Source organism: Micromys minutus (assembly GCF_963924665.1).
Source record: "Micromys minutus genome assembly, chromosome: 1".
In the NCBI taxonomy this organism is placed as follows: Eukaryota; Metazoa; Chordata; class Mammalia; order Rodentia; family Muridae; genus Micromys; species Micromys minutus.
The window spans coordinates 43115184-43187272 of record NC_137969.1 but is presented as its reverse complement, the minus strand read 5'-3'; the positions used below and the strand labels follow the sequence as shown (position 1 = coordinate 43187272).

At 42.2% G+C, this 72089-nt stretch overlaps 1 protein-coding gene and 1 pseudogene across 3 annotated transcripts; one reads left to right on the top strand and one right to left on the bottom strand.

Moving 5' to 3' along the window:
* Positions 1–13976: 13976 nt before the first annotated feature.
* ACTR2 (actin related protein 2) lies at positions 13977–52598 on the top strand. Of its 2 annotated transcripts, XM_080910180.1 has the most exons (10): positions 13977–14084; positions 24360–24470; positions 26519–26533; positions 30280–30495; positions 31886–31958; positions 39369–39505; positions 39955–40104; positions 42342–42487; positions 46311–46443; positions 49995–52598. In XM_080910180.1, exons 1-10 carry the CDS (start codon positions 14037–14039, stop codon positions 50163–50165), a joined length of 1200 nt encoding a protein of 399 aa, XP_080766306.1. In that variant the 5' UTR covers positions 13977–14036; the 3' UTR covers positions 50166–52598. The 2 variants fall into 2 exon arrangements, with proteins under 2 accessions (XP_080766306.1, XP_080766307.1); XM_080910181.1 differs by lacking the exon at positions 26519–26533.
* A 4510-nt stretch (positions 52599–57108) lies between these two features.
* On the bottom strand, positions 57109–57393 carry LOC308424566 (LYR motif-containing protein 2-like; annotated as a pseudogene). The gene has a single exon. The product of its transcript is annotated as an LYR motif-containing protein 2-like (transcript).
* Positions 57394–72089: the final 14696 nt, after the last annotated feature.

Here is a 72089-nt window from a genome sequence, read left to right as displayed (position 1 = left end):
ACCCTCGACGGAAAAAAATTGCCTGTAAGCAACTCTGTAGTGCATTTTCCTGATGTTTGATATGGGAGGGCAAGCTCACTGGGGCAGGTGACTCTAGATTCCTGGATGATTCAAAAAACAAAACAGAATGAGAAAGTCCTCAACTGAAAGCCAGTAAACAGCATTCCATCATGGCTTTTGCTTCAGCTCAAACCTCTTGTCCTGACTCCTATCCATGACAGCCTGAAAGGTCTAAGCTGAAGCAAACATGTCTTCCTAAGTTGCATTGATTGGGTTTTATTGTTGTTGTTATTGTTGATTCGTTTTTGGTGTTTGTGTTTGTTTATTTGTTTATTTTGAGATTGTGTTTCTCTGTGTGACAAACCTTTGCTGCCCTGGACTCACTCTGTAAACCAGGCTGTCCTCACACTCAGAGATCCACCTACCTCTGCCTCCAGAATGCTAGGATTAAAAGCCTGAGCCACCACCTCCTAGACAGTTTCATTTGTTTTGGTCATGGTTGCTTTAATCAAAGCAATAGAAATCCAAAGACAGCCATAATTTCTGACTTCTTCTTCTTCTCCTTCTTCTTCTTCTTCTTCTTCTTCTTCTTCTTCTTATTATTATTATTATTATTATCATTATCATTATTATCATCATCTAGCACACATCCATTTCCCCTTCTATGGTACTCTGATTCCTTGCTTGCTTGCTTGCTAATTCCTTACATGGATCCAGGAACTTGTCCTGTCCTGACCGGGGCAGGGAGGGAATGAAAAAAACAAACAGAAAAGCTAGGATCAGATAGACTCAGCTCTCTGGTGGAGAAGCCTCAGCAGTCTGGAAGCCCAGCATGTTTATGATACAGAGTTGAACAAGGAGTCAGGGTTATGCATGCAGGTGAACAGAGAGGCGGGGTTTATGGTACACAGCTAGATCAAGGAGGCAGGGTCAGCTTGTCTTAGTAGGAGCTAATCTTGGTGGGAGCAGTCTCTGTAGGATAGCAGTCTTCAGATTGTATATATCTGAATGGAGAAAGCTATGTGGACATTTTTGTTTTGCACTACCAACATCCACATAGGAACCAGAGGAAGACTTTGTCATTCTGGCCAGAAGCCAAGAATGCTCTTGTTTCTATCAAAAGTTGGGCTCTAGTCACAGGCCAGGAATATGAAAATGTTTAAATGCACTGGGCTGTGCTCTGGGTTCCTGGGTGTTTGTTTGTTTGTTGTTTTTAACCTTCTTTCTCCTTTACACAGTAACTTAATGAGCACAGTTGTCTGGAAGGTCTGTGAGGCTGTGCTCCAAACTGTGCAGCGGAGACTGAGATAAAGACATACCAACACCTCCTGGGAGGCAACTGGACTGACCAGGTCACTCCCCCCACCCCAGGCCTCAACCCAGCAAATTCCTAAAGTTAATAAAACCCTTAGATAGAAAGTTCCTCCTAGCGGGAATTCTGTCCACCCCCACCTATACAATAAACAAATAAAATGTACTAACATGTTTTAACTTCTAACTTGACAGTAGAGAACAGAATAGTCTTTTCCAGGGGTGAAAGGGGAACCAGGGAAATATTAATCACAAGATACATACCATCTCAGGTAGGTAGGAGAGATACAGCCAAAGATCTATTGTGAACTGTGCTAAGGGTAGTTAAAACTAGTCAGCACTATTGTTTGCTAAAATACTGGATTTTAAGTTTTCATTAAACTTCTTTTGTTAAAATGTCCTCATGTGGGCGCTGACTTGGTTACTGTTCCAATGTTGTGAAGAGATACTATAACCAAGACACTTCTTACAAAAGCGGCTAAATGGAGGCAAAGAGAGAGGGAGGTGTGGCCAGGCATGGGCTTTTAAAACCTCAGAAGCCACCCCAGTGACACTTCTCCTGCAACCAGACCACAACCTCCGAATCCTTACTAAACAGTCCACCAACCGGGAGACAAGCATTCAAATTTTCATTCAAACCACCACAAATGCAGAGTTGCTTAAGTTATTAGATAAGATGGGATAGTATTAGAATATAGCTTACCCATAAACTCCCAGGTAGGTTTTTGAGTGTGTGTGTGTGTGTGTGTGTGTGTGTGTGTGTGTGTGAGAGAGAGAGAGAGAGAGAGAGAGAGATGGGGGGTGGGGGGGTTCCAGCCTAGGTAGGCCTTGGATTTCTTATGTAGAAGAGAATGACTTAGAACGTCTGGTCCTCCTGCCTCCACTCTGAAGAGACGGAATTAAGATGTCTGCCATCATACTAGTTTATGCTATATTTGGTTAGAATAGGTATGGCCCTCATAGGCTCGTGTGTTTGAATGTTTGGCCCATAGGGAGTGGTAATGTAGGAATTGTGGCCTTGTTGGAGGAAGTGTCACCGTGGGGGCGGGCTTTGAGGTCTTATGCTCACGCTACACTCAGTGTGGCTCACAGTCTTCTGCTGCCTTTGGATCAAGATGTAGAACTCTCAGTGCCTTCTCCAGCACTATGTCTGCCTGCATCTGCCATGTCTTCTACCATGATAACAATGCACTGACCTCTGAAAAACCAAGGCAGCTCCAACTGAGCGTTTTCCTTTCTAAGGGTTGCTGTGGTCACTGTGTCTCTTCACAGTCTAATCCACGGTTTCATCCATGCTACGCTGCCATCTGAGATATAAACCACATACTTTAAATCATCTGTCTTACATTTAATACCAAATACGTTGTAAATATTAATAGTCATTACTCTGTGAAAGACTTCATGGATATAAAGTCATCCATTTTTAATACAGACACATTTTCAACAGTATTTTTAAAAACGTTTTGAGTTCTTTTCCTTATGTGTATGAGTGTTTTGCCTGAATGTACGTGCATGTTTGGTACCCACCCAGGTCAGAAGAGGGTATCAGATTGCCCAGAACTGGGGTTACACAGCAGTGAGCCGTCATATGGGTGCTGAGAACTGAGAACTGAGAAAAGCAAACGTTGGTAACTGCTGAGCCACCGGTGCAGCCCTTTCCATACATTTCATCTGCTGTGTGTGGATCTGTGTACGTGGAATTTGAAGCTATGGAGGGTGTTCTGTTTAGTTTGGAATCACCGGGAAGGTCATCTCAGTGGATGATTGTCTAGTTTCGGCTGACTATGAGGATGTCCCTGGGCTCTGACTATCTTGACTAGTGCGAAGAAATGCCCTCTCTGAACAGCACCATCCTTTGAGTAGATAATCCAGATTGTACAAAAATGAGAGAGTGGGTTTAGCAAATAATGTGCATAGGTTAATCCACGCTGAAGTAAGATCCCATGCAACCAACTGCTTCAGGCTCTTGACAACCTCCCCCCACCGTGATGACTGTGACCTAGAACTATAGTAAGCTGCTGGGGACAGCATATCATGACAGGGACTGCCAGCAGTGGCTGGGATGGAGATATCTCAGTAGCCCACGGCAGCTCCTTGTTAAAAAGGATGGTGTCCGGAACCCTGACAAGCAGGAGACATTCCACCAGGGGACCCACCATCTGAAATAGGGGGCTGCCTGCAGTAGGCTGGGATGGAGACATCTCAGTAGCCTGAGGCAGCTCTTTAAAAAAAAAAAAAAAAACAGTTGTGCCCATTTCCCCTAACCTTAGCCCTGGACAACAGCTGTATAGATTTTATTTGTGCGTGACTACTTTTCAGTTGGCCTTGGTGTGCATAAGTAATCTATTATATCTGACTTTCCTATTTCTTTCTCCTTCTGCTCTGGTGGATTCTGTGAAACTAGATGTTCCTTGATTTAATGATTCTTAAACAATTAGAAATTGAGGCACAGGGGCACAGCACAGCACAGTCCTAATGGCCCAGGTGCACGTTGTGTGTTCTCATCTTGGAAACAATGCAAAAACTGCACAATGGTAGTTCCAGATCAATGCTTGACTTGCAAAAAATGTCTGAAGAAATTATTAGAAAATGAAACAGAGCCAACATTGGGACCCCACAAAAGGTAAAAGTTATTGAAGTTATGAAGTAAGTTTTGTACAGCATTTGAGAGTGATTCCTGGATTAAACAAGTATAGAATTCGTAAAATTATATACTAGAAAAACTAAGTCAAAACACCGGGACTCTTAGGGGAGTCATTGTGTGCAATGTGCAGAAACAGAAAGCTAGCGGAACTACTGAGTTAAAGGTTAACTTGACTCTTTCTGGCCACGGCATGGCAGCTTTGCCCATGTTATTTATCATTAGAGCTTCACAGGAAAATGCATGTAGCTGACCTCAGAGCTCTGAGATCTGAAGTATAATAAGTCAAAAGTTAAAGTTTAAATAATGAGAAGTTTGCAATTATTCTTATTTTGGCCATAGGCCTGGGAATAGGGGAAGCTGGAAACTTTGGGGAACAACTGTAGTTCTTTTTTTTTTCAGTATTAAAATAATTTATTTTTAATTTTCAATAAATACTTGCTACATAGTCATATCCCCAATGATAAATCAACTGTTCTGAGTTAGCAAAAATTTATAAAATTTTTATAAGAAACAAAGTACCCATTATGTAGTATTTATGAATAAAGCTGTCTGAAGAACTTTGACACATCTGTGGCAAGTTTTAAAAAGAATGTTAATCAAAACACAATATCAATATATGCCTATTCTATAACCTCAAAATCTTAATATATGCCTATTCCGGAACATCAATCTAATCACTGTCAGTTTCCTCATTGCTACTCCCTCCTGCTTCCACCTCTATACGCCCTGACTATAGAACAGTAGCCACTATGGAACCCTTGGTATCAAACTTTAAAACTGTTTGTTGCTGGGCATGTGGTGCACACCTTTAATCCCAGAATTTGGGAGACAGAGGAAGGTGGATCTCTGAGTTCTGAGGCTAGCTTGGTCTACAGATTGAGTTCTAGAATAGCCAGGGCTACATAGAGAAAGAAACCCTGTCTCAAAACACCCCTCCCCACTCTTCCCAGTTCTTTCTTCCTTCCTTCCTTGGGTTGTCTTAGCAAAGGGGTGCTAATGCTACTAAACATCTGACACAGGCCAGACCCCGACAACAAGATGGCCCTGGCCCAGCAATGGTAGTGTCAAAGGTTTTCTCAACTCTTTAAAGTAGAACTCACTCCCACCTTATGACTAACCATCTTTTTCACTGTAGTTCTTGATTCTTTGTGAGATGTGGTTATTCCTTTGAATTTGATTTGGCAATGATTATACAGTGTCTTTTTTTTCTACCTGCTTTTGAGTATCAAGAAATATGGAAGCAAGAAAAAGGCAAGAGAGCATGAGAGAGCATGTGAAGAACATGAAAGGGCATGAGAGAGCATGAGAGGGCATGAGAGAACATGTGAAGAGCATGAGAGAGCATAAGAGAGCATCTGAAGAGCATGAGAGGACATGAGAGAGCATGTGAAGAGCATGAGCGAGCATGTGAAGAGCATGAGAGGGCATGAGAGAGCATGTGAAGAGCATGAGAGAGCATGAGAGAGCATGAGAGAGCATGTGAAGAGCATGAGAGAGCATGTGAAGAGCATGAGAGAGCATGTGAAGAGCATGAGAGGGCATGAGAGAGCATGTGAAGAGCATGTGAAGAGCATGAGAGGACATGAGAGAGCATGTGAAGAGCATGAGAGAGCATGTGAAGAGCATGTGAAGAGCATGAGAGAGCATGTGAAGAGTATGAGAGAGCATGTGAAGAGCATGAGAGAGCATGAGAGAGCATGAGAGAGCATGTGAAGAGCATGAGAGAGCATGAGAGAGCATGAGAGAGCATGAGAGAGCATGAGAGAGCATGTGAAGAGCATGAGAGAGCATGAGAGAGCATGAGAGAGCATGAGAGAGCATGTGAAGAGCATGAGAGAGCATGAGAAAGCATGTGAAGAGCATGTGAAGAGCATGTGAAGAGCATGAGAGAGCGATTGAGGAGGAAGAGAGGTGTGCATGAGGTGAGTGGAGAGTGAGAGAATATAAGAAGGGGAGAGGGAGGGAGGGAGACAGAGAGAGAAAGAGGGAGGAAAGGAGGGAGAGAGGGAGGGAGAATGTGAAGAGTGAGTGAAAGGGAAAGAGGAGTGTAGGAATGTGAGAGTTGAAGAAAAGCGCACAGGAGAATGCAGTGTGTGCAGCCTGTAACGAGAGTGAGACAGCTCGAGCACAGACAGGGAGTGGGAGAGGAGAGAGAAGATAGAGCAACTCTAAGCCTTGAAAACCCGCCTGTCAGTTTGTACCGGAAAAGTACTGCATCTGTTTCTTATGTGCCTTCCAGATATCCCTGCTTCCAGTTGAGAACTCTGATCCTGTGTGGAGGCTGGACCCGGACAGTAAACCCTTTCCCCTTAAACAGCACCCTCCCCCAGCACAGAATATTTCATAGAAGCAGAAGAAAAAGAAACTAAGACAATGGACGAACCATTTAATTATCTCTAAGTACAGGAAACACAATACTAGCAAAATTTGCACATGTGCACAAAACCCAAAGGCACAGAAAGGGAAAGAAGAATGTGGGGTCTGCAGTCAGCACCAGCATGTTTCTAGAAAGCCATTGTCTTTAAAGTCCTCAAGATGTGATGCCTGACAAATAATTTTTCTATGTGAATTTAATTGCAATAAATAATATTAACCAAAGAGTAGATCACTTAGCATTAAGAAAAAAGTTAACGGTTTAAGTGATGATGATGATGGTGACCGATCTTGGCTGCTTGTATTCTTGTGTTAATTTGTGTCCCGGTACTGTTAGTATGAGAGTCTGCACTGAGGGACCCTGCCCCAGTTAGTTCTGGTTGGTAAATAAAGATGCCAGCAGCCAGGGCTGGGCAGAGCAGACAGAGCGGGACTTCAGGATTCCTGGGCTTAGACACAGAATAGGAAGGAGATCCACGGTGCCGGAGAAAGAGGAGAGAGATGCCGTGTCTGAGAGTGACGAGGAGATATAGCGGGCATGTGAAGGAGCCAGGAGAGTGCGGCCCAGAGGACTGCCATACTGGGTCTAGGGCAGCCAAGGTAGAATGTGATGACTCAGGATTATCAGACAGAGGAGGATTAATCATGCAGAGGTTAGGAAGCAGCCCAGATACTGTCCAGCTTAAGTTATATCACAATATAAAGGTTGTGTGTCTTTTATTCAAGAACCCAGAATATTGGGGAGGGTAGCGTAGAACGCTCCACCGGAACTTATTACTTAAAAAAAATATATCGATACAGATGATATTGTGCCTTCATGTCTGTGTGCTACGTATGAATGGGTGGGGAGGTCAGAGGTGAACTGTCTGGAGTCTCTTCTGTTCTTACGGAGGATCGGGGGATTGAACTCAGGCTGCCAAGCTTACCAGGCTTGCAGGGCTGTTACTCACTGTGACATCTTTTTTACATTTAATTTTATGTGCATGGGTGTTCTGCCTGCATGGAAGTCTATGTATCACTGTTGGGCCTGATGACCAGGGAGGCCGGAAGGGGAGAGCAGATAAGCTGGGACTGGAGTTACAGATGGTTGTGAGATCCCCGTGGGTTCTCAGGATTTGAACTTCGGTCTTCTGGAAGAGCAGTCAGTGCTCTGAATCACTGAATAATCGCTCAGCCCCTCGAAGAGCCATCTTGCTGGCTCCTATTCACTTGGGCTGGATGTGTGTGTGAGTGTTCCTGTGCCTTCATCTACTGTGCATACTGGGCAAGCTGGTGTCCACTACCACTGAGCTTCCCAGCCTCTGTGACAACTGTATATTAGAAGATGAAGCAACTCAAACAGATGTTTAAAGAACACACAAATTCATTCCACAGGAAGTAAGGGCACATAATTTAGTGAGGACAAGTCCCAGGAGTCAGTTTTTTTTTCCTTGACCATATGTGTCTTCAGTTCAGGCCAGCAGGCTTTCTGGCTGGCACCTTTACCTGCTGAGGTGTCTCGCCTGTCTGAATTACATTTTATCAGTGATTTCTGTATAGTTTAAGGTAGACAATGACAAAATAGACTATTTGCCTATACTTTATGCACTCATGACATGTAACGTGTCTTTATTTTGGAGGGACATTTCTAGGCTTCATGGTTTGAGTGTTTTCAAATGTAAACCTCAAAGAAAATTTCCAGGGCTGGAGAGCTGGCTCAGTGGTTAAGAGCACTGACTGCTCTTCCAGAGGTCCTGAGTTCAATCCCTAGCAACCACATGGTGGCTCATAACCATCTGTAATGAGATCTGATGCCCTCTTCTGGTGTGTCTGAGGACAGCTACAGTATATTCATGTAAATATAATAAATAAATCTTAATAAAAAAAAAAGAATTCCATGTATAAATGGACCCCTATGATCAATTCCATGTTGTTAACTCTATGTTCTTTATTCTGTCATTTAAAGTCATTGTGTCCTTCCTGTTGGATGGTGGTGACATACACCTTTATTCTCAGCACTTGAGAGGCAGAGTCAGTCAGATCTCTGTGAGATTGAGGCCAATCTGATCTATAGAGCGAGTTCCAGGACAGCTAGGGATACACAAAGAAACCCTGTCTCAGAAAAAAAAAAGTCACCATGTGCAACTTTAATTTTTTTCAAAAGCCTACTTTTAATGATGGGTTCTTAAACACTTTAACTTTCCTTGTAGCCCACCACCCACCAGGTACTAGAAAAGAAAGGATACGGGGGAGTGGACCTGTTTAGAAATGGTTTTTTGGAGCAAATCCACTCTGCACTGTCAGAAAATCAGCAGCTCAGCTCACAGGTCAGCAGTAGCAGCAGCTCGATCTCGCTAACACTTCGTAGATATATCAACAGTCTAGTTCAGTAGAGTTGAGAACACAAACACACATCAGCAGTGGTGGTACTACTACCCAGCAGCCAGGCCTCAGCCTCGGCTCACATCAGCAGACAGGACCAGGCCAACAGTTCTTGGCTGTGTCTCTCTCAGTGAAGCAAAGCGAAGATCAGCAAAGACACGGGACCAACAAGTGTTGTACAGCACAACTATCAGCAAGCCTAGTTCAGCCTCTGTCACCGTCTGTCAAGTTCTATTTATACTCCTTCCAAACATCATGTGTCCTCCGTGGGTCTTGAATGTGGGTCTGTCTCAGCTGACATCACTCTGCCAATCAGCCTGGATCCATGGAAGCAGCAAGAAGCTGTGAGGGCTGGAGAGATGGCTCAGTGGTTAAGAGCACCGACTGTTCTTCCAGAGGTCCTGAGTTTAAATCCCAACAACCACATGGTGGCTCACAACCATCTGTAATGAGATCTGATGCCCTCTTCTGGTGTGTCTGAAAACAGCCATAGTGTACTTATATATAATAAATAAATAAATAAATAAATAAATAAATAAATAAATAAATAAATAAAAAGCTGCTGCATACTATCAGAAGTTTTTTTGGTACGTTTCTCTCTATGGAGTCTCAAGAAATGGAGCTCAACTATGCAATACATGTATGTTGTTAGTGAAGAGTCTTACATCACTTGTCCTTTCATGCACTTGCTTTAATTTAGTAGAGCATCCTTTCACCTGTCTGCTTCAGCAAAACATTCTTTCCCGAGTTTGCCCCAGCAAAATACATCCAAGACAAATGACTTTCCAAAGAACCCTTACTTTTCCACTTCAACCTGTCACTGTCATCTATAAAATAAGGACGTTGAGGGATGTCAGAGATTGTACTGCCTCCTTCTGAACTCACCCTTGGACTCCCCCACCACACACAGAGTTAGAAATAAAACAGGCTTAGAATATACAACGAGCAAGTCGATGGCTGACAGTGTGACTCAGCAGTGGAGACTCATCTGGTCTGATTCCCCGGCATCACAGAAAGTAGTAAAGTTTGTGTTGTAACATCTCAGAAGGCAGGCAGGCAGAGTACCTATGACATGTGATTGTCATTCAGGCGTTGGAGGCACATATCAGACGGTCATCTCCACAGGAACAAGCAGGAGGTGTGCTCTTCCTGTCAGGAGTTTCAGTCCCCAAAACCAGGTAACAAAGTGTCCTACTGATGCCACCAGGCTAAAGCAAAATGTTGCTTTATAGCAGTGGTTCTTAGCCTTCCTAACACTGAGACTCTTTAATACATACATTAATAACTGTAAGTTTGCTGCTCTTATGAATCGTAATGCAGATATTTTTGGAGGGTTGTCATAGGAATCTCCACAGATTTGTGTGACTCACTGTCCTGGTTACTTTTCCTGTTGCTGTGAGGAATATTATGACAACTGCAACATAAACGCAAATGCATGCTGACTCTTAGTCCAAGGGCCCAGTGCATTATAGGGGAGACGCTGCATCCCAAGTCAGGAAACAGAGAATGCTGCTAATACCTCTTTTTTTGGTCAAAAACTTTTAGGTGTGCTCATTTTTTTTTTTTTTAACTTGGTTGATTCTTTGTGAGTTTCACATCATGTACCCCAACCCCACTTGCCTCCTCACCCCTTTGTATCAGGTCCTTGCAACCTCCCACCAAATAAAAATAAAGACCAAAAATAAAAATAAAAATAAAAATAAACAAGGCACAGAGAACATCTTGTCCTGGAAGCTGTGTCACACAACACACCCTTTGGGTCCACACATCTTTACTTGCAGACATTCATTGCCATGAGCCATTGGTGTGGTTCAAGGCCTCTGACTTCTGCTGCACCATCAATACTGGATCCTTGCCAGGACTCCTCTCTGATATCCTGTTGTTGCCCCCTGTCATGGAGATCCCGCAGCTTCGGATCTGGAGGACTGGCCCTTTCGCATGCTCCAGCAGTTCATAGATGAGGTAGCTTTTGAGGTGGGCCAACTTAGAGCCCTAGATCTGACTTCCTGTTCCTGTCCCACCAGAGCAAGCTCTCAGCACTGCTTCTGCTCTAGTTCACTCTGTGCTGTAGCCAACAAGGGGCGGGGCAGCTCTCTGTCACTCAATCCCTTGTTGGGTGGCTCACCTGCACCCTTGCCACCAGAGTCAGCTTTACTGTGCTGCCCAGGTGATGTTCAGGGTCCGCTCTCCCTAGTGCTGTAGCTGGTAAGGAGCAGGGCCAGCTCTCTTACTCTTTTGACCCTGGGGTCAGCCCTCCCAACTGCTGCAGTGGTGAGGGGTGAGGGTGCAGAGGGCCTCACCCCCCCACGCTCATGCCACCTCACGGCAAATGAAGTGCTCCCTTCATACACATCCTTCACACATACACAAAGACATACAGATACATACATGAAAATCTTAAAAAGAAAGAAAAAAGGCCACAAGGGAGGCCTGGTGTGTGGCTTATGCCTGAAATCCTCAAAGTTAAGAGTGCGTGCGAGACTGAGAGTTCAGCCTTTGCTGTATATCCAGGCCAGGCTGAGGTATGAGTGCGAGTTGTCTCAGGAAAAAAAGAAAAAGAGAAGAAGAGGACTCGCAGGGGAAAGCAGATAGAAAAGACCGTAGACCTCTCTCACCGAACAGTAGGCCTGAGTTCAGTCTTATCAACCCAGGCCCACATTGAGTTGTTTGCTAGATTTCAAGGCCTGAGGCAGCTTATGCCATCCCACACACTGCTGTGGGAGGCTTGGCCACGGGAAGTCACATTTTAATTTTCCATTAGCGATTTAAATTTATCTCTGCTCCTACAGGCCTTGTGTTTGTACTCTCCTCCCTCAGCCTCGATCACCCTCGGATGTCTGAATGGTTTTATGGCTGGGCATTGAACCCAGGGGTTGATGCATGGTAGGCAAACATTTTACATCAGAGCCACAACCTGGCTAACTTCCTCTCTTTTCAATAGCAAGTTATTCTTAATATCCAGATTCTAACCACCAAGTTGGAGCTGTTAGCATTTTGTATTCAGGCTAAAGATACTTGTGACTGTTAGCAGTTGCACTGAGTGTCACTTGAAGAATCAGAAGGATTCTTAAATTTGAACATAGTTGTTGCTGTAGTCATGGCCTTCATTTTGGTGATTAGAAATTTATATTTTAATATTGGATACTGTTGTCACACATACATGTTCCCCCTTTAATCATATGAAAAACATTCAAATTTACTTAATTTAAAAATAAACTAGGGAACATGACACTCACTATTAAAAGTCAAATTCTAAGAGCAATAAACATTGTGTTGGGCTTGTAAAAAAAAGATGACAGGGCACCAATGAAAGGAAAAGTCACTGAAAGGAAACATCATGGGGCACCAATGTTGTGAAAAGGTTTCGGCACCAGTGTTAGGGGAAGGATGAAGAGAGTGGGGGGGCATATGGCCCATGAAGGTGCAGCAAGGCCTGGGGGTAAGAGGGATGCCTCTGGGGGGTCCATGTTGGGAATCCCTTCCCCCTGAGGGACCAGCCACACAATGGTATAGTACAGAATAGAGTTTATTCAGGTAATGGGAGAGTTAAGAGGGTGGTAGAGGCAGAGAGAGAGAGGAGTAGAGGCCGGCCATGAGCACCTGGAGAGAGGGAAGAAGGGAATGGGAAGAGGAGGGGTAGGGTTGGGAGAGCAAGAGAGCCAGGAGGCAAGAGAGGCCAAGAGAGAGAGGAGGGGGCAAGTAGCCCCTTTTATAGTGTCAGGTCACTGGGGCGGAGCATACCTGGCTACTGAGGTAATTGAGGGGTGGGGTTTACAGAATCCCAACAGGGCTGGAAAGAAGGCTCAGTGGTTAAGAGCACTGACTGCTCTTCCAGAGGTCCTGAGTTCAATTCCCAGCAACACAAGTGGCTCACAGCCATCTGTAATAGGATCTGATGCCCTTTTCTGGTGTGTCTGAAGACAGGGACAGTGTACATATATATATATATATATATATATATATATATATATATATATATATATATATATATATGATAGATAAATAAATGAATAAATAAATCTAAAAAAAAATAATGGTTTGTCCTGTCTTTGCAAGTTAAGATTTCTATTTATAATTAAGAATAAGTTTCTGTTTCTGAGTTCTGATGTAAACTGCAAAACAAGTTTTTAACCTAGTTAAACTTGGGATTTACATGACATGTATTCTTACCCTTGATTCTTCTCTTTCATTGTATCTTTCTAACAATTCTCTCACATCTCTCCTATAAAACGGACCGGTAGTTTTGAGACAGCTGGCTGGCCAATCGGGGTCACCCCAAAATTCAACTTGCTCTAATAGTACAATCATGGATTTGGTCTTTTTAACTTATGATTCTCAGTTTTAACACAAGGATGGACAATGCAACCCTGTCTCAGAAAATAAAGCTAAACTAAAGGAAAGGGTTTGTTTGTTTGTTGTTTTCGAGATACGGTTTCTTTGTGTGGCCTTGGCTGTCCTAGAACCAGCTAGGTAAATAGACCAGGCTGGTCTGGAATTCAGAAATCCAACTGCCTCTACTTGTGTGCTGGGATTGAAAACGAGTGCACCACCAGCCGCTAAATGAAAGATTTAGGGTTTCACTTTATAAGCTCTGGCTGGCCTGGAACTTGCTTATGTAGACCAGGCTGGCCTCAACTGCTATAGTCCTCTTGAATGCTGGGATTAAAGCCACCACACCCGGCCTGCAGTTGTCTGACTTCAAAGCCCAGACTCCAGATTCGTGTGTGCATATTTTATATTTTAAGGTGGTGCGCGTAGTACTTGTCCCTGCTTCCAAGGGAGGCTACGGAGGATCTCAATTTTGAGGCCAGCATTTGACAAACATAGCGAGTTCGAAAGAAACGAAAGCATCCCGCGGGGCTCCTGGGGCTGCAACTCGAGTAGTGGAATAAACCCGAGGTTTGAAACTGGTGTAGGCGTATCCACCTAGGCCTAGGAGCAATGACACATCACGCCTCGGGATCTCCAGGTGGCTCTCAGTCTTCCCAGCCGGTTGCTCCACCCTTCTCCACTGCAGCCCCGCCGCACACCCGACGGCCTTCACCTTCCTGCCTCCGGTCCAGCCAGCCCGGCCGCACCCTAGGTCCCGAAACACCTGGGTCAGAGCCGCCGCCCCCCAAGCCCTGCGCAGTGCCGGAAGCGGAGCAAGGCTAGAGGGCGCGCCCGCGCCCGACAACTCTCATTGGTCTTCTCGGCTGCCAGTCCCCGCTCTCCCTTGTCTCTGCACCGCCCTCTTGGAGCGGCTGCCGGGCGGGGACTTCCGGTTTGGGCGGAGCGGCGGGCCGAGGGCGGGGCCGTGTGGAGGAGGAAGCAGGCTAGGCCGGGCGGCGGCTCACCAGGGCGAACCATGGACAGCCAGGGCAGGAAGGTGGTGGTGTGCGACAACGGCACTGGGGTAAGACTCGGCGGGGCGGCCGCATGTGTGTGCGGGGTGCGCGCGGGCCCCTTGGTTGCGGGGCTGGGCTACGGGGATGCGGGCAGGCGCGCGGGCGGGCTCTCGGGGGACGCGGGCGCGCGGGAGGACGTTCGGGAGGGGGGGCGGCCGGCCCTCAGCCGGTGTCCCGGGACTAGGCTACCCCGCAGTGCACCCGAAGGCGGCGAAACCTGTCCCCACGCGCTCCCGAGCATCCGCCCACGTCCCGAGATGTGGGTCTAGGTGGTGAGAGGCCGGGTTCCTAGGTGGTGAGGAGGTCTCCATGTCCGAGCCTCGCCTGTGTCCGTCCATACAAGACCTAGCGGCCTTCCTCTTCCTGTGTAGCTGAAGATGCCGAATGCGAGGCAGGAAACGGGTTCCGCAGAGAAAAGAGGAAGTGCTGTCAGACCCTGGGCCACGGCCCTAGCTCTCGGCTTTCAGAGTCTGCCCCAGGAGAGTGTGTGGGCTGTCCTTGTCGTCTGTGGTTTTGAGAGAGGGGGATGGTCGGCAGCTCCTGCTTCACCTCTTGGTTTGCTTGCAGCCCCTCATAGACTGTTGTCTGTGGAAAGACTTAGGAGACCTGGGACCTCTCAAACTGTTAATTCTAGTGGGAAGTTGGATCAGTTCTGGTTCCTCCTCTACCTCATTATATTTTCCTATTTAAGTGTTGAATAGAGACGTTAGTCTTGAAGATACTAAAATTGTCAAAATCAGACTAAAGCTCTGATTAGGAAAACTATTTGCAACTGGTTTCTTTCTATCCCCAATTAAAAATGAGTTTGGAGTGTCAAAGTTCCTGTTTTGAAGATGCAAGTGTTTCTTTTGGATGACTTCTTTAATGGTTTCTATTTTAGCGTTGCAACATTTTGTGACTTTTCTCCTCTCTGCCACAAAGATGACACACAAATTAAAATAGATCTTATTTGAATTACCTCTTTGAAATCAGGTTGTTGAAAGGGGAAAGGAGCTGCCGGTATTCACAGCTATTATAGTGCCCTTGGTTGAATTTATTACAGACTTTGAAAATTATTGTACTAGCTTCATTTAACCTAAAACTGGGCTTGAATAGGATGGGTAACAAAGGGACATCCATACCACTGCTGTGGTAGCAGACCTAAGATTTGGTAACTTAAAAGTTATTTATTGTAAGTACACTGACTGTAGCTGTCTTCAGACACTCCAGAAGAAGACATTGAATTCCATTACAGATGGTTGTGAGCCATCATGTGGTTGCTGGGAATTGAACTCAGGACCTCTGGAATAACAGTCAGTGCTCTTAACTCTCTAGCCCCTAACTTAAAAGTTTTTAAACAACCCAATTTATGTGCTCATTAAAGATATTTATGTTTGCAGACTTCATGTAGGGATACATTAAAATGCATCTTATATCTTCTTTTTGAGATAAAGGATAAAGCAGGGAAGAAAACTATGTAGAATTTTATAAAGCTTCTAAATTATCAGGAAAAAAAGTTAAAGCAAAGCATGTATTGTTACACTATATTTAAACTAAATTATAAATGTCTAAAAGTGCTTATTTAAAAAAAAAAAAAAAGACTATCTTACTACCAGAGAGATTTCTGGGCAGTTAAGAGCACTTGCTCTTGCTGAGAACCCGAGTTTGATTCCTAACATCATGTGTGGCAGCTGACACCTATCTGTAATTCTAGTTCGAGGCTATTCAGTGCCCTCTTCTGGCCTCTGTGGGTATTAGGCATACATGTGGTACATATACAGTCAAGTAGATGCTCATAACACTTAAAATAGCAAGAAGTCTTAAAAATATTTTTAAAAGGGCTGAAGTCATGGCATACTCCTTTTATGCCAACACTTGGGAGGCAGAGACAGGCAAATCCCCCCCCCCCTTTTTTTAAATCCTGTTTCTTAGGACAGAAAGATCAGCTACTATGGCATAAGTGAAAGGAGCTAATTCAAACAAAAAGTTTTGTATTTGGTATTATTCTTGTAGTTACTTTTAAGCTTTATTCACTTCTTTTGTAGACTTGGTTGTCTGTGAATGAAATAACCAATCCTCTTATATATTCATAGATATCTCTGATTTAAATCATAACACAGGGATATGTCTCTTAAGAAAACTTGAGGCTAATAGCTGCTTGGATTCTGTTTTGTTTCTTAACTACTCATTCTTTTGAAGTCATCTTAGTTTTACGTAGGTACCTGAAGCTATAATGATGCCTTTACAACTAAAGATTAGAGAAGACATTAAGATTCCATTAAAAAAAATAATAGAGAAGGGATTGGGGAGAGGGCTCAGTGGATAAGCACCTGACCGTGAATCCCCAGAACCCACATGGAGCTGGGACTTTAACACCAGTGCTACTACCACTCTGTAAGTGACAGAGAAAGGAGAACCCCAGAAAGCTTTTGGGCTAGCTGGAACTCTATGTAGCATTGGACAGCAAAAGACAAGGTGAAAGATGAGGACCAGCCCTTGAAGTTGTCCTCTGATTTCCAGATGTGCATCATAGCATGCATTCTCCCACACTCACACGAACCCGCATATACTTACATCTAGTCACACACTCATGGCGGCTGGAGTTTACTTAGTAGAGTGCTTGCCTGATGCTTGAGAAACTAGAGGGTCCATCCCCAGCACTACACTATCAAGCCTACATACCTAATTTTTGCACATGAGAATTGAATACTGAAGTATCTTAAATACTTAATCAAATGGTGGTTTCATTTACTTTTTGTATACTTTAGATTTTAAAATATGAGCTATTTGAAAAGGTTGGTTGGTTGGTTTTTTTTATGATGCTAGGGATTGAATCCAAGGATTTGGGAAAGAAATGTTCTTTCTGAGGTGTCCCCAGCCCTGCGAAATTAAAATTAAAGAAAAAAAAGTAAAGATTTGTTGTATTTTTATGTGTATAGATGTTTTGCTTGCATATATGTATGTGTACCATATGTGTGCCTGGTGGCCAAGGGGCTTTGATCTCCTGGTACTGGACTTAATAGATGATTTTGAGGCACCATGTTGACACTGTGACTGGAACCTTGATTCTTTGTAAAAGCAAAGTGTTTTTAACCACATCTCTCCAGCTCCAAGAAGTTAAGTTTTTAATGTTCTTTTGATCACTTAGATGCTTGACCTACTCTATTTGCCTATTATCCACAACTAGACCCTTGTCTCAGTAGCCTAGAGAAGGAAACCTACTTTCTAAAATAGGGCTTTTGAAAGTGACCATTTAGGGCACAAAGTTTGGATATCTCTTAGCTGTGAATTTTGATTCCTTTCAAATTGAGTCCAGATTTCTGGTGTTAATATATAGTATTATCAAACTTCAATATGAACTCACCATCAATGACTTCATTGACCAACAAAATGCAGATTTCCCAAGTGACTGCCTTGTTGCTGACATGATGCTTATAATGATTGTGAATAGACATTTATAATGCTAAAAGAACGTTTCAGTTAAAATTCACATTTGTAGTTGATTATAGTCTGTTTTTAACATGCTTCTGCTAAATTACATGTTGAATTTAGGAGTATTGTGTAAAAACAGAACAACTTCAGTTTCACCATGTGGAAGACATTGATTGGTCTAATAAAACAACCATAACCATTTGCCTCAAATAAGAACAGTCACTATGAAGTTGAAATACAAGCACCACCAATTATTAAGGGAAAGAATACAAAACAAGTAAGCTCAAACGGGAGTTTAAAAATCTCAGCGAGGGGCTGGAGAGATAGTTTAGGAGTTAAGAGTACTGCCCGCTTTTCCAGAGTTGCTGAGTTCAATCCCCAGCAACTACATGGTGGCTCACAACCATCTGTAATGGGATCTGAAGGTGTACATGCAGATAGAGCACTCATATACATAAGATAAATAAATCTTTAAAAATTAAAAAAATAATCTCAGTGAGTGTGGTGGAGCATGCCTGCCATTCCAGTGCTTGGGGCAGAGAGGCAGATACATCAGGAATTTAAGATCAGCCTGGGCTGTGTGAGGCCTTGTCTCAAAAGACAAGACAATCCTGCTTGGTGCTACTTCCAACACATGGGAGACTAAAGCATGAGGGTCACCACAAATTCCAGGGTAGCCTGGTCTACATAGTGACATTCTGTCTCCAGAGATTCAGGGATCGTTGTACAAGAATGATGGAAAGAGTGTTAGAGCCCAAGGCAGTAGGTTAATTACCACAAGGAAACAGTGCTGCTGGATGCACAGGGCCTCAACAGTGTGACAGCGTGTGCCAGATAGTGCAAACCCAAACCAGAGAGTGTCTAGCATGGAGAGGGTTAGGCAGAGCTCCACCCAGCCAAGGAGTTGTGGGGAATCCTTGGCTGCTGTGAATGGAGGGACCATTTCCCTAATACAGCCCCTGATAAGTCAACTTCCCACATTCCCATGGAATGCTGCACACTCAAGAATTTTTAGACATACTAGCCTTGATGGAGAAAAAGAGTTGAGTGGGAAAGGGAGGGGGTGGGACTGGGGAAGAGTTGGGGGCCAGAGGGTGAATATGATCGAAATGTGGAAAATTCTCAAGAAAGTAATGAAAGATTTAAAAATAAAATGAGTTTTTGAGTCTTACTTAAGGAAAAAGTTGCTATGATATTGAATTTAGACAGGTCTTTTGTTCCTTTTTGTCTTAAGAAACATTGTACCTCTTACCCCATTTGATGACTCAGTAGGAAGTAGAGAGCCTGCTCAAACCACAGTGCTACAAGGAAGAAGCTATATATGGTAAAATCTGTTTCTTGAACAGTAAGAGAACTAAGTCACCAGTCTTAAAATGATTGACATGCAGGAGAAATTTCAGTGATTAAAATACCACAAGAGTAGCCTAGAAAAGAATATCTTCTTTGTATTTTGTTATGGCTCTTTTAAATTTCTTGAGTTTTTTCTTTTTTAAGGACTATTGTCTTTTTTAAAATTGGATATTTTAAATTTATATTTCCCCCTTTTTTTCTTAATTAGATATTCTGTATTTACATTTGAGATGTTATCCCTTTACCCCAGACTACCGTCTATTAGTTTTACATTGTTGAATTGAATTGTTTTAATGTTATTGGATCCTAATTTGTGAGATAGCATGGTTTACACTGTTCTGGTGAAATGTCTGATACCTTACAGAAATGCTGGTGTCGAATTCTAAGACAGCATCTGATTCCACCAAGTTGCTGCTTAGGCAGAGTAAGAGTGAATAGGTGTTTTTGATGTTGGCTTTTGAAACAAGTGTCTGTAGTCTTGGCCAGCCTCCAATCTGCCACATAGCCAAGGATAGCCTTGAACCTCTGATCCTCCAGCGTTCACATCTTGAGTGCTGCTGTGCTTGGTTTATGGGCATTGGAGACAAATCCAAGGCTTGGTGCATGATAGGTTAGTATTCAGCTACATTCCCAGCCCCACGAGTTGTTTTAAGTGTTGCTTCCTTTTTCTACTTATAGTAGTATTCATTTGAAAAGTCTAACCTCCCTTCCTCCTCTTGTTTTTGGTAAAGCAGTGATGGTGGCTTATAATTGTTCATTCCTGGGTTTCAGTGATCTCAATTGTTGCCTTCTGGGGTACTTGGAAAACATGTTTTTCCAATTAAAATATGCTCAAGAATATTAAAGGCATTGAGCTGATGGTGCTTGTCACCAATCCTAACAACCTGAGTTTGATTACTGAGACCCGCGTAGTGGAGGGGGACAATGTGTGTGCCTATAAACAGTTTCTAAAAATGTAGATTAAATTCAAAATATCTACTTAAAAATTATGTTTATGGGTATCTCCTGCAGGCCTGATGCCGTGGAGGCCAGATGAGGTCATCAGATGTCTTAGAACCAGAGTTACCAACAAGTGTGAGCTGCCAAGTGTATGCTGGGAATTGAACCTGGGTCCTCTGGAAAAGCAGCCAGTGCTCTTAACTTCAGCCCCTAAAAAGAATTTTAAGATAGGAACTACCTATCTGCATAATAGTAATCAAAAGACATTCATGTGACCCTCTACTTTGCAATTGTGTATGTGTGTAAATGAGCTGTCTCCTCCTCTCACTCAGGTTACTTTTAGCAGGGTCCCTTTCCCCTCTTAAACTTCTGATTTCTCTTGTAACAGTTATGCATTTACATTTATTACACAGAAAATGTTCTTTGTAAACTTTCTCTTCCTGGGTTTTTGTGTTTGTTTTCTTTTGGAAGTGGTGTCATTTCAACCCACTGCCTTGTGTATGTTAAGCAAGCACTGAGTGAAACCACTTCTAATTTTCTTTGAGACTATATCTATATAAGTGGGTCCTGATAAAGGGGTACTTTTGACTTGCCTAATGTCTATATCTGTTAATTTCTGAGTTTTTTGTTTTGTTTTGTTTTTTATTTTCCTGCTGTTTTGATTAGCCCATGTTGGTCTGAACTAAGATTTTACTCCCCCAGTGCTGGCTTTAAAGGCCTGCAGTCTTGTCTGGCCTTCTTTAAGGTTAATCATAATATTTCTGTATTTACATAGTACTTTAGTTTTCTATATTCAGAGTGTATGTGGAAATTGGGACAGTGGGCTGTGATGTCTACAGTAGAGATATGATGGGATATTTCCTCTATTTTGTACTATTTCAGTTCAGATTATCAGGTAAGCTGGGTTTTGATATGAGCAGCTAAAGTGCTATGGTTTAGGAGAAGGGTGAGAAATTTTATATATTTGTTTTGTTTTGGGTTTTGGTAGCCTGAGTTGGACTTGAACCTGCGGTCTCTCTGCCTGCCTCCTCCAGAGGCAGAGAACTGCAATCATGAGCTGCCACACCCAGCGAGATGCTGTTCCTTTCCTCTGTGGTAATTGTTCTCCCAAGTCTGTGTAGGTCACATTAATCAATTATTTAAGAAGACATTGTGGGAATATGAACTAGTGTTCCTGAATTCTGTTAAACATTCCTTTGGGCTGGCGCATGTACTCTTGATTTCACTTCTGCAACACTTCAACTGAACAAGTGGGGTATCTGATTACTTATGCCTTCAGAACATACTGACTTCAGAAGTAACCCAACAAAGATTATATTGCACTTTTATTTAAGACAAAGGTCTCACTGCACATGAAGTTTTGGTTGGTAGCTCAGGCTGGTCCTTTTAAGGGCTGGGATTATAAACATGTTTCATTATACCAACTTGTATATTATGCTTTTAGAAATGTGTAGCTCTGTCTGAAAATGCCCCAGCTTTGGTAGCTAGACAGTGAACTAACTAGGATTAAGCTTTTTGAGTTTGGAACAAAGCATTTAGAGATTTGCAGTTTCAGATATTCTTCATAATTATCTTTTAATACAGTTTTAACAGTTTTGAAGTTCTGTTTGAAAAGACAGAATTCTGGTTAGCAGAATGTTCTAAGGGAAGCTATTTATAATTATAAGTGGTTCATTATTATTTCCAAAAGGGCTGCTGTAGAGACAGTGAAGATGTTTGTATTTAGGCAGGATTTATATAAACTCACATTAAATAGGTTTGTGGAGGTCATAGGACAAGATGCATGATTTGGTTCTCTCCTTCCAATTTGTGGGTTCCAGGAATTAAATGAACTCAGGCAGGTTATTAGCAAATGCTCTCACTCTCTGAGCCATCTTACCGACCAGAACATTAATAATTAATGTCCACATTTGAAGAAGAGAACCCTTATATTCTGCAGGTAGGAATGTAAACTCATTGAGTCACTGTGGAAATTGATGTGATGATTCCTTTGAAGACTACAAATACATAGTAGCTGAAGAGAGATTTACTGGTAAAGTACATTTAAGTCCTAGAAGCCTGAGGACCTGAGTTCAATCCCTAGAACCTATGTAAAGATGATGACTTGTGATTGTAATCTCAGTACTGCAGAGGTAGAGACAGGGCATCCCCTGGCCATCCAGTCCAGTCCAGTCTAGTTGGTAAGCCACAGCCAATAACCCTATCTTACAGGAGGTCTGAAAATGACACTGGAAGTTACCCTATAGTGTCTCCATGTACACACATGGGTACTTGCACATACTTGTTTTCAAAAGATAAAAAAATAGAAGTAAGCAATCAATGACACAGCTATATTGCCCTGAGTATTCACCCAAAAGACAGTCAGCACCCTTCAGATAAGTAACAGATTACTGCTGCACTATCTGTAATAGCCAACACAAAATATTCAGTATAGTCATAGAATTTTAGCCATAAAAAATGAGATTATGTCATTTTTAGGAAGATATATGCAGCTAGAGATCATATGAAGTGAAAAGGTCAGAGTCAAGACAAAATGCCATGCTTTCATTTGTAGATCATACATTTTTTTATAGATATACAAAATTACTTTTTTTCATGTCATGAAAGGAGAAATGAAACTGAGCCAACAGAAGGCACTAGCAGGGGGAAGGGAAAGTGTGGTTAAAGTACACAGTATACTTACATGATGATGTTCTTGTGAACACATTATTATATACATTGAATAAATACCAATATAATATTTTCTGTCTGTTTGGAGTTTCTTTGGTTTGCTTGAGTCACAAGTCTCATGATATAGCACACACTACCCTTGGACTTGTAAATACTCCTCTTGCCTCAGCTTTCCAGGTTAAAGTGTGTATTACCAGTTTGGCTTTCTGTCCCTTCATATTATTACCAATGTGTATATCTCCAAGTATTCTTCATTTTAGTTCTAAAAGTGTATTGTTTCTGGTGCTACAGAACAATATATGTTTTCTGTAGGAATTGACTCATTTTATTCCCCTGTACGTGTGTCTCTCTGTTACATGCATGCGTGCACGCATGCACACATGCATATGTATGCTTGTAGCTGTTCATAAAGTAACATAATATCTGTATATTACCTTAGTCTATTACCTAATTCAATACTGTTGTTGTTATTTATGATTTTGAGACAAGGTCTCATATAGTCCATATGTTAAGTTTGGGTGTCTAAGGCTGGCCTTGAACTCCTATTCTACTAACCACCTCCAAAGTGCTAGAATTATGGGAGTGTACTATCATGCACAGTCCTAATACAATGTAAATGTCATATAAATAGTTATTTTCTAGTGTTTAGGGAATAATGGTAAGGTGAAAGGTATTTCATATATGATTTTACATTTTACATATATGTTTTACTCCACTAATTGGTGAATTGGTAGGCATGCACATGCCACAGTATATGTGTAGAGGACAAAGGACAACTTTGTGGGAGTTGATTCTCTGCTTCCAGGGTATGTCTTTAAGATTGAACTCAGGTTGTCTGGTTGGGCAACAAATGCCTTTATCTCCTAAGACATCACATTGGCCTGACTTCAAGTATTTTGATCCATGATTAGTTGAGTCCATGGATAGGGAGCCTACCAGCTCTATTTATATTTTAAAATTATCATAATCTCATTCTTGTAAATTAACAGTTTTTTAATACTATGAATCAGTTATTTAATATGCTCCTCTTATGTCAAACTCTGATGTAAGCATTCTCATTAAACACAAAAATCATAATTTAGCATCCATTGGACAAAGACCTTATCAGTTGTGGAGACTGACAGGATTTTCTTTCTTGATATAGCATCTTCCTGTGTATTAGCTATTTTTCTGGTCATTGGATCAGTTTCTCATCAAAGTAACTTAGAAGAGGAAGGGCATGAACCACTCAGCTTAGTTCCTTGCTCAAACAACTTTCCCTCTGGGAACTCTTAGTCATGAAGGAAGCAGTTACCCTGAAACTAAACCTGAATTCTGTGCTGGCTAGTTTTATGTCAACTTGACACAACCTTAAAAAAGGAAGGGCTTGTTTTGGCTTATTTGAGGGGAGGGAACCTCTATTGAGAAAATGTCTTTGTAAGATGAGATTGTAGGCAAGGCTGTAGGGCATTTTCTTAATTAGTGATTGATTGTGGAGGGTCCAGTCCATTGCCGGTGGTGCTATCTCTAGGCTGATGGTCCTGGATTCTATAAGAAAGCAGGCTGAGCAAATTGTGAGGAGCAAGCCAGTAAGCAGCACACTCCATGGCCCCTGTATCAGCTCCTGCCTCCAGGATCCAGTCCTGTTTGAGTTTCTGTCCTGACTGTGATAAACTGTGATGTACAAGTGTAAGCCAAATAAACCCTTTCCTCCCAAAGTTGCTTTGGTCATGATGTTCCATCTCAGCAATAGAAGTCCTAAGTAACATAAGCTCTAAGTACTTGGTACCTGGGAGAACCTAAAAGATGATACTAGGAATAGAATGGGTGACTACTTTGGATGGTTTGAAAGCATAGTAATGTTTTCTGATACTGTTTTTAAATAACTGTAATAAATGCTTATATACTAATCTGCTTTTTCTGTTTCCTTCCAGTTTGTGAAGTGTGGATATGCAGGCTCTAACTTTCCAGAACACATCTTCCCAGCTTTGGTTGGAAGACCTATTATCAGATCAACCACCAAAGTGGGAAACATTGAAATCAAGGTAATGTTTTATTCATTGCTAAATATCCATGAGGATATGCCAGGTGATCTTTGAATTAACTAAAGTACAATATCCGGAAAAGCAAAGAGGGGAATCAGAACTTCTCACAATTTTAATGTATAGTAACTCCTCAACAAAGGCAAAAAATACTCTTGAGGTTATTTTTATCTTTTTTATTTATGTATAGCATAGTAACCATTATTATATGGAGTATAAAATGTAAGTTTTTAAAATTAGGTACAAAATTGATACATATTAGTGCCATAAATTCTTCTCGCATAGTTTAATTTGAAAGAAAAATCAGCCTGGCAGTTTTATGTTTTGCAGTTGTTAGTGTCTTAGTGTCTCTGAGACTTGAGGCTTTCTCATCATGTTGTCATAGGCTGGCCCTCCTCCTCTTTTTATAGAGTGGGACAGGAAAACACAGGTCAAGACTGTGGCTCCTCTTCTCACCCTTGCAGTTGATTTTTCATAGCATGCTGGAGGAAGCCAGTCTTTATTTGGTCTCACGCTGTTGGTCTTACTGTACGGAAGACAAGGGCAAGTTGCCATTAGCCAGAGTCTTACATGAGACACTCAACACGGTTTTTTTTCTCCCACAGAACTAGAATTCAAGCAGGAATCACATTATTTTCTAAGAAATAGAGTAATTGAGAGATCTCCATTTGACTTTAAATTCTGAAGGTGCCCAGGGTTCAAGTTAGAAAACACAGTTAAGAGTTTAGGGACTTGTTTTTTTAAATGGGATTTTTTGTTTTGTTTTATTTGTTTTGTGGGTAGTTAACATTGTTGGTCCTGCTGGGACAGTCTTTGGCAAGACTTAGTAGGGTGTACATCTTTTGGACATTTGTTTGCGGAGCTGAGAAAGGTGATAGTTGGTGGTAATTGCTGGTAGGCATTTCCTGTGTTCTAGGTCTCTACTATGGAGGTAGAGAATGAGTTACATGATGAATAAAAATAAACATGGAAACTTAGGTTCTGTGTTTGTTTTTAAAAACCTAAAAGTGAATTCTGCCCTTGGTAGATTCCAAAAATTAAGTGGTTCGATGAGTATAAGATTTAAGAAAAGGCCTTGAGGGAAATTTTGCTGGATTCCTTTTCTCTTTTCATAAAATTTTATTCTGATTGAATTTTATCTTTTCTCTTCTTGGAGACAAGGTCTCACTATGTGACCTAGTCTGGCCTTGAACTCGCAGAGAGCCTGTCTCTGCCTCCAAGTGTAGGATTAAAGGCCTGTATCAGGACACCTGTCACATTCTGTCTTGAAAGAACTTCAACTTGAAACTTAGTGATGTGTTTAGGGGCACTGAGGGGAGCAGTACTTCATCTAGTAATTTAGTGTCTGGCTTTTAAACATTTTTATGAATGACATTTTTGAGGTTCAGAGAAATATAATATATAGCCATTTTTATTTTTCAGCATGAGAAAAACAACACATTTCTTCATACCTGCTTTCTTGCTTTTTAAGGCCAAGTAATAGAAACGAACAGTTTCCTAGGGAGATATTTCCTAGGGCCTCCCCAGTATCATTGCTGATACAGTGTCTCAGTCTGTGTTTTATTACTTTAGTTCTTTTCACTCTGCTCTTTAAGCCTTTCAAGTTAAATTGCTTTCCTTTTACATGAATACTAGGGTTTAGATAAACATTCCTGAACTAATTCTGACAGACCTAGGCCTTTGCTGTTACCATGTATTTTCCTTAATTAAAGTTCTTAAATTCAGTAATGAACTAAAGTTTGACATTCTGGAATTCCTGTGCATAGAAAATTGACTTATATTTGTATGTCTTATTAGCTAAAATGTGATAGTAGACTAAGACTATGGAAATTTAAATCATTTAGTTAATTTTCGGTTAGGAGTAATTACTGTCCATGTTCATTTGGCCCTGATAATTAACACCATACGTTACAGTGGTACTGCATCTGACCTCAGCCTAATTTGTCTCTGTTGCTTATGTGTTTAAACATTTCAGTGAGGATTTTATGTAGGCCTTTTCTGACTCTTGTTCTGCCTTCTCTTTCTTCACCTTTCTTGACCTGTTGAAGTAGAATAACAAAAAGATGGTAAGTGAGGTTACACACATGCTGTTTGTTTCCACTCTGCTTGGTGGGACAGTCCTTGTTGGTTTGTGTCCCTTTAGTGTGGGGAGGGGGGGAAATCCTTATTTTTGTCTTAGTACTTTAATTTTTAACCCTTTTCATTTCTTTAGTTTGGTAGCAACTAATAAAGTCTTATACTTTCCTGATTGCATACAATGAACCAAACAAGAACTAATTACTAACATAGTTTTGAATTGTTTTCCTTATTTTTTGTAGATGAATGTTATAATTAAAATGGAATGTGGTGTGCATAATACAGAAATGAAGTAGCTATGTGATATAGACAGAAAATGGGGGGGGGATTTGTTATATTTGGAGACTCAGTTTATTGATTTGATGTTATATATTGCCTGTTATACTGAGTGCATATATTTGCAGCCAGTACAATATTATATATGTATTTGGTAAACTGAGTACAAATTTAATGTGCAAAAGAATCATAAATGAGAAAAGTAACAAAAGAAAATCTGTGTCTATGTCATCTTTACTGATGAATAGATTTTATATTATCTGAAGAATAAATTTTAAAGAAATAACATAACTATCAGGTTTTACTACAAATAAAAGGACACACACACAAATACCATTGGGTAGACCCTCCCCTTTTAAAAACAAACTAGAGGCTTGCTGAACCTATCCCAGACATTAATGTGTTATTACATTTTTCTGTGTTAGTCTTTTAAATTCTTAATTTTTTCTGGATAAAAGAGCATGCATTTGTCTTATACTAGAGTTTTTTCAAGAAGGGTATAGTTGTAGAGAATAGTATAGGCATAATTTTAAAGTTTCTTTTATCAGAATTAGAATATCTGATTGGTATTGTAAATGTATTTGTTCTTTCAGTATAAAAATACTCAATATGCTGGGTCCAGAGAAAGAATATCTTTTGAGACAACTTCATGCTATAACCTGTACCCTGCCTGTTTTTCCCTGGTTTTATAGTTTCCTTGTAGGGATGGAATTGTGGTTTAAAACTTCAGTTTTTTTTTTTTTCCTATTTTCTAGTTTAGAATGACGCTGTTCAAAATCATCCTTGGCAAATATAATCTAATTGTATGAGTAGCTTTGAAGCAGTGTTTTGGTCACTGAGTTTTCAAGTAGCGAATGAGGTTTAGTCCTGACGGCCAGCGATGGGAAATAGCGAAGACTTAAGGCTGCTCTGAACATGTCCTGCTTGGTTCTGAGGCAAGGAGATACATTGCAAGTTGAAAGGGTTTAGGGAAGAGTTTAGATGGTCTAAGTTTTGTTTGATTGATTGGTTGGTTGTTTTGTTTTTTCCCTGCAGACAGCGTTTTATACAGCCTAGGCTGGCATCAGTCTTCCTGTGTAGCCTAAGATAGTGATAGTGTTGAGCTTCTGATCTTCCTGCCTCGATCTCTTGAGCTGAGATTACAAGCTTGTGCCAACTCATGGCTGTTTAGTGTTTTGATCTATGGTCTCCCTATGTAACCCAAGCTGAGCTTGAACTCTCCAGCATTCTCCATTTTCCTACCCTAGGCCTTTGCGTGCCTGCCACACTATACCTGTTAGTCATTGCTTGGGTTTTTGTTTGTTTGTTTTTGACAAAATTTCATATATGTCAAGCCAGTCTTCTAGTTTTGATCCTCTTGCCTCTCCCTTCCAAATACTGAGATTACAGACAGTGCGCCATCACGCCTGATGTTAGGCCATGCTGAGGATGGAACACAGGGCTTTCATGCATGCTAGGCAAGCACTATACCAACTGTGCAATACCTCTGGCCAGTTGGAAGGTTTAAAACAGTGGTTCTCAACCTTCCTAACACCATGACCCTTTAATACATACAGTTCCTCATTTTTAGTGACCACCAATCATAAGATTATTTTGCTACTTAATAACTAATTTTGATACAGAGTAGCATATAGATTCCTTCCCTGTTTTTTTGTTAAGAGATGTTTATCACATACAGCTATGTTAAACAGGTTTAGCAGACCCCTCCATATACCTGTTGCCTAGACTCCAGTATTAAAAATTATTATTTTAAGCCAGACAAAGTGGTTTAGAAAGGCACACCTTTAATCCTAACACTTGGGAGGCTGAGGCAGACAGATCTTTGTGTGTTTGAGACTAGCCTGGTCCACATGGAGAATTCCAGGACAGCCAGGGCTACAGAGACAGCCCCTGTCTCACAAACAAAACATTTATTATTCTGGGTAACTATATACCTATTCTTGCATCAAAATGCTTTGTTTTTCGGTTTGCTTTTATGTGTTTTATAAGTTACAGATACTAGTAAACTTTACCCATGCATGCTTTATCCAGAGTTCACAGTAGATCTTTCCAGCTTTGCCTTTTCTTCTCAAGTCTGAACAGCTAAGAGTCAAGAAACTTAAGTATTGGTTTTAGGGGATTTTCTTTTCTTTCTTTCTTTTTTTTTTAAAGATATATTTATTTATTTTATGTACGTGAATACACTGTCACTCTCTTCAGACACACCAGAAGAGGGCATCGGATCTTGTTACAGATGGTTATGAGCCACCATCTGGTTGCTGGGGATTGAACTCAGGACCTCTAGAAGAGCAGTCAGTGCTCTTAACTTCTGAACCATCTCTCCAGCCCTGGGGAGTTGACTTTCTAAGGAATTAGTTGCAACGAAGAGTTGTAGTGAACTCTGCTTTCCTTTTGCTATTAGTGTATTCTCCAGAAATCTGGGTTTTTAATAGGCTCCCCATCCTGGTTTTCAAGATTAAAATTACTTTTCTGGGACACTTTTAGTTCTGATTTCTCCTTTTCCCCAGTGCTACAGATTGAACCCAGGGCCTTGCACATGCTAAGCAAGCACTCCTACCACTAGAGATATATCCCCATCCCTAAAATTCATATTTTTAAAGTTTCATTTACATCTTCTCATGTTGGTTTTGTGGTTCCTTTTCTTTATTTCCCCATATTTTGAATTTGTTATTATACACCAAATAGTATTTCTGGTACTAATTTATAGTTGGGTTTGTCAACCTAAATCTATTTCTAAAATATTTAAATATTAGAATATTGCTTGCCTTATGATGCATACAGAGTTTGATTTTTTAAAAATGTGGGTCACTTTAAATATTCTCTCATTGGAGACAGGTTGTAAGTATTGTGCCTCATGAAAGATAGTATTGATTTTCGATATTATACTTAAAGATTAAAAATGTTGCCTATGAAATAACTTAATTCATACACATATAGACATTTGTGAAGTCTGTTAATTGGGTGTGTATGTATGTGTATGATGCATTGTTTTAGAGGAATGAAAAATCATGATTTTCGCATCTACATTTATATAAATAATTTTGATAGAAAAAAAAATGTGTACATTGAGCATTTTCCAAGTTTCCCCCTGATGTGCTATTTCACATGTCACAGGACTTATTTTTTGAACATTTGAGCAAAAGAAACAGATGAAACCTCATTCAAATCCTTCAAAATATGAAAATGTGGGTTTTATTTGTGCTAATGCTCTTCTTTTGGGAACATGTATTAAAGGTAAGGTCAATTTATTGATTTAAACACATAGTATATTGATTAAACTTTGTAAGCTGTTCTTAAAAGATTTTTAACTTTACAATTAAAAAAAAAACTTGATCTGCAAGTTCCAGAAAATTTAAAATGCAGTCATTTCTGAATTTTCTGAAATGCAGGAGTATCATTTTCTAAAGCTTCTTTACGTAAAACTTTGACCATTTTAAAGCTTTGACATCTCATCTTGTAGGATCTTATGGTTGGTGATGAGGCAAGTGAGCTGCGCTCCATGTTGGAAGTGAACTACCCTATGGAAAATGGCATTGTGCGGAATTGGGATGACATGAAACACCTATGGGACTACACATTTGGACCAGAGAAACTCAATATAGACACCCGAAACTGCAAAATCTTACTTACAGAACCTCCCATGAATCCAACCAAAAACAGAGAGAAGATTGTAGAGGTAAGGTCTTTGGTTGGCTGGGATGATATCCATATGTATCTATCTCTGTGATGGAATGTTAAATCAATTTTTTCTTCTTGCTGCTTCTTCTGCAAAGGGTAAGTAAAGCAATCGTTTTGCCCTAGGTCCTGATTAATTTTCATTTACCATAGGTTACAAATCTGAAATGTTTTGATCATGATTTTTTTTAATATTGATTTTATGTATGTGAGCACACTGTTGCTATCTTCAGACACACACCAGAAGAAAGCATCAGATCCTATCACAGGTGGTTGTGAGCCACCATGTAGTTGCTGGAAATTGAACTCAATACCTCTGGAAGACTAGTCAATGCTCTTAACCCCTGAGCCATCTCTCCAGCCCCTCGACATTTGACAACTTAGGACTTTAATGTGTCTTCACCTCATTTTTCCAACCATCCACCCACCCCTCCCTCCCTCCCTCCCTCCCTCCCTCCCTCCCTTCCTCCCTCTGCTAGGGAGTCTCATTCAAGCTAGAAAGAGCTCTTCTACTGAATTACATCCCAGTCCTATTTCTTTAATTATTAGTTTTTAATTGCCAGGGGAGGGGGAGGTAGAGCCAGTTTTGCCCATGCTTGGGGAAATAAGCAGATATTTCTTTTCTTTTCTTTTTTTCTTCATTATTTATTTGGTGTGTGTTTATGTGTATGTGCACAGGTACACTTGAGTATCCATGTATGGACAATTTATGGGGAGTAAGTTTTTTCCTTCTACCGTGTATATTCTAGAGACTGGACTTTAGCTACGGAGCCATTTCTCTACATCTTTAATCTGATTTCTTTTTACATTGATTCTTTTTCTGTGTGTATGTGTGAGAGTGCACAGGCACAAATGAGTGGCACCCTGTGTGTGTGCGGGTGAAAGGAGACCTGTGGGAATCAGTTTTCTCTCCCATTATGTGGGTCCTAGGGCTCAAGCTCAGGCTATTAGACTTGGTGGCAAGTGCCTTTACTGGCTGAGCAGTCTTGCTGGTCCCAGGCAGGTGTGCAGGTTTTTGTTTGTTTGTTCTGTGATTTTTTTTTAGTAGTGTCAATTTACTAAATTTTGGTGTGAAGCTTTTTTGATACTGATTAGCCACTGACTATAATATATTCAGAAGTCTTTGTAGCACTTACAAGTGATTCGAGACTCAACTGAGATATTTATATGTGCTTGCATGCAGTTATGTGAGTATTCAAAACTGCCCTAATAACTTGAGTTAGAAGTATGCTTTATAAGGGTAAAAGGAACTGGTTAGATTGGGTGCTCAGGGTCCTTTGGTGGCACCTTAATCAACTGATCTGCATTTTGAGCATGAAGGAAATATATGAATATATATAGAATTTTCTATATAAACCACCATCCTCTTTTCTTTCTCTTTCCTCTTTCAGGTAATGTTTGAAACTTACCAGTTTTCTGGTGTATATGTAGCCATCCAAGCAGTTCTGACTTTGTATGCTCAAGGTAAGTAAAGCTTAACTATTAGGAAAATTAATTCAGCAAATACTGTATGCCACAGAAATTTAATTTGTTACCTAAGTCTATTACTAGGGAGCTGGTGAGTTGACTCAGGGGTTAAGAGATGTTCTTGTGGAGGGCTCAGGTTCCTCTGTTGGATACATGGAGGCTCACAGCTATCTGTGACTTGGGTCCCAGAGGTTCCAATGTCCTTTTCTGGCCTCCAAGCACATCATGCACCTGGTACAAAGAAACCTTCAGGTAAACACTATTACAGATAAGATTAAAGTAAATAAAGTTTGATCAAGTAAACAAAAACTTGAAAATCCCATTACTTCTGTACAATCCCCCTTTAAAACTTTACAGTTCTGTGTCTATCACTGTCTGTGTGGCATGTGTATGTGTGTGCAGGGATGCATACTTGGGGAAGCCAGAGGCTGATAGTGGGTGTCTTTCTCATTCTCCACTTTATAAAGACAGTTCTCTCGGCGTTAGTTGACCCAGGGTTCTCTGAGTGACTAGGATGACTGACTGGTCATAAGCCTTCAGGATCCTCCTGTCTCCACTTTCCAGTGTGGAGATTACAGGCCTGTGCTGCTATGCCTGGTTTTTGTGTGGGTGATGGGAATCCAGACTCAAGTCTTCATGCTTGTCCAGCAAGTGCTTTACCTACTGAGCCACTTACTCAGCCCATGGTTACAAGTTTTGTCATTTGTCATAAAAGTGCCATTTACATTCCCTTGCTTTATCTAGGCTGAAAGTGACATCACATTTTTTAAAAATAGTGTATTTTTTTTCTTTTAAACTGTTTCAAAATTGTATACACTAAGAGGGACTAGAGATGCCTCATCAGTTAAGAGCACCCAGGTCTTCCAAAGGACCCAGGTTCAATTCCTAGCACCTTGTGGTGGCTCACAGCCATCTGTAATTCCAGTTCTGATGTCCTCTTCTGGCCTCCTTGGGCACCTGTAGGCATGTAGAACACATGTAGACACACATGTAGGCAACGCCTCCATACATAGTAAAGTAAAGCTTGTATTGAAAATAAACACACTTTGTCCTCAGAATTGGCTTGACGTTTGTTTGCTTACTTGCTTTAAATTTTTCAAAGAATTAGTGTGCTGGGTAGTTTTTTGTCAGCTTGATACATCAGGGAACCTCAGTTATGAAAATGTGGTTGCTCACTCCTTTAATGTCAGCACTCAGGAGGCAGAGGCACATGGATCTCTTTGAGTTCAAAGCCAGCCTGATCTACAGAGGGAGTTCTAGGACAGCCAGGGCTCCAAAGAGAAATCCTGGGGCCAGGGGTGGGAGGAAAGTAATGCTTTTATAAGATGGGGTTATAGGGAATTTTTACATTAGTGGTTGAATGGAGTTAGGGTAGCAGCCCATTGTGTGTGGTGCCAACCCTGAGCTGGTTCTATAGGAAAGGCTGAAGGTGGGTGGCAGTGGCATATGCCTTTAATCCCAGCACTCTGGGCAGAGGTTGGTGGATCTATGAGTTTGAGCCCAGTCTTGTCTACGGAGTGAGTTCCAGAACAGCCAGGACTACACAAAAGAAGGAAGAGGAGGATGAGGGGTAGGGGAAGCAAGTCAGTAAGCAGCACTCCTCCATGGCCTCTGCATGGGCTCCTGCCTCCAGGTCTCTGGCCTGTTTGAGTTCCTGTCCTGACTTCCTTTGATGATGACAGTAAGCCAAATAAACTCTTTTTTTCTCCAAGTTATCTTTGGTTATGGTGTTTCATTACAGCAATAGTAACCAACTAAGATATCATTTTACTTTTCTTTTTTAAAATATTTATTTTACATTATAAGTACACTGTAGGGCTGGAGAGCTGGCTCAGCGGTTAAGATCACTGACTACTCTTCCAGAGGTCCTGAGTTCAATTTCCAGCAACCACATGGTGGCTCACAACCATTTGTAATGGGATCTAATGCCCTCTTCTGGTGTGTCTGAAGACAGTGACAGTGTACTCATGCATAAAATAAATCTTAAAAAAAAAAAAAAAAAAGTACACTGTAGCTGACTTCAGACACCAGGAGAGGGCATCAGATTTTGTTACAGATGGTTGTGAGCCACCATGTGGTTGCTGGGAATTGAACTCAGGACCTCTGGAAGAGCAGTCAGTGCTCTTAACCACTGAGCCAGCTCTCCAGCCCAGATTTCTTTTCTTATGATACATAGTTCCAGGGTGTTAAACTCAGACCATCAGGCTTGGTGGCATACACCTTGACCTGGTAAGCTATCTTGCCAGTCTCTCTCCCTGTCTATTGAGAACAAAATATTTCCCATATGGGAAGAGCTCTTTGGATTTTGATGGTCTTATAAATTTAATAAAACATAGCTGAGAATCTATAGGGCTTTCAATATGTTCAAAAGAATCTTTGGAATTTGAAGTATAAAGGTATACCTCAAGAAGCTTCTTAACTGGAAAGATTCAGGAACATAATTTTGATTTAACATAACAAAGAGTCTTTCTAAAGGAGGAAATACCTGTATTCTCAAATCTTCCAGTATATGTGGCACATACTAGTAAGGATTATATTCTTTTGTTTCAAGTGGTTCTTCTATAACTTTAAGAGATCAGTTTTATTATGAGCTCCACAATTCTACATGTAGATTACTAAAAATGCATACTTTATTTATTTTGAGACAGAGTCTTACTTTATACCCTTGGCTATCTGGACCAGGCTAGTCTAAAACTCATTGATGATTTCCTGCCTCAGCCTCATGAGTGTATGCATCATTACACCTGGCTGAACTGTTTCTGTTTTTTGTTTTAAATTATAGCATTAAATATAGGTATTTAGAAGGCACTTGGAAGTTTTTAATGTTTACTTGGTGTGTGTGTGTGTGTGTGTGTGTGTGTGTGTGTGTGTGTGTGTGTGTGTGTGTGTGTGTGTGTTGCGGCACACCATGTCACATTTAGGAGTCTGCAAAGATCAGAAGAGGTGTCAGATCCTCTGGAACTGGAGTTTATAGATTATTAAAACTGTCATGTGGGTGCTGGAAACAGAATGCATGCAGGCCCTCTGCAGTGCTCTTAACTACTGAACCATCTCTCCAGCCCCAGGAAATTTGGAGTTTCTTTTCAGGTAGGAGTTGTTGTTTAAGAGAAGGTCCAGGGTCTCACTATAAAGCCCTGGCTGTCCTGAAACTTGCTGTATAGACCAGGCTGTCTTGAACTCCCAGACGTCCATCTGCTTTTGCCTCCTGAGTCCTAGAACTAAACTAATGTGGCCACCATTCCTGGTGGAACTTAATTTTTCTTTTTTTTTTTTTCTTTTTTTTTTTTTTTGGAACTTAATTTTTAAAGCTATATTATTACCAACTATAATATGTCTTACATTTCATTTGATATAGAAAATGTTTCTAACAGTGAGATAGACACAGTTTCTTTGCTCTTAAGATGATAATAGTCTAGCTGTAATTTTTCACTTGAAGGAAAAAAACTCACATGTTCTGTGGAGAGAAAAATTTTTCTAGATAAGTCCACATCTGGATGATTTCACTTCTTGAAAATCTGTTTATTTGTGTGAGAGCATGTATGGATGTGCCATAGCATTCCGTGTTGATAAGTGGATAACTTGGGGGAGTCAGTTCTCTCTACCATAGGAGGAGTCCCACAGATCAAACTTAGGGGTGTAAGTGCTTTGGCAGGAAGCACTTTTACCCCAAATCATACTGCAAGCTTCACTTTTTCTTCCTCCTTTCTTCCACCTATACTTCATTTTAAAATAGAACTTTAGAGGGATTTATTGGCTGATTTCCTAGAAGGTTTGAGTTAAATTCCCAGCATTTATTTGGTAGCATACAACCATATGTAACTCTAGTTTCAGGATCTGATGTTCACTTCTGGCCTCCCCAGGCACCAGGCACAGGAGTAGTGTACAGACAAAAGACCCATTCACATAAAATTAAAGTCATTTTTTTTCATATAAAAGTATTTATACAAGTCGTTTTTTTGATCAATTTTAGAAAGTTTAAAAGGTCTAAGCTTGAACCTGTAACGACAATTGCATGTTGGATAAGGAAGAGTTGTTTTATGTATATCAGTATTTTGTTTGCATGTATGCATGTGCTCTGCGTGCAAGTCTGGTCCTCAGGCCAGAAGGCAGCACCAGATCCCCTAATACTGGAGTTACAGATAGTTGTGAGCTACATTATAGGTTGCGGGTCCTACAAGAACAGTAAGTATGGAGCCATTTCTCTAGTTGCCCTAAAAGAATTTTTAAGAAAACTGGTGTTAACCTCTGACAAGTGAGGAGATAGCCTATCTTAATTGCTTATATTTTGCTGGTGCTGCTGCTGCTTTTTTCAGGGGTGGGGGTCAAGATTTTTGTGTGTATAAACCTGCCTATCCTGGAACTGTAGACCTGTAGATCTGCTGGCAAACACAGACCCACCTGCCTCTGTATTCCACATGCTGGGATTAAGGTGTGCACCACCACTACCAGGCTATATTTTGCCATTTTTATATAACTGTTGACTCCTTAATTCCGAGAAGCAGTAGCCAGTAAAATTAATGAGATAACTACAAGCCATGCTTCTTCCTAACTTAGTGGCTAATGTTTTCAGAAAAAAGAACTTAGATGTCTTCACAGTTAAGAGCACTTGCTGCTCTTGCAAAGGACCTGGTTTCAGTACCCAGCTCCCAGGTCAGACAGCTTACAACCATGTACAACTCTAGCTCCAGGAGACTGGGTGCCCTCTTCTGATCTCCATAGGCCATAGCTCACTCCTGTGCACACACATGCTCACACAAACACATACAAATACATGATAAAAAGAAATTTTAACAAGAACAACAACCATTATTACCATCCCAACCTGTAGAAATGTTTTAAATAAGAAGTGACCTGGTGTTTTAGGAAGGGGTGTCTATCTGCATGCTCTAGTCTTAATTGAAATTGGGAAATTTCGGGTGGAGCTTTGAATGGTTAGAGAAGACACAGATGAAAGGGCAGGCAGGAATTGAAAAGACAGACAACCCAGTGATGAAAGGGGGTAGCACTAGAAGTGATAACTGGTTTTCTTTTTCCAGTAGGAGTCTCAGGGCTGGGGAGATAGCACAGTGAGTGTATGCCAGCCGTTAAAGCTTAGGGACCTTAGTTGAGATCACCAACACCACAGAAAGCTGTGCACAGCCATACATGCCTGTAATCCCAGTATTCAGGAGGTCAAGATGGGGGCTTGCTGGCTAGATGGCCTGTTCTGATTGGTGAGCTTCAGATTCACTAAGAGACCCCATTTAAAGAAAAAGTGGGTGCTAGAGAGTTTGCTCAGTGGTTAAAGCTGTGTAGTTATGAGAACATGACATCAGACATCAGCACCCATGTAAAAGTCATGTATCCCTGTAACCACAACCCTAATAATGTGAAGTCAGGAGGATTGCTGGGGCTTGCTGACTTCCAAATTACTAGAGGGAACGCCAGCCAGTTCAGGAAGAAACCCTTCCCCAAGGGAATAGGTAGAGAGGAATACAAGAGGATACCTACTTGGTGCGTATAGATGCACAGACACAGAGAAAAGTAAACAAGCAAATAAATCTTTCAAAAACATAATGAGGGGGAAAGCTATTGAGGAAGACAGCCAGTCCCAACCCTCAGTCCTCTGCAGGTACCTGAGGACACACATAACCAACAGTCTCTTCTTTCAGGGAAGATGAGGATTGAAAGATAGCAATATAATAGTTTTATGAGGCTATAGCATTAATCGGGGAAAATTATAACAACTTAAAATGGGAATGTTTATAGGCTTATGTTTGTCAAAGATAAACATGCAAATTTATATAAGAAAATGAGATTAAGCATGTTTATGGTGATATGTCCATAGGCAAATTTATGTAATAAGAAAATGAAAGGGAGAGAGACTCTTTAGAGATGAGAAAACAATAAAATGTATATTATGGTTTGAAAATGTTAGTTATAATGGGCTTGCCAAATGGCTCGCCGAGTAAAGAAGCTTGATTCTCTGGTTCCTACATAAGGGTGGAAAGAGATCTGACTCTACAACATTGTCCTCTGCTCTCTACATGTAAATTGTGTTACAGAATTTACAGAAATTCTTAGAAGTTCTGTTTTCCCATTATTTTGAAATAGTATCTCGTGTAGCACTGGCTAGCCTTCACCTCCCAGTATAACCCAGGATGACTTACAGCTACTACATTATTTTTAGTCAGGGTATCACTATGTGTAGCCATGGCTATCCTGGACCTTGCTGTGTAGACCAGGGTAGTCCTGTTGCCTGGCCTCATATTAACTTTGGCAATCTGTTCTAATCTTCTGGCTCCTTCTCATTCTCTGTCTGTTCTGTCTTTGTTGTGTCTACCTTGTTCTCTCTCTATAACCTGTCTCTGTGTAACTGGACTGGTCAGACTGACTCAGATTTGTCACTTTGCTGCTCAGTTAGACATCACTTTCAAACATGGTGCTTCCTTCTACAAACCAACTTTACTTTCATTGTTTGGGATTAAAGGTGTATGCTAAGGGTGTGCCTTATTCCAGCCAGAGTAGCCATGTTGCTGGATTAAAATCCTTTTACAGTTCCATAGTTAATGATTATACTTTAAAAATTTTCACTTAACGGCATTCGGGGATTAAGTTGGAAAGGAAACTGTAGCAGGTCTTTCTTCCCAAGCTCTTAAAGAAGCACATGATTAAACTGAAAACCTCACAAGAAAAATATTAGGGCACGATGAGTTTGGGTAATGCCCCTTAGCACCAAGCCTGAGAACCTGCGTTCCATCCATTGGCCACACATGGAGGTAGGAAAGAACCAACCCCTCCACTCCTCCCATGTTGTCCTCTGATTTCACATGCACCATATGGCATGCAGGGTCTCCTCCCCTCCACTGTAAGGAGAATATAGAAAGGAAACCATCAGGGAACAAGTGCTTCCATAAGTGATTAGTGCTGAGGTTGGGACTAGTGGCGCCACACCTTTAGTCGCAGTGCTCAGAGGCAGGGGGATCTCTTGTGAGTTTGAGGCCAGTCTGGTCTACATAGCAAGTTCCAGGACAGGCAGGAATACATAAAGAAATCCTGTCTTGAGAAAAACAAAATAAGAAGAAAAGGGGGGAGGGGTGGAGAGATGGCTCAGCAGTTAGGAGCATTGACTGCTCTTCCAGAGGTACTGCATTCAATTCCCAGCACCTACATGGCAGCTCACAACTGTCTGTAACTCCAGTTCCAGGGGGTCCATGGCACCAGACATGCCCATGGTGCACGTCTATATGCATGGAAGCAAAATATCCATACTCATAAAACTTTTTAAAAAATCTTAAAAGACAAAGAAAGGAAGTGCTGCTCCAAGCCTCACTGGCCACTTTGTGGGGGGCGGCATCTCTACTACATTTGAAACTTTCTCGCTTTGATTTTTCTGAATTAACTCAAAACCTTCTGGTTCTTGTGCAGGTTTACTGACTGGTGTAGTAGTGGACTCTGGAGATGGTGTCACTCACATTTGCCCAGTATATGAAGGCTTTTCTCTCCCTCACCTTACAAGGAGGCTGGATATTGCTGGGAGGGATATTACCAGGTATCTCATCAAGGTAAGTGAGAGGAAAATATCATAAACTATGTCTGAAAAAATGCAATGACTAGAGAGCTGGCTCAGGGCTGGATCAAGTACACACACTGCCCTTGGAGAGAAACACCTTGGTTCCCATCTTGGCCAGCTCACCGCTGCTTGTAACTCTAGTTTCTGTGGAATCTAATCCCTTCCTTTGGACCTCTCATGCACAGACACACAGACTCTCTCTCTTTCTCTCTCTCTCTCTCTCTCTCTCTCTCTCTCTCTCTCTCTCTCTCTCTCTCTCTCACATCTCTTAATCCCTTCCTCTGGACCTCTCAGGCACAGACACACACACCCTACACACACACACACACACACACACACACACACACACACACACACACCCTCCAGGGATTAACTTTTGTTCAGTGGATTCATTCTTATAGATTATTAATTTACTGCTTTTTTTTTTTTTTAATATACCAGCTGCTGCTGTTGCGAGGCTATGCCTTCAACCATTCTGCTGATTTTGAGACAGTTCGCATGATTAAGGAAAAACTTTGTTATGTGGGTTACAATATTGAGCAAGAACAGAAGCTGGCCTTAGAGACCACAGTGCTAGTTGAGTCATATACAGTAAGTATCCTATGTAAACTACATTGTGGGTTGAAAAGGGGCATCTGTGTTCATTAGTGTCACTGAAGGACTCCAGAATTTTGGCTTATTTGGTCATACACATACTTTTTTTTAAAAATGTGCTGAATAATTATACCTAATCAGAAGATTAGGCCTTAACATGGATATTTTTGCTTTAAGTTATTATGTTTATATATGATTTTTCAACACTTCCTGCTATATTAAGTTTCTGTGACTTAGTTATTAGGGATGTCATGTATTGCAGATTAAAGCAAGAATTAAATTAGAATATAATGAGAACTGGAGGTCATATTTGAGATTCTAGCATCTTCAGAATATATCTCAACATGTTAGTGTAGTATTATTTTTCTGGGATGTTGCTTAAGTGTTATAAAAAATAGAACACAATTGTAATTGTCATACATTATGGAGGTAATTAATATTTCTTTGTTGCATAATTTTCAAGCTCTTTGTGAAAATGTTGTGTACCTGTTCTTCAGGCTATTAGATTATTCTGGGACAGAGTCTCACTATGTAGTACAGGGTCCTTCTGTCTCTGCCTCCCAAATGGTGTGATTGCAATCATGGGTTTCCACATGGACCTCAAAGTTTTGTAGTGTGTCGCAGAGCTAATCATCTAAGAAATGTATTTTGAGAAATACTCATGCTTTGTTTTTTTTTTTTTTTTCCCCCCTCAGACAGAGTCTTGCTGTAGTCCAAGCTGAGGGCTGGTTTCAGAGTTACTTTAAAATCCATTGTGTTGCACACATTTGTGAGTGATGCCACCTTGGCTCACAAGGCTTAAGAATACTTGTGCTGGCATGGTAGCATATGCTGTAGTAGAAGCACTCGGAATGCTGAGACAAGAAGTATCGAGTCCAACCTCATAGGGCCCCAAAAATAAGCCAAAATAGCTTGGTATGGTGATGTCCATGAGTTCTAGGCCAGCCAAGGGTACATAGGGAGACCATCTCAAAAGTCAAAAAAGAGATGAAAATATTGTCAGAGACCAGTTGTGGTGGAACATGCCTTTATTTCCAGTACTTGGAAAAAGATGCAAAAGGATCCCTAAGCTTGAGGTCAGCCTAATCTATATCACAAGTTCCAGGCCAGCCAAGGATAAAGAGACCCCGCTGTCTCAATTTCCCACCCTCAAAAAAGTGGGGGTGCCATTTTAAGGAGACAATAAAAATGTACTTTATAACCTCTAGTAACCTCCAGGCCTGGTATGATCCTAATTTTCAATCTTAATTGTTTTGAAGGAAATGGCATAAAAGCAAACCAGAGAGAACTAACAATGGAAGACTTGATTTGTGTTGGGCACTGGTTAAGACAGGAAAGTCATTAAATTAGTTCAAGCTCAGCCTGGACTAAAAGCCAGGCCATCTTAATCCCACCTTCACCTTCTCCAACACCCTCATAAAAATCCAAAAAGCCAGATGAGGTGGTGCCCACCTGTAACTTGAGTAAATTTGATATGGGGCTGAAGCATTACTGAGTTTGAGACCCACCTATGTATATAGGTTAGCCCCAGACTCTCAGTGGCAGCCAGGCATGTGTGCTTACCTGTAATCTCACCACTTGGGAGCCAGATGCAGGAGACTCTTAAGTTTGAGGCAAACAAACAAACAAACCATATAGACCAGAGATAAGCAGGTAAGGGATTTCTACATCAGTCACATTAAAACGTTGGACTGTTCAAATCTTATTGGCTTAAATTCAAGTTATACTTATCACTTAGATAAAGTTATTTAAAACATAGTAGTATAAAAATTACTCTAAATCAGTGTTCCTTAACTTTTTTGTTTTGAGATAATGTCTCAATATGTGACAGCCCAAGCTAGCCTTGAATTCATGATCCTCTTGCCTCAAGAGTGTTGGCATTTCAGGTTATATATACATCATGCCTAGCTGCTGCTGCTGTTGGTTGGTTGGTGATTTTTTTAAAGAAAATGTATATGCATGTGTGTAGATCAAAGGATAATTGGAGGGTCCATTTTGTTTTCTGCCTTGTTGAGATGCTGTCTCTTCTTGAGTGCATTGCTACCTATTTAAAAAAAATAGAGTATGATGTTAACATCATCATCTGAGTAATTTTGTTTCACCTAAGAAAACTTTAGGAAATTTTATTGCTTTTAAATAATTTTGATTATAGAACAGATGTGTTTAAAAGAATCACTGTGCAGAGATTGCTAGGAAGTTGTAGTTTTGCTAACACCTGGTAATTTTGTTTCCAGCTTCCAGATGGCCGTATTATTAAGGTTGGAGGAGAAAGATTTGAAGCACCAGAAGCTCTATTTCAACCTCACTTGATCAATGTTGAGGGGGTTGGTGTTGCTGAGTTGCTTTTTAACACAATCCAAGCAGCTGACATTGATACCAGGTACAGTAGACAGCATTTCCAAGTCATTAATAAAACTTAGATGGCCAGAGAGATGGCTCAGCAGTTAAGGAGCATTCACTGTTTGTCTAGAGGACCTGAGTTCCATTTCAGACAGCTCACAACTGAGAGTCTGTGACTCACAGTGCTGGCCTATGTGGGAACCTGCATTCATGCACACAGTATTAATGTGCAGACACACACATCTAGACATGGTTTAAAATAATAAGAACAAAATGTTTTTGGTTTTGCTTTTGTTTTGTTTGTGTTTTAAGGCAGAGGTTTTTTTAATATATAGCCCTGGTTGTCCTGGAACTTGGTCTGTAGACCAGGCTGGCCTCAAACTCAGAGATCTGTCTGCCTCCACCTCCACGCCTGAGTGCTGGGACTAAAGCTCTGTGTTGTTTTCCCCCTAACGTATATCTCCTTTTTGGATAGAGGTGTAATTCTGTTTTTTGTAAAGCCAAGGATATGTTTTGTAGAGCATAGTGTGGTTCTGTGGGAGGGATCCCCACTGAGGTAGCAGTCAGTATAGAATAGAGTTTATTTGGAGGCATGGGAAGGGGGGTTGAGAAGGGAGTAGAGGCAGAGAAAAAAAGGGGAGGAGAGAAAAAGAGAAGAAGCCAGCCAGGAACATGGGGGGTGGGTAGAGGTGGAGGGGTCAGAGAGAGAAGAGAGTCAAAGAAAGAAGGCCAGTCTCTTTTGTAGCAAGCCAGGTCTACCTGGCTGTTGCCAGGTAACTGTTGGGCTGAGCCTATAAAAAATGCTTACAAAACCCAGTTATAGTACTTACTTCACTATTAAACATGGAACACAGCACTGAATGTGCTTTAATCCTGTTTCACTTAGTTAGCTAACTAGTTATCTGGTAGTGTGTTTTGGTGGTGATGGTGGGTGCTGTGGCGCACTTGTGGAAGTCAGGATTATTTTTCTTCCACCATTTGGATTCCAAGGATCAATCTGAGGCCATCAGGATTGGCAAGAGGTGTCTTTTCCCACTGAACTATCTCACCAGACTTTTAAATTTGGTTAGCCTTTTCTTTTTTTGGCAGGGTCTCACTGTGTAGCCCTGAGAATAGGCTGGCCTTGAACTCAGAGATCCTCCTGCTTCTGCTGGAATTAAAGGCATGTGCCACCAAACCTAGCTTAAGTTTGTTTGTTTGTTTTAAATATTTATTTACTTTACATATATGAGTACACTGTAGCTGTCTCCAGACACACCAGAAGAGGGCATCGGATCTTGTTACAGATGGTTGTGAGCCACCATGTGGTTGCTGGGAATTGAACTTGGGACCTCTGGAAGAGCAGTCAGTGCTCTTAACCACTGAGCCATCTCTCCAGCCCAAGTTTATTTATTTCTTAATTGACAAAAGTTCTGTTTATGATATATAGCATGATATCTTGAATTTTTAAAAAAGATTTATTTATTTATTACATATAAGTACACTGTAGCTGTCTTCAGACACACCAGAAGAGGGTATTAGATTCTATTACAGTTGGTTGTGAGTCACCTTGTAGTTGCTGGAAATTGAACTCAGGACCACTAGAAGAGCAATCAGTGCTCCTAACCGCTGAGCCCTCTCTCCAGCCTGAGGTTGGATGTCTTAACTGGTCTTCGGTATAAGCTGAAATCTCACAGATGTAGGCTCTAATGCCAGTGAAGGAAAGGACTTGTTAGTGAGGGGAGAGCAAGCAGGCAAAGAGGGAAGCCTCCTCCTTCCATGCCCTTATATAGGCTTCCAGCAGACAGGGTGTGGCCCACACTAAAGGCCATATCTAAAAGATCTGGATTAGAAATAGGTCTTCCAGTTTCAAATTAAGAAAAGATCCCTCACAGATGTACCCCACTGTTTTGGGGTTTCAGTTAATTCCAGATGTAGTCAAGTTGACAACCAAGACTGGCTATCACATACACCCTTTGAGGGAAGGAGTGGATTTCATTATATTGCTTTGGATTGACCTGAAACTCACTAGGTAGACTAGGCTGGCCTCAGACTCAAACTCTTAAAAGATCCACCTGCCTCTTACCTTCGAAGTGCTGGGATTAAAGGCACATACCACTTTACCTAGCTATGACCCCTTTTTAGCTGAAAAAAAATTTACATAATTCTCAGTATGTAGGCATATAAGATAGTTATATAGGTAAATATTTACTGATAATGAATCATGAAGTTTTTATATATATAAATTTTATCTTGTGTTAAAAATGAAAACAAATTCCATACTAATGATGAATGGGTTTATTTGGTTTTACATAAAGAATTAAATCTTGGAGATATAGAGATGACTCAATGGTTAAGGGTTAAGTGGTTGTTGCTCTTGCAGAGGACCCAGACTTGATCCTATACCTACATGGTGGGCTCTCCACAGTCTGTACCTCCAGTGTCAGGATCTGGAGCGCTCTTCTGATCTCCTCAGGCACAGGCACATACGAAGGAGAACCACACATTAAATAAAAATAAAAATATTTTTTAAAGAGTTAAATCTGGGTATGGTGACTCAGACCTGTTTAAGGCCAGCCATGGCTGTATACAGCTCCATCCTGGACTGCATGAGACCCTGTATCAGAAGGAAGAAAGCAAGAAATCTTAGATTGGGATATGGCTTAGTGGTAGAGCCCTTGTTCTGTGTATGTAAGGCCTAGATTTTGGTTTCCAGCCTTGTCCACACACACCAAAAGAAGAAATCTTGGCTGGATATTTGATAGTATAAGATCTTCAAAACACTGCCAGTGTTTTTAGTTGGTCAGTGTTTTGATTTCCTAATTATTAGTGCTAGCCAGATATGGTAGCAAATGTTTTTATAGCACTTGAGAGACAGATCTGAGTTTGAGGCCAGCACAGACTACATAGCAAGTTTCAGGCCAGCTAAGGCTACAACAGTGAGATCCAGTCTCATAAAAACACAACAGAGATGAGAATATATCTCAGAATACTTAGCTGGCATGTTTGAGACCTAGCTTCAGACCTCAGAACTGCAAAAAACAACAGAATAAAACAGCACAAATATGTTTAAGGCCATTTCAGAAATTATTGGAGACTCTGGGCTAATCTCAAGTCATAATTCACTTAACAATTTTTAAAAATGAAACTCAAAAGTTAGGAATCCAAATATTAGTTTTATTTTTGTTTTTTGACACAGGGTTTCTCTGTGTAGCCTCTGCTGTCCTGGAACTCACTATAGGGACCAGACTGGCCTTGAATACAGTCTACCTGCCTGTCTCCCAAGTGCTGGTTAAAAATGTATTGACTCCATATTTAGTGAGCCAGGAGACGATGGCAGAAAAATAACCTTTGTTTACGCTGATGTTTTTGTAAACGTACCACAGTCTTGGATGAGCCCAGGTGCTGCATGGAAGGGCCACAGGGAAGCTGCATGAGGAAACTGGGCAGGGATGTCAGCAAGAGCACCGCAGATCCATTTCATACTTGAATGAAGTTCTGGCTGTTGCACCTTAGAGAACCTTCTACTGTTGTCAAGTCTTTCACAGCCCCACATTCAACTATGTGCCGCAGCTCAGCTCAGAGGCTGTGTTGTGTCTGTTATCTGCCATGCAGTGGTGGCTTATCGTCATGTGACTTCCATTTCTTAGTGATAGGTGGTATTGAGCTGTTTTCTTCCTTACGTGTCATGATACATCACGTGAGCTTCAGATCTTCCTTCCTCCACTTCACAGTCACCAGGCTCATGTGGTGCTGGTGTGGAGACCAGGACTTCATGCCTGCTGGGCAAGTGCTCTGCCGAGCCTCATCCGCAGCCCAAAATTAAAAAAAAAAAGGACCATTTTTATAATTTGAAACTGTAAATATCCACTGTGTCTTCCTAGATCTGAATTTTACAAGCACATTGTGCTTTCTGGAGGTTCTACCATGTATCCTGGCTTGCCATCGAGGTTGGAGCGAGAGCTTAAACAGCTTTACTTAGAACGAGTTCTGAAAGGAGATGTGGAAAAACTTTCAGTAAGTATCTATACTAGTTGTTACCTTTGTTTTAAAACCCTGTAAAGTAGCTTGTGGATCTTGACACCACTAGAGGGAGCAAGAAGCCTTATACAGATTTCTGTGCAGTTAGCCTCTTGAAGACTTGCTGGGCTCACTGGGAAGTGTCCTGGGGTAGTGCTCCTACCTACTTGGTTACCAGTCTTTTGAAAAAATACAGGTGACTGAGTCCATTGTCCTTGGTAATCTGTATTGAACAGCATGGACTCTTTTTTTTTTTTTTTTAAGATTATTTATTTTTTGTTTATGAGTACACTATAGCTATCTTCAGACACACTGGAAGAAAGCATTGGGTTCCATTACAGATGATTGTGAGCCACCATGTGGTTGCTGGGAATTGAACTCAGGACCTCTGGAAGAGCAGTCAGTGCTCTTAACCACTGAGCCACCTCTCCAGCCCCCCGTATCCATCCCCTCAACCTGGACTCTTAATTAAGCACTGTGCAAGTGGTGCTTGGGAGGAACCTGTGTGTGCTATGGAGGGAAGGGTGAGGAAGTGTCCTTTCTGAAAACAGTCTTCCTTTGTAGTCCTGGCTACCTTGGAACCTACTCTGTTGACCACACAGGCCTTGAATGTAAAGACAGGTGGTAGATAGGATTATGTAGATCTACACCATCAGCCTGTCTTGGTTTTTCACTTTATGACTATGTATCCAGCCTTTACTCTTAGCTTGTCAGAATTCTGCTTTTCGGTTATTTTCTGTTGTATGTCTTCTCTCCTCAGTCTTATAGAATGGTACAGTTACAGCAAAAAGCTTTTCTCCAAGGGTCGGGTACACCAGTCCTACCCAACATCCCCACTCCATATTCCTTTGTCTACCTTTTACCTTCCTGGCCTGGCCTCTTAGTTTAGCTCTCCTCTCTCTCCCCTCTTGCTTCATAATGCCTGGCTCAGGATCATGTCCACTCTGGACTCTCCCAGATTCTCGGCCTCTGACTTTGTTCTCTCTTTTATCTACAATAAACCACCTCTTCCACCATACCTTGGAGCAGTCATATACTTCTTTATTTATTTCTTTTTTAATTCATCTGGGGCTGAAACCCAAGACCAGTCATATCCTTTCCCTTAATTTTTTTCACTTATCTGTAACTCTGATGAATTTTTTAAAAGATTTATTTATTTATTATATGTGAGTACACTGTAGCAGTCTTCAGACATACCAGAAGAGGGCATCAGATCCCATTACAGATGGTTGTGAACCACCATGTGGTTGCTGGGAATTGAACTCAGGACCTCTGGAAGAGCAGTCGGTGCTATTAACCACTGAGCCATCTCTCCAGCCCTGATGAATTTTAAATATACCTCATATTGAAAATGGACCACAGCAGCTGGATGGGTGTAGTGGTTCATTCCTTCAATCTCAGCACTCCTGAGGTAGAGTTAGAATCTTGGTAGGTAGATGAATTTCAGGACAGCCAGAGCTATAAAGTAAGCTTCTGCTGCAAAAAATGGGGGGGGGGGGCTTTAGCAATCTGGCTTACTTGTTTTAACTTTCCATTTGAATGTAAGATTATAAAACATGAGTTTTGCATATAAGAAAGGAACTGGAGGGGCTAGAGAGGTGGTTCAGTGGTTAAGCATACTGGCTGCTCTTCCAGAGGTCCTGAGTTCAAATCCCAGCTCCCACATGGCAGTTCACAATTGTCTCTAACCCCAGTTCCAAGGAATTTAACACCCTCACGCACAGGCATGCATGCAAGCAAAAAAACATTAGTGCACATTAAAAAAAATAAAACGGAAGGAGCTGGAGGACTGGGTGGAGCTCAGTTGTAAGCTACATGAATAGATGTGAATGAAGCCTTGAGTTCTCAGGGTTACTATTGCTACAGTAAAAACATGACCAAAAGCACTTGGAGAGGAAAGAGTATTTGGTTAACATGCCCTGAATCAGTCTATTGAGGGAAGCTGTTAATCCTACCCGGTGAGAATGTGACCACTACCACAATTTTGAGCCATATTTGAAACAAGCTTTAATTAAATACTGGCCAGGATGATGGGCTCTTGCCAGATTCATTCTGGGGCTCCCAAAAAATGGTAATGAATCACATTTTGCAGAAGCTTATAAAGGTAAAACCGTAAAGCCAAGTATTTCTTACCAGGTCCAATCGGGCAAGCATATTGTGTATCTTATAATCTATATCTATCTATCTATCTATTTATATATATATATATATATATATATATATATATATATATATATATATATATATGATATATATGCTGTACTTCCTGCCTGTGTGCCTCCTGCCTACATCCAATCAGGGACAGGCATATATCCTGATGTATTTGTTGCCTGTGTACCCCACACACACACATCAAGCACACCCAATGCAAATTGAGTCAAACTTGTTTAGAGTAGTGAGAACAAGGGGCTTGCTATCCTACATACACAGTAGCCTCTAGCATTTCAGGAACTCTCTGTCCTCAGACAAGGGGCTTACAGGTTAGGAGCACTTTTGTTTTATGGCTCTCTTAGGCTCAGTAATTAAAACTTAAAACCTAACTTGGCTTCAGGAGAGCCTCATGGGTCAGATAGGTGGAGGAGGGAACTGATGCAGAGGCTGCAGAAGAGTACTGCTTACCAGCTAGCTCATTGTGGTTTTTCTTACAGAACACAGGACCAGTAGTCCAGGGGTGCCCCCACACACATAATAGACTACCCCCCTCCCCACTTGCGCCCCCAGGCTCATCAGTCATTAACTAAGAAACTGGCCCCATGGGGTTGCCTACAGCCAGGTTATGAAGGCATTTTCTCATTTGATCCCCACCCCCTCACCACTTTAGCTGTGTCAAGTTGACATAAAACTCCAACCAACACCAGGTACTAGAAATCATCTCAGTTTTACTGTGTTGCACTAGAGTCATGGTGGTATTAGACCTTAAAGACTACTGTTCAGGAACTACAGAAAATCTTGCTTCTAGTTCTTGGGCTTAGCATACTTAGCAATTTTCAAATTGGCATAATAGGTATGAAGTGTAAGACTTGTCTCCTGATCCTGAGCTTGAGAGGAATTACTTAATGTTTCTGTCAGAGGTAGCAGATGTTATGAAATATAATGCAGTGGGAAGGTGCCTTTGGTGGGCCTGTGCCAAGGTGTGCCTCTGGGAAATTACACCATGCAACAGACCTGGTGTAAAAGGTTTATTCAAGGCAGGCAGATGAGTAAGGACCTGGGAAGGGGTAGAGGCAGGCAGATGGAATTGTAGACAGGGTGACAGATGGGCGAAGGGCCATGAGGGCAGGGACAGAAGATGGGGAAGGGGGACCCACAGAGTACAGATAGAGGAGATGCTGAGAACAGAGAGATGGATTGGCAGACAAGTCCTTTTATACACTGCTTGCACCTGTCTGGGGTTATGACATGAGCATTTGCTAGGTGTCTGAGGGCAGGCCAGCAGACTCACAGTGGACTGTGTAGATTGCAGATTGTGGAGAGATTTAACAGTACATATGCAGAAATCTTCCTGAACAGCATTATACACATATGGTCTCATTGCTCTCTTTCTTTAGAAATTTAAGATCCGAATTGAAGACCCACCCCGCAGGAAGCACATGGTGTTCTTGGGCGGAGCGGTTCTAGCAGACATCATGAAAGACAAAGACAACTTTTGGATGACCAGACAAGAGTACCAAGAAAAGGGTGTCCGTGTGCTGGAGAAACTTGGTGTGACTGTTCGATAAAATGGCAGGCTTGTCCCCATCATGCCTCTAATGCTTTTTCTTTTTCCTTTTTTAAAAAACAATTTTTTTCTTTATTGCCAATCTTTGAACTCATTCAACTCCAGGACTGAAAGAGGCCTCTGTCCCTTTTGACAGGAAGGTCACGTTTTTTTCCTCTGTCTTGGGGAAGCATTGCTAAATTCTTGTTAATATGGGTAAATCTGTCTAAGGCAACCAATTTTCTGCAGACATAACTGAGGGCAAAGGGTTGCTACTGCTTTCTTTCTTTCTGTGTAGGCATTTAGATCATTCTGTAGGCTTCCAGGTTTTGCTTTATTGCTCTAATGCTGCTAGCTTTAGTTTCAGCCCTGTAGGTAGTCTGTCTTATTAGCATAAGAAAAACTTTCACAAGAGCTTTTACATATTCTGGGTGGGGGTGGTAAGGGATGGGTGGTCAGCCCAGAGCCCTTGAGGGCATTTCCTCTGTAGTGTTAGCTTTCAGCAGTTAAGTGCTGCTACTCTTTAAGTAAAGTACCCGGAGCTTCTCCTGTTAACATCTTAGGGAAATATTAAGCTTAGAACTATAGAACTAAGGTGTTTGGAGGTAGGTTTTTATGTGATGAAACAAATGGGTGGTCTTTCTATTGTGATTTTTGAGGTTTTCTGCTTCTGGGTACCAAAGATGAATGAACCTCATTTACAGTACTTTGACTTGGTAGGGCCTTCTTCTTTCGGTCTGCCTGGAACTGTTTCCATATGACAGAAAAAAAAGCAAGCCTAGTGTTTTATTACCATGTGGCTTAGGGATTGTTTGTTCCTTAAGTCCATCTATCAGCAGGGAGTGTATTTCCTATACTCTATCTGTGAAAAAGTAACATTTTAAAGGAAATGCTTTTGCTAGGTCAAATTGCAGATAGAAAATTGCTCAAGAGCCAGCATTTCCTAGATGCTGCTGTGTTCTTCTGGAAGCATTGAGGTAATGATACCCAGTTCCGTTCTTGAAAGTTGTGTGTCTGAGTTCCTCATGAGTGCTTCTTGACAAAAGCAGCTGTACAGAGGAGCCAGTCGTGGCTGTGGTTAACTATAATTGCTGGCTTAACATTGACTTTGGGACTTGGTGCCAGCTGGGTTGTGTTTTCAGGAGACCTGGGACTACAATTTTAGCAACAATAACCACAATAGAAAATTTACCAGTAGTCAACTATGTTTGGACAGTCACGGAGGCTACGTCCCAGCCCTCTTTTGTTCTTGCAGGAAGAGTATTTGCAGACCTGTCAGGAAGTCCTACTTATGAGTCCTGTTGGTATTGTTTGTCAGCTCAGAAAGAATCAGATGGTACCCAAGTGTGAGGTCTTTCTAACATTGAAAATGAAATGAGAAGCTGTATCACAGAAAATACAAAATGTGATTCTGAGAGAAATATTTCCCTTCATTTCAGAATACTCTACTAATGATGAATTTGAAAGAATGGCTTTTTTCCTTTTTTCTTTCTTTTTGGATGCTTAAAATCAGAATTTTTTAATGGATATTTGTTTAGGTAACCTTTAAGTTAGTTTATATAAAATCAGCAGCAAAAGGAAGTTTGTCTTAATAATGCAGCTTCTGTGATATTAAGTATTTTTGCCTGTTTTACCTCAATTTGAACAAATAGGAGAGGTCTGCATGCATGCTGGACATGCTCAGTACACACAACAACCTGCTGGTGCTGGCTGGTTGGTGTTGGGTTCGTGACTCAGAGTCACGTTGGAATTCCTAAACATACCTAAATCATGTTGTCAAATTCTCCAGTCTTGGGAGTCCTGGGCCAATTCAGGACATGTGCTGTATATAGGACTGGTACCAAGGACTATTGAGTGTAGAAAAACGATCAGCTCTTGGCTTTGACCATGGCTTTAAATAAAAGGAGTGGAAAACAAGAAGGAATAGGATGGAATCTTGAATAAAACAGTGAACATTATTCTTTGTACCTTGAATGTAGAATTTGTTTTTATTTCATAATTCTGCTAGCAAACATGACTGTTAAAATGATGTATTTATATATGTAATAATTTAGAAATTCCATTTTATAGTTTTCCTATTCTGAGGTGAAATAATGAACTTAATAATTTGGGAGTTGGAACATACTGTATTCTATTGGAGGTTTCAGGTTTGAGTCCTTCAAAAATATAAAAAATTTTTTTTGTTTTTTAAAAGATCTGATTTTTCAGCTCTTGAAACCCACAGTCACTTAGATTTCCAATGCTAATTAAAATTCTTTTACTTTTTAATTAAAATCACCAATGCCTTGAGGGACTTGTTAGAAAATGTGATATTGGGTATTAACTTTAACAGTTCTGAGCGCTGTTAGTATCTATCTGGCAAGTATTGGAAAGATCAATGGAAAGCTAAATATTCTAAATTTAACACAAATATACTTCTTTTTGATTAAGAAAATAAATCAAATTTACAAAGTAATTTGAAATTTGTCTTTGTTTTTTCTTTTAGTAGTTTTTCTCTTAATGTTGATATTTTTATTTGTACTTTCAGTATTGCTCTGCAAGATGGGTTTAGAATTTTAAACTAGTTAGTTTAAACCAGTTAGGTCATACAGGGTTTGTGTGGAGTAGACAGAAGAAACAGGGTGTTGTAGCCAGGTGATCTGGAACTAGCTTTGTAAGCCAGGGAAGACTTGAACTCCTGACTCTCCTTCCTCTCCCTTCTGAAGTGCTGGAATGACTGACTGTGTGCACAGCAGTGCCAGCTCGGTTTAGTGTTTGCTGTGACAGAACTCTATTCTGCTCAGGTTTTATTTACTCTTATGATCTATCTATTTTCCATGTTTTTGTGAGACAGGGTCTCTATGTAGTCCTGGCTAGTCTCAAAAAGAGATCTACCTGCCTCTGCCTCTGGAATGCTGGAGCTAAAGGTGTGTGCTACTATACCCATCCCTTCTGGTAGGGTTTTTAGATATAAATAAGAAAGTGAATTAAAGCTGCATTAAAATGTATTTTCTTCTAAGAGATTGTTTATTTCCTTAAAGATTACAGGATACTTTTTCAAAATCAATTCTTGAAAGACTTATATATAACATGACTCTTTATGGACATTGTGGCTGATCTGCACAAAGATTTTTAGGCATATTGTTTTGTTTTTAGTTTTTTTTCTTTTCATTTTATCTGTATGGAAATTTTGGCTGTGTGTATGTTTATGCACTATGTATGTGTATGATTGGAGACCAGAAGAGGATAGTAGATCTCCCTGAGATTGGAATTACAGATGGTTGTGAGCAACCACATAGGTGCTGGGAATTGAGCCCTGGTCCTCTGAAAGAGCAGTAAGTGATCTTAGCTACTAAATTGTCTCTTGTGTAGGTAAATGGTTTGTTTGACAAAGTAATTAGAGCAAAAGCAAAGTTAGTTGGCCTTTTCTTGTGTTTGCATTGGCCTTGAGAAGGAAAGCTAGAGAACGGATGTCAGTGGATTTGTCTTTTTATAAATTGTATGCTCAAGCTTCATTGTCCTGCCATGGCCAGAGTCCCTTAGGACATCCTGAGGGTCACAGCTGATGCTTTACTGAGTCTCTTAAGCTGCCAGAATGCTGTGGTTGTATCTTATTGTTCCTGGGTGATAGAGAATATTCCTGCCATTTTGTAAAGTGCTCTATTTTTTTCTCTACCCATAAACTTTGCTGTACACTTGAGTTTATTAAATCTTGCTAATTTTAATCAATTTATTTTTAAGACACAGTCTCTGTCTTAATGTTCTATTGCTGTGAAGAGACAGTATGACCAAAGTAACTGTTACAAAAGAAAGCATTTAGTTGGGGGTTTGCTTAGCTTCAGGGAGTTAGTCCATAAACATCATGGCAAGGAAGCATGGCAGCAGGCAGGCATGGGGCTGAGAGGTTACATCCTGATCCACAGGCAGGTGGAGAAAAATGGCCTGGTCTGGGTTTTTGAAATCTCAAAGCCCAAGTGACTCACCACCTCCACTAAGGCCACACCTCCTAATCCTTCCCAAACAATACCAATAATTGATGACCAAGCATTCAAATATGAGTCTCTGGGGCCCATTCTTATTCAGATCACTACATTCCACTCCCTGGTCCCCCTTAAGCATGTTTGTGTCTGTATCATAATGCAAAATGCATTCAGTCCAACCTCAAGACCCCATAGTCTATCACAGCCTCAACACTATTTAAAAGTCCAAAGTCTCTTCTGAGACTCAAGGCAATCTTTCTTCTAAGTATAACCCCTATAAAATCACAATCAAGAAGCAGATCACATACTTCTGACATACACACAGAATTATACACCATCGTTCCAAAAGGGAGGAAAGGGGGCATAGTGAGGAAATGTCTGGACTTCAGTCAAGCAAATGCCAAATTCATTAAGCCCATGTCTGATGTTAAGATGCTTATTAGATGATTCTTCCCTTCCAGCTTTGCTGACCACACACTTCCCTTATGTTCTTGAGTTGATTCCACACCCTGTCTGCAGCTCTCCTTTCCAGGCATCCCACAATTCTGGCATCTCCAACATCCTAAGTCTCTAACACAATCCAGGCTTCATCTTCAGATCTTCTTCACTCAGTGGAGTCCTTCCATGTAGGGACTCCCTGCCACATTCCTGGCTTCAGTGCCTTTCAGCCACAAAGTAAGATTCCACAACTTCCCTCCTGTATCCTTAAATCCAGAAACATGTGGCCAAAGCTGCCAAGTTCTGCTGCCTGCTGGGGCTGTGTGGCCCCCTCCAAGACAAAGGTTTGCATAGCTCTGACTTGTTGATGTTTCCTTTGCTGCATTAACTTTACTTCCTACCGTTTGGAAGCCTAGCTGGACGCCTAGCTGGACGGGGTCTCCCCCAGAGGTCACCATTCCCAATGTTTTATTTAGCATCAGGCTTTTCTTTAAGATTCTGTCAACTTGGCTCCGACATTACATTTCTCCTTTTTCTCATCGGACTGCATGTGGACCTGCAGAGACGTGATCGCCAGTAACTGCAGGACTAGAGTATGACTAGGGTGCCCTAAATGCTCCTCTGCCAGTGATCATAATCGGGCACTTGTCAGATGGGCCTCAGGTAGACTCATTCTTCATCAAACATCATGAGCAAGGTTTGTAGCCCAGCTACTAATAATAATACTGCTTCCTCTAGGTGTTTGTAGCTCATGTCTTTAATCCAGCACTTGGGAGGCAGAGGCAGGCAGATCTCTGAGTTCAAGAACAGCCTGGGCTACACTGAAAAGACCGTGTCTCAGAAAACCTAATTATATATATATATATATTTTTTAAATGAAAAAATATAATATTGTTTTTCTCTAAAACCTCTTGAGCTGGACCTACATATATATAGTTTATGCTTCCCTTGGCTGTGCTGACTTCCTAGGACCTACTAGGATGGCTCTTTATTCAAAGCAAAATACAGATCAGAATGTACTGTAGTAGAGTAAGGGGACACATACATGACAAAGTACTTTGCTACCCAAGTATTTGGGGCTTCCTTTTATAGGCTCAAGAGAAGTTTGGTTGTGATTTGACATAGTTTGGGGGCTTTCTACCTTAACAGATTAAGTCATGACTTTCTCTATTATGCTTGTCTCCCCCTCCCATAATCTACTTAATTTAAACTGTGAGTGCCCAATTAAACAAAGGTGTATAATGGTAAATGAGATTCTCCCTAAAAATTCACTTAGAGGACACAACTTATCTTCTTTTTGTTGTTGTTGTTAAAGTGTTTATTGAAAAAGGAGTTGTCCACAAACCACACAGTGATTTCAGAAAGGGTTGGTTTTTTGACTGCACACCCTTAAGACCGATCAATCTGGGCCTTAGCACAGAGTTCAGGGCTAAGGCTACAATCCCGAATATTGTTCTTGTCAGCTTAGAAAGGCTAAAACCACAAAAACTACTGAGCCCATACAGAGGTGCAGAAGTGCTTCCCAGTGGTCAGCTGACTTGAGCCATTAGACATAACAGCTCATACTGACCTTTAGTTTGATGGGTCTTATGTAAAGTTTTGTGGTATTTAAGATTAATAAACCTCATAAATAACTGGATATGTGGTCAGCGTGACCCTGCTCTTAAGTAATTTTTCTGTGGCAGGCATAGGATAAAATAGCTACAGCTATGCTGGGTGACTGTGGGGGGGGGGTCTACAATCTCCCCTACACTGTAAACTTACCTTCAAAGCATGAAGCTGCATCAGTTAACGGACTTTATGAATCCAGTTATGAAGAATTCTGAATTCGGGGCTGGAGAGATGGCTAAGAGTACTGTCTGCTCTTCCAGGGGTCCTGAGTTCAATTCCCAGGAACCATCTGTAATGAGATCTGATGCCCTCTTCTGGTGTGTCTGACGACACCTACAGTGTACTTATATATAATAAATAAATAAATCTTAAAAAAAGAAGAATGCTGAATTCATCTGGGTATGGTAGCACACACCTTTAATCCTAGTACTTGGGAGGTAAAGGTAGCCTGGTCAACAAAGTGAGTTCTAGGACTACCAGGGTTACATGGAAACATCTGTCTCAAAAAGCCAAAGAATGCTGAACTCTGTCATACACTTTTTTTTTTTTTAATATAGAGGTATGGCTTCAGTTCTCTTGGTCAGAGACTTGCTAAAGTATGAGGCACTGCCTGTCACACTCCCCCCTTTATTTTAATCACATTTACTCATTTTTTGGTTTGCGTGTGGAGGTCGGAGGACAACTTTCTGGAGTGGTTTTCTCCTTCCACCTTGTGCATCCCAGGGATCAAACTCAGGTCCTTGGCAGCAAGAGCCTTCACTTGGGCCCTGTCCTCACTGCCTTTTCAGGAATAACTAGTCTGTTTTTCAAAGTGGCTGCCATTTCATCTCCCATGAAGCAATGTAGGCTTCCAAGCTCTCGTCTTGACATAGTTTACGTTTTAATCACAGCCGCAGATTGACGGTAGGGGAAATGTTAACACACTTTCATTTACATTCTTGATTAGAGTGACTATCATCATTCTGGGTGCTTTGTGCTAGATTTGGCTAGAGCAAGTGTCCTTTCTAGTTCCTTTAGCTGGATACTGCCTTGGGTAGTAATCATTCAGATTGAGTCCTCTTCTGTGGCATTTTTGTTTCTTTTAAATTCTTCCCTGGCCCAGTCTTGAAGGTATTTCGATTGGAATCACTTGGAACTTGCCTAATCGCTCACAAAATCTTTTCTGTAGAGGAGGAGAACCTGTCGCCTTCTCATGAACTGCTTCAGCGTCAGGGCAGCGTGAGGCAAGCAGGAAGCCGCCATGTTGCCTAGGGCACAACTTCTCTTTTTAATGTGCTTAAACCTCAAACCAGTTCAGGTGAGATTCATACCCAGATATATTGGGTATGTGTTTAGATAGAATATATCTAAGCTAATGGTTTTTAACAGGAGAAAATCACTCCATTGCTCAGAGTGGGGTGTATGGAAACCTTGATATAGGTGTTTGTGTCTCAGTTTGCTAAGAGGTTGGTAATCGCAATGGGATAAGTACACATAATATGGCAGACAGAGGTCTCACGCTGCCATGTTGCTAAACTATTTCCTGTGCTTGCCTGCTTCACTTGCGATATTATTTTGGCAGTTGAGTTGGAATTGAGGCAGATACTTCTCAAATTTTAAATTTCATGCTTGGACTGGATCCGTAGCCCACTGACCGTCTTGCTTAGGAAGCACGAAGCCCTAGCTAGGTTCAGTCGCCAGCCCAGCAAAAGTGAAGCTCCATTCCATATTGGCCAGCTGTGGTGGCTCCCACCTATAATCCTAACACTGAGAGGGTTGAGGCAGGAGGATTGATGTGAAGGTAAGGCCAGCTGGGACTCCAGTGTTAGACTCTGTCTCAAAAGAAGAACAACAAAAACTCAATTAGCATCATGCCCACGCAGCTAGTGCAGAGGTGGGTGCTCATTGCGTGCACAGCTCTGGTACTGTGTGCTCACCTACACAAGACCAGGCCAGCAGCATTTCAGCATGGGGCGGGATGGGGTCACAAGGCTCCACTTTAGCTGAAGAACTATTGAAATTAATGGCTGCTAGAGAAGGGAGGATCAATTTTCCTGAGGGATGTTCCCTCTAGTCACTGTGTCCATATGTTGGTTAGCTCCATACCCACAGATGCTCAATCTGCTACATAAATGTTGCAGTATCTGCACAAATAGACGAATGCACTGAAAATCCTTTGCAAATAGTGTATTGTTAAGGGAATAATAAGAAAAACCTCTTTATGGGGCTGGAACAATGGCTTAATGGTTAATAGTACCAGCTGTTCTTCTAGAGGTCCTGAGTTCAATTCTTAACAACCACATAGTAACTTATAACTACCTATAATGAGTTAGAATGTCCTCTTCTGGCATACAGTTGTACATGCAGATAGAGCACTCATGCATAAATAAATACGTTTTAAAAAGAAAAACCTTTTTATGTCAGTACACGTTTTTTTTGGGTCTGGTTAGTTGACTCCTCAGCTGTAGAACTCAGATACAGCCATATAGCAGTATAGATAACTGCTGGAGTCCTGTCTTAGGGTTTCTGTTTCTGTGGAGAGACACCATGACCAAGGCAACGTTATAAAGGACAGCTTTAATTGGGGCTGGTTTACAGTTCAGACGTTTGAAGGCAGGAAGCATGGCAGCATCTGGGCAGGCATGGTGCTGGAGGAGCTGAGAGCTCTACATCTTGTTCTGAATGCAAACAGAAGACTGACTTAAGGCAGCTAGTAGGAGAGTCTCAAAGCCCACCCTCTGGGTAGGAGAAATGGCTCAGAGGTTAAGGAGCACTGTCTGCTCTTCCAGAAGTCCTGAGTTCAATTCCCAGCAACCACATGGTGGCTGACAACTTGTAATGAGATCTGGTGCCCTCTTCTGGCATACAGACATACATGCATACAGAATGCTGTATACATAAATAAATAAATAAATCTTACTTAAAAAAAAAAAAGCCCACCCACCCTCACAGTGACACAGTTCCTCCAATAAGGGGACACTTCCTAATATGGATGCCACACCCTGGGCCAATATATATTAGTCATTAAATGTTTATGTAGAGTAACCAGCTGCAGCTACACACATGGACAAGGTTGACTCCTGAAAAACAGTTCACTGGCTTCTCTGGGTAAGAAGTAATTTTCGAGGCTAGAGAGATGGCTCAGCGGTTAAGAGCACTGACTGCTCTTCCAGAGGTTCAATTCCCAACAACCACATGGTGGCTCACAACCATCTGTAATGGGATCTGATGCCCTCTTCTTGTGTCTGAAGACAGCTACAGTGCACTCACGTACATAAAATAAATAATTCTTTCTTAAACCTGTTTGAACGGCCCACACAAATGAACTGAGTCTGTGTAGAACTCTCTTCTTAAGGGTTTTGTTTGTCGGATGTGTTGGGTCTATTAGCCCAGGCTGCCCTCCAGTGTATGATCTTCAGCTTTGCCTTCCCAATGCTGGGATTACAGGCATGTGCCACCCCCTCTCTCTTAGTCACTGCTGCTGTCCTCATCAAAGCTGCTCGTAAATACCACATTTTCTTCTAGAGCACACAAACACGTTTGCCTGACGTGCTTATCTGCTCTTCAGAAGTTCACATGTGGGGCTGGAGAGATGGCTCAGAGGTCCTGAGTTCAATTCCTACCAACCACATGGCGGCTCTTAGCTGTCTCTGCTGAGATCTGTGCCATCTTCTGGCATGCAGGTATACCTGCATGCAGAGCACTGCATACATAATAAGTCAGTGAAAAATAAGTTCATATGTCCTGAAACCTGTCCAAAGTGAGTATTGGTTCCTATCAGTCCAAGTGTTGATTTTGCTTTACATAATCACGCAGTGCTGGAGATCAAACCTAAGGTCTTGTGCATCTCTAATTTTAATGACAGCTACGAAGTCAAGTAAACAACATAAATCACAACGCACCTTTGGATGACAGTGTTCACTCACAACGTTGGAACACACAAGGGGCAGGTGTAAAGGAAGACTTGTCTGGTTTAAGCTGTTTCTTGTTGTATATTATTTTGTTCTTTTTATTTATACTTTTACTTATTTTTACATCTTGTAGTATATATGGTTCTTCACCTTCGTGTGTGTGTGTGTGTGTGTGTGTGTGTGTGTGTGTGTGTGTGTGTATGTATGTGTGTGCCAGAAGAGGGCATTGTATCTCCTGGAGCTGGAGTTCCAGACAGCTGTAAGCTGCCCATTACAAGTACTGGGAACTAAACTTGGGTCCTCTAAAAGAGCAGCAAGCACCCTTAACCACTGAGCCATCTCTCCAACCTTCTCTTCTTCCTCTTTTTCTTTTGAGACAGCATGTCTATTTAGCCTGCGATGGCCTCTGACTCATGGTGATCCTCCTGCCTCAGCTTCTGAATCCTGGGATTGCAGATGGTTACATGTCTGGCTGTCACTATTCATTCAGAGGGTGTGACAATACCATGTTTCTGTAGTTTGGGTTAATTTTACCATCTCAGAGGAGTTGGTTTTTTGAATGCCTCTCTTCTGTTTGATGTCTGTAGCACTTCGTTATCCCTTCAGTATTTTCATTTGTTCATCCCATTCAAACAAAGGTCAGGTTTGTGCTGAGAGCCAGTGGAAAGGCCTTGAGAACAGGAGCCTTGGAATGGAAGTGGTCTTTGCTTCACTGCACCGTGGCTTTGTTGAGTAACCGAAAGGAGAGTGGTTCATGCAATGAAAGCCCCACGTTTAAAGAATCCAGAGAGGTTTAAATTCATGTGCTTTTCTGGTGAATTCCACCTCTGAGTCAGTGACAGAAAAACTTAAATGTGGCCCAGATGGCAAAGCTTCAGCTGCTCTCCAGCTCCTGGACCGCTGGGTTAAAATGCGGCACCGAGCAGCATCTCAAACCCTTCGAAGAAACAGTTTGCCACACAGCATGACTTTACATCAGGAGGGGGGATTTTCCCTATCACCTTCCATTATTACTGTTCTCCAGGATGCACTTATTCCTTCAGATCAGGAGCCGTCTGCTAAAAGAATTAGCTGTGGGGCTGACGGGGATGAACTGCATCTGTGCAAGGCAGGAAACCAGGATGGGAGAAGGGAGAGAGAGAAGCCCTCCCCTGGACCACAGCTGCACCTACTGCCCTGCAGAGGAGCAGAGCCTGCCAAGAACGTCCACTGATTTATGGAAGAGAAATGAGGAAACCATTTCCCCAGCTATCTTGGATTTCTGACAGTGTCGCCATAAAGGATTTCCAGTCATACAAAGACCTCTCCCAGATGCCATCCTCTCTCACACTTGCCGTGGGATTCAGGCCAGCTCGCCCCCTCATCCAGAGGTCCCCGAGAATCTCTTGAGGTGATCATTACAACACAAGCAACTGTCTTCACTTTCAGAAATGGAGGCAGCAGCCTCAGAAGGGGCTTTGGTAGTTAGAAGACCATGGATCAAAAGTGAGGGCAATTTTGTAAGGATTTAGCTGCTGACTCCATGATAACATTTTGGTCTGCTGTAACCAGCCAATGGTTTGGCTTAATTGGGAGTTTTATAAAAGAATGACAAGGCAAAGGCTCTCCTCCTAATACTCATTCAGCAGAGACTCAGAGGACTCCCCCATTTGCTCCCCCAGAGAGCCTGCTGTGTGCTTGGAGGGCCTACTGTGTGCTTGGGAAACACAGCTTTTGTCAGAATCATGTAATTGTCTCCTGCACTTTTCTAGTCTCATCTGTTTAAAGCACTTTTGTTTCAAATTCCTTTGGAGGAAGGAGTCTCCTGTCTTGATTTACTGCCTTTTGGAGGCAAGAATGCATCTTGAATTTTTAGGACAGCCACTGGAGGTCAGCATACTGGAGGTAGCTAAGAACTGTGGAACGTGATAAGACAGTTGCAATGGTCACATTTATTGAGCACTAAGTACTTAAAGTGGTTTTGTTTGTTCTTGTTTTTATTTGTTTGTTTCAGAGAGTGTCTCAGTGTGTAGACTTGGCTGGTCAGGAACTCCCTGTGTTGACCAGGTTGGCTTTGAATTCACAGAGATCCTTCTGCCTGGGACTGAAGGTATGTGCCCCCATGCCCAGTTCTTTATCTAAGAGCAGTCTGTTTCTGGGACTTAAACTAAGCCCTACCCCCATCCCCAGCTGCTTTCTGTTTGGTATTCCCATCGCATGCGAAAATGTTTAATCCAGGTAGTAACCCGTGCTCCCCCGGGAACCAGGGCCTCACAGACTCCTGTACATCTGAAGCGCTGTCTTGCTGCTTATTTCTGCTCTTGCTTTGTTCTGTTTATCCTACACATCCTTCCTTCCTTCCTGCCCTCTGCTCCTCAGGGCTTTTAGAGATAGGCCAACCACTAATCATCTCCTTCTGCTGCAGGGACAACAGACCCAGATCTGGGCTCCTGTAAGTAACTCAGCCATTTAAAACAGCATCTCTCTTCACAGCGTGGAGATGAGGGGAAATGTCCTGCTGCTTGAAATCAGTGCAGTAAGTAACAGCCACTCTGCACAGAAGCAGTTCCTGTTTCCCACGGGGCAGTGTTCTCTTGCACAGTTAGGCATCTAGATGCCTTCTAATGGGATGTTCCCACCAAAGGCAACATGGAGAGCTTGTTTGCTGCTAGGCCAACAGTATTGGTTAGTTTTATGTCAACTTGACACAAACTAGTCATCAGAAAAGAGGGAGCCTCAGTTGAGGAAATGCTTTCATTAGATCCAGCTTAAGGCATTTTCTTAATTACTGATCAGTGGAGGAGGGTCCAACCCATTCTGGGTGGAGCCATCCCTGGGCTTGTAGTTCTGGGTTCTATAGAAAGCAAACTGAAGCCGGATGTGGTGGTGCATGTCTTTAATCCTAGCACTCAGGAGGCAGAGGCCTATAAGTTCAAGGCCAGGTTGGTCTATAAAGTGAGTCTAGGACAGCCAGGGCTCTGTTACATAACTCCCAACAACAGAAAGAGAGAAGTCAAAGCAAGCAAACTGAACAAGCCAGTGAGCAGCACCCCTCCACAGCCTCTGCATCAGCTCCTGCCTCCTGGTTCCTCCCTGCGTGAGTTCCTTCCCTCAGTGCTTTTGATGCTGAACTGTGAGTGAAGTAACCCTTTCCTCCACAAGCTGCTATTGGTCATGATCTTTCACCATAGCAGCAATAACCTTAACCAAGACACCAACCTCAGAGAGTTCCACAGACTCAGGCAAGTTCTTGGTCAGGCAAATGTCTCTCCTCATGTGTTCTCCATCAGGACTCCGGTGGCCACTGCTAACTGGGTCACCATGCTTTCTCTAATGTACCTTCCTGTCGTGAGTGGAGAGTTTACAGAAACCTGGGACTCATTTGTCATGTTCTGATATAAATCCAGGGCCTCATACAAGGATGAACAACTCATAAGACAAGGCCATGAATTCTAAGGACTCTGAGCACGGCCTCCTGGCTCTCTGATGCCTGTGGCCAGGAGGTCGTCTGCTTGTTCTCAGGGGATTACTAAAAACAGCAGAGCAAGCTCTTGTGAGGTGCTTCACACCTAAGTGCCCTTCATCTTAGTCCTAGGGGCACTAACCACTTAAGGCCTGAGCTCAGTAAATACTGAGTCACAATAAGGTACACAGCAGTAAAGAGTTCCCGGCCGATGAGAGGCTGGCTCCAGGGCTCATGCAGACTTGGATAGAGGAGCGCTCCAAAGGCTGTCTTCTGCCGCTTCCCATCTGTAAAACGCCAGCTCTAACGTGTCGCCAGCACTATGAACAGCTGTCAAAGTAGTGAGTGCACTAATTTTTGAAAAGTGCAAAGGTATAATCTCTTGAGCGATGCAGTAGTTCTGAGTTACTGGACTAGTTACCACACAAGGACTTTCTCGTTTCAACTCATTTTTAAAAACCATTTGCTACACTCATTATTCATTTTGAATATGTACAGACTCCCTGATGCACCTGGCAGAGAGTAACTGCAGAAGTTGCTTCTCTTCCCCCACCATGTGGGTCCCTGGGAGCGAGCTCTGGTCCTTAGGCTCGGCAACAGGTGCCTTTTCCCATTGAACCGTCTCCTTGGCCCTAGTATTTATTTTTGTGGTTCTGGGGATTAAACCCAGGGCTTCCTACTCTTGTACTATTTGAGCTATAGCCCTTGTCCCTCTGTCTGTCTCTCTGCCTCCCTTTTCTCCTGCTGTGGTCCCTGGTGTGGGTGTCACAGGTTTGTACCACCATACTTAGCATCTGCTTTTGTTTTTATTTCCAACTGTATTTTTTATAGATGTTATTTGTGACTTGTTGGTTGATTTATTTATTTATTCACTTATTTATTTAATGTAAGTATACTGTAGCTGTTTTCAGACACACCAGAAGAGGGCATCAGATCCCATTACAGATGGTTGTGAGCCACCCTGTGGTTGCTGGGAATTGAACTCGGGACCTCTAGAAGAGCAGTCAGTGCTCTAACCACTGAGCAATCTCTCCAACATCCAGCATCTGCTTCTGTAATATGGCATTCACTAGGGTTTGGATTACCAAACTCAAAAAATGGGTACTTCACAGCACTCAGGCAGAGGCAGGTAGATCCCTGTAACATTGAGGCCAGCTGGGGCTACATAGTGAGACCTTGTATCAATAAATAATAACTACTTTTTAAAGATGAACCTTTCCAACACTTAAAAGCATTATGTTGTGCTGTGATGTAAGGTGGTAATACCCTTGTGTTACAGTGTGCATGTGGAGGTTAGAGGGCTGCTTTGTGAAGTTGGTCCCTTTTCATCTTTGGGTGAGTCTAAGAATTGAACTGGAGGTCCTCAGGCTTGTGTGACAGATGCTCTACCTTGCTGAGCCGTATTGCCACCCCCATATTTGTTTGAGGCATGGTTTATTAGCTCAGGCAGGTGTTGAACTCCTAATCTTCCTGCCTCTGCGCCTCTACCTCCCAAGTGCTGGGATCACAGGCATGCACCACCACACCCTATGTTTAGGACTGTAGGTGACATCATTTGGGTGACTGAATCAAATGTATATCTTTAAAAGCAGGAGTGAAAGAGCAGGGAGGGCGGTGTTGGTGCGCGCCTTTAATTCCCCAGTTGGGAGGCAGAAACAGGTGGGTCTCTGTGAGTTTGGGCCAGCCTGATCTACAGAATGAGTTCCAGGATAGCCAACGGTACACAGAGAAACCCTGTTTAAAAAAGAAAAAAAAAAAAAAAAAAAGACAAGGGCTGGGGTGCTGTCTTCCTCAACAGTGCTCTGAGCCAATAACACTTAAAATCTGTTTTTACACCGAAGTCAGTAGGTGTGGAGAATTGTGCTGCCATAGTCCGAGGGGATTAGACTGCACAGGGTTTCCCCCATGAGTCTCAGCAGGACACCATGTCCTGGTGTGCTCTCTGGCCCACATATGGGAACTGCAGCCTAGACTTCCTAGAAATGAGAAGGGAGGAGAACTTGCATGTTTCATTTAGAGAAGGGCCCGCCGGTCCTCCTACTCTGCCTCTGGACCACCAATTCTACACAGAGCATCTTCTGGGAAATGGGATCCACAGCCGTTCCAGCTATAGCATTGACCCCCATTCCTGAGCTTCCTTCATCTGCAATCAGCGGGTTCCCAGGTGCTTGGAACAGTCGCCACTTTGACCATTAACCCTCCCTTACCCCCCCCCCCCATTCACACTGTAGTCCTGACAGCCTAGAACTCGGTTTGAAAACTACACACTTTCTAGCAGTTAATTCTAGGACTAGGAGCCGCTGGTCACAGAGTCACACACCTTTAATCCCAGCACTCAGGAGGCAAGGGAGGTGGTCTGCGGCCAGGCCTATTACACAGAGAAACCCTGACTCAAACCACAAAATCATTTATGTCACATATGCGCATCACCTGTGCACACAGTACCACAGCTTTTTGCACTGGGCATGGAGCACATGCCTCAAGCATGGTGACAATGACATGTGCTCTCCCACAGAGTGACATCATCTTCCTGTGTCTTCTGTCACACTCAAATGTTGGAGAACAAGGCACTGTCCTCTTTGGATGCCCCGGGTTTCTCGGTGAGTAGACTTGGGTTAGCACCTCTAACCCGAAGACCACACCGGAGATCTGGACAGGTGTCTGGAAATGTTCAGTGTGGGCTTAAGTGTCCCTGCTGCATGACCACTGAGTTTTCCTGGTTACTAGCCAGCCATCGGTGGGGCTGACTTGTCCTTTAAGGGACTGGACATGGTACCTAAATGGAGTTGCGGCAGAGGCTGGCGACAAGAACTGGCGTGAACATTCCTTATGTGGCCATTACCTAGCTGCAGGGCCTAAGGCAAGCGACCATCTTCTCAGACACTTGTCCTGTCTGTAAATGAGTTGGGTTTGCTGAGAGGACAGTGCACGGCATTCCCCGAGTGAAAGTCACATCCTCCTCCCTTGTCACGTTGCTTTACAGCTGATGCAGTGCCATGGAGGGCCAGCGAGGACATGCAGATCAACAAACACCACGCAATGTCCGAGTGCCCCCAAAGATGTCAGTCAGGGCACTCTGGAAATGCCGGGGTGGAAACCAGCAAAATGGCCACATCAGGATAAGACCTCAGGGGCAGAAACTGAGACCACCTCAGTGGGGCCAGGACCCAAGCACTTCCTATATATGGATATAGGGGTGTGGCATCACCCCACATGAGACAGAATGTGCCAAGTAACTATGCTCTAAGCCTTCATTTGAGAAATCTCTTAAATGGCAGGATTTGACCAAATCTGTAGTTTTCAGATTAATCTATGTATCAGAATCTGTAGGTGAACTGGGGAGGGGTGCAACCCTACAATGTCTGGGCCTACCCCAGATCACTTGACTCAGAACCCAGACATTCGGAATTTTCTAAAGTTCCCCAAATGATGGTTCTGCAAGCCAAATGTGAAAGCCACGGCCCGAATAATTTAAATGTCTGTCCAGGTTCCTGTGAGTCTGATAATGGAATATTCTGAAGAACTGGATTTTCTGGTGAACTTAGAATTCACCGCCAGAAATTCCTTTTTGTTTCTGTTCCCGTTTTTTTCTAAAGTGAACATATGCAAATCATTTCCAGGGTTCTTCCCACCTCAGACTTTCTGTGGTATTCTGAGGAGGTGAGTTTTCTGTAAATTTAGGCCCCACAGACTGGTTACATTGCTATTTTTTGTTTCTTTGTTTGGTTTTTGGTTCTAAGATTTATGTATTTTATTATATATTGAGACACACCAGAAGAGGGTATCAGATCTCAGTATAAATGGTTGGGAGCCACCATGTGGTTGCTGGGAATTGAACTCAGGACCTCTGGAAGAGCAGTCAGTGCTCTTAACCGCTGAGCCAGCCCACTGTCTGTTTTTGTGAATGACTAGGTCTTCCTAGCCCAGGCGCCCTCCACCTCACTGTGTAGCTGAGGGTGACCTTTAACTCTAGGTTTTTCTATCTCAGTCTTCCCAGCACTAGGATCATGGGTATGTGTTAGCACCACAGAGAATTTTTTTTCTGCTTTCATTTCCATTTTTAAAATCTCCTTTTAAGTGTACAACTTGAACTTCCAGCCTAGGGACAATAAATTCATAACGTGGGACCATATTATGTTATCTTTCTAGAAAGGAGACCATGACTTAAAAGTCTACCTGAGGCAGTAACTGCCAGTCAGCCAAAGGTAACACTCTCAATGAGACCTGTTTGCTGCTCTGTGTGAGGGAGAGATTTCATAATGTGTTAGGAGCTATGTATCTTATCTTAGTGTTAGACCACTTGCCTGGCAGCCCCGTGCATATTAGGCAAGTGCTGGGGGTGGGACCCTTGGCCATTCTCATACTAGGCAACTGCTCTAGGCACATCCCCAGATGCAGCACAGTTTACTCATATATATGTGGGTTGAATACTAGTTTCTAGTTTCTGCCTCACAGGGTAACTGAAGTCTCAGGGAAACAATAGTCCTATCCCTCAGGGACTGACACACTGGGAACTCTAACTGTCAGTACTAACTCTGAGGAGGTCACTGAATTCTGGGAAATCAGACTTGCACAGAAAGGTCAGAAGTAGAAGAGTAGTAGTTGAGACACTAGAATCTCCTGTTGTGTTCCGAATCCCAGCCTGCATGAGGACCTGTCTGTCCACCTAAAAGACTGACAGTGTGGTGGGTCATGAGTAGGATGTGGTCATACGAGAGCTGTGTTGGCCCAGAGGTCACATTTTGGAAATTGACAGGTGTGGGTTCTGGTTGGTGACACCATTTATCATTGGCATCAAGGACAGGGAAGGCATCAGGAATGATGGTGGGTGCCTTTAATTCCATCACTGGGAGGGAAGTCAGGTAGATCTCTGGGTTTAAAGCCAACCTGGTCTACCTAGTGAGTTTTAGGACAGCCAGGACCACCTAGGAAGACCACAAAAATAAATAATTAAAAACATAATAAAAGAACAGGGGAGACGCTAGATGTTTTGTAGTGTGAGTTAGCCTTATCAGGGTATAGCTAGATAGATCCGGCTTGCAGGGACCTCAAAGCTGTCCTCCTAGCTGGCTTCCCCAAAACTGTGCTTATAGGCATACCACATATCACTTTCAACTGTCCCCTAGACCGAGTTCCCTAAAGCAGTACTGAGAATACAGTTCTGAAGGTTGCGAGAAGGTACTTAAGGAAAAAAAAAAAAAAAAGCCTGTAATTTAGAAGGATTTCTCTTATTTAGGTCTTGATTAAAGAAATAATTAGCCTTAAAATAACGGAGTAACTTAGTACTGTTGTGCAGCGAGTTGCTTAACTATACCTTCAACATTTCTAATTACATGCTTTCCCAAGAAGGATCACAGTACAGCAGGGTAGCCACAGTACAGTGAAAAGAGAACCAGAGATTTGATGGCTCTTAGAGCAGAACTTGAAATAAATTTGAATGAACAGACATAAAAAATTTATCAATGCTTTTATAATTATATATGTGTAATGTATACTACATATATATTATATGTTACATATACATATATATTCTGTATATTGCACATGTACTTAACCGTGCAACATAGGAAATCTAGATTGTACTATTCATAGGCCTGTTCTAGGGGATCTGGTGCCCTCTTCTGGCTACCTCAGGCACTGCATGCACATGGAGCATATAAATACACACAGACAAAACCTCATTCACATTAAAAAGAAAAAAAAAATCTAGGTTCTGAGAATTTGTGCTGCACATGGTTGCTTTTTCCAATTGTTGATTCCAGCACCATTTAAGTTCCTTTTTGAGAGGATCTTGAAACCACCTGGCTCCTGTCTCATCCTCAGCCTTTGTCTCTCATAAACTATGTCTCCGGGTTCTTTCTTTTAATTGACAGAGTCTCATTATCTATCCCAGCCTCAAACGCATGATCTTCCCTGCCAAGTGCCAGGGTTGTTGGCTTGTGCCACCACACACCCCCAAGTTCTAAGTGGGTGCCTGTGTAGCTGTACGTGGGGGCTTTTATTTTGAAACACGTGCTGCTTTATTTCCTGTTACCTTCTCTTAGTCTTAGTGTCAGAAGACTGGCTTTCAAGTCCGGGTGTCTTGCCTTCCCTCCCCCTTGGACATTTGGCAGTCTCTGGAGACATTCTTTGTTGCCACGCCTAGAGGCAGATGTTGCTGGCATGGGAGAGCCTTGGATGCTAATGAACACGGTGATTCACAGCACAGTCCCCAAACACCCATACCAGGCCTGAGAATCTCGGGCTTAAGAATCATGACATTTTTGTTTTGTTTTGTCTTTTGATGCAGGGTTTCTCTGTGTAACCCTGGCTGCCCTGGAACTCACTCTGTAGAGCAGGCTGGCCTCAAACTCAGAGGCCCACCTGCATGTACCAACACACACAGAATATTTAGATGTGTATATATAGGTCACATAATCTATGAGTTTCCTGTGAGATATTAAAGAAAGTACACAAAGTACTTATAAAAGGCTATAAGCCACTGGAATAACACAGTGGAAGGCAGGGAACATAGCTCAGTGATGCTTGCTTCCATCCTTAACATGAGGGGCAAAATAAGATGATGTGGTTGGGGTAGATTTTGAATTTCCCACTTCTGCCATTGCCACACAACATACATGTAAATAGAAACTGTTCTTGGAAGTGTGGTCTACCCCTTGATGCCCTGGGAGGCCCGCCCAGGGTGTCTGGATTGCTGTGCTCATTCTTGGTGTGTCTGGTGAAATTTGTGCAGCGCTTAGTTATTTCATGTTCTTCTCCCTTCCATGTTCATGGTAAGCTGTTCAGGCATGTGAGAGGGGTTAAGGTTTTTGTAGGCTATAGAGTTTGTTTATGACACCCTTCCGTGGCATCCGGCCCTGGATCTCACTACACCATAGTTCCTAACCTACAGGCCACAGCTGCACAAGGGCTTCCTTCCCTGCCACAAATATCCAGAGAAGAATGTCTCATGATTACAGGAAGGCGTGGCATTTGATGTGACCAAAATGTGGGAGAAGCCAGCTTGTATATAGTGCCATTTAGCACATTCCTGCTCAAATGCATCAGGAAGCCAGCCTCCTTACAAGTGGTATTCAACAAATGGAATGGAAAATTCCAGCGTGCAAAATGAAAACGGAAGGAGCAGACAGGTGGAGGCGAGCTTTAGCATGGGGGTTTCCTCACTGATCCTGCTGTGTGGTTGTGGGCACAACCATATGAGCTCTGTGAGCTGATGGAAGTGCCCTTCAGGTTAAAATACACAAGGTGTATGAAGTACCTTGCAGGTGTCCCCACACGAGCTATGTTGCCATTTTGTTTCCATGAATAAATCCACAGATGGTCTCTATTTGGTCAGAATGGAACCTGACTGGGGAGGGGTCCTCTGGGGACTGCCTGTGGGTGATTGTTATAGGTCTGGGATCCTTGATTAAATTCTCTTTATTTGCCACATAAGGCACAGTGGAGGCACTACTGTTGCAGCTAAGTCAAGGGCAGGGCAGGGCAGGGCAGGGCAGCCGCCCACCTAGGCGCAGTCCCTGGTGAGATTTTCTGCCTGGTCAGGACCCCATCCTTTGCTCTGTAGCACAACTATTCTTAGAGCCAACTTACTCCACATCTGCAGGGCAGGGCAGGCTCTGTGCAGTCAGCCAGCCCCTCGCCCCCCTCTTCAGGACTGGGGCTCCCTAGCTCAGTCTCCTTCCTGCTGTGGGCCCCCAAGCTTTGGCTTTCAACAACCACATCTGCTTGGTTGTTGAAAGAGAAATGGGTGGGTCCCATATAGCAGCTTCTGGCATCCCCAGAATCCAAGGCTTCTTCTCAGCCTTGTATAATTAGACTTTCGACAAGGATAAATAGGTAGGACCCCAGGGTCAGTCACCCAGGGTTTAGTTAGTACCTGCAGCAATAAAAACAGTCCCAAGGCCTCATGCAAGGGGACTGGCCCTTGCTCAGCCCCCTCCCCCATGCTTACAGTCTGGCCTTCTGTGGGGCAGAGAGGTCTTGCAAGTACCTCAGAAAGGGGAAATCAGGGTTTTGACTTACTCCCCAGTCTTGTCAGATTGTGTGCACCCCTCTCTATTAAGATAGGACCTCACGTGGGGCTGGTATCCAAATGGTAATGATTCTCTTACCTGAACCTCCTAAATGCTGGACTACAGGCATGAGCCCTTCTGTTAAGTTCTGTAAAGTGGCACAGCTGTCAAACTCAGCTGGAGCTGCTGCTTCTGGGGAGGACACACTGGCCGCCTCCTTCCCTTCTTCCCTTCCTAACTGCCTGCCAACCTGCCCTCCCTCCCTCCTTTCTTCCTTCCTTCTGAGTCACAAGTATAAAAGCAATGTGTAAGGTCAGTTCTTGAGAGGCCAAGGCAAGGGGGCTGGAGAGATGGCTCAGTGGTTAAGAGCTATTCCAGAGGTCCTGAGTTCAAGTCCCGGCAATCACATGGCGGCTCACAACCATCCATGGTGAGATCTGACACTCTTCTGGTGTGTTTGGAGACAGCTACAGTGTACTTATATTTGGTAAATAGATAAATCTTTGAAAAAAAAAAGAGGCCAAGGCAAGAGTCTCAGGTTACTTGACCCTGACTTGAGAAAGAAAAAGGAGAGAGAGAGAGAGAGAGAGAGAG

What these genes read in the sequence shown, in the direction of transcription:
- ACTR2 (XM_080910180.1), top strand. Translation starts at nt 14,037, where the DNA reads ATGGACAGCCAGGGCAGGAAGGTGGTGGTGTGCGACAACGGCACTGGG. An exon ending in TTACCAGGTATCTCATCAAG is followed by an intron (nt 39,506 to 39,954) that starts GTAAGTGAGAGG and finishes TTAATATACCAG; the next exon opens with CTGCTGCTGTTGCGAGGCTA. An exon ending in GCAGCTGACATTGATACCAG is followed by an intron (nt 42,488 to 46,310) that starts GTACAGTAGACA and finishes GTGTCTTCCTAG; the next exon opens with ATCTGAATTTTACAAGCACA.